Source organism: Meriones unguiculatus, chromosome 8, assembly GCF_030254825.1.
Source record: "Meriones unguiculatus strain TT.TT164.6M chromosome 8, Bangor_MerUng_6.1, whole genome shotgun sequence".
NCBI classification, from domain to species: domain Eukaryota; kingdom Metazoa; phylum Chordata; class Mammalia; order Rodentia; family Muridae; genus Meriones; species Meriones unguiculatus.
This window is the reverse complement of record NC_083356.1, coordinates 57,649,040-57,721,128: the sequence shown is the minus strand read 5'-3', so window position 1 is coordinate 57,721,128 and position 72,089 is coordinate 57,649,040. Positions and strand designations below refer to the sequence as shown.

Below are 72,089 nucleotides of genomic sequence, written 5' to 3'. Positions count from 1 at the left end.
GAACATGCTAAAAGGAAAAATAGAACCCAGGAAAGCTAACTACATTCAGAAAAACACAGGAAATAAATAACCTCATTACAGCAAAACTAAAAGCAGCCAAGCACAAAAACACACTAAAACAACCAACAGAAAAACCAAAGGTCTAAAACCTACTTGTCATTAATCTCCATCAACATCAACGGATTTAACTCTCCAATAAAAACACACAGACTAACAGAATGGATACCTAAACAAGACCCAAAAATCTGTTGCATACAAGAAACAAACCTAAATCACAAGGATAGACATTACCTGAGAGTAGAGGAATTGAAGACCGTTTTCCAAGCAAATGGACCCAAGAAGCAAGCAGGAGTAACCATTCTAATATCTGATAAAATATATTTTCAACCAAAACTAATCAAAACAGATAGAGAAGGTCATTTCATAATCACCAAAGGACAATTCCACCAAAAAATATGACAATTCTGAACATCTATGTCCCAAATACAAGAGCACCCACATTTGTAAAATATATATTAATAAAACTAAAACCACACATAGAACCCCACACACTAATAGTGGGAGACTTCAACACTCTACTCTCAACAAAAGACAGGTCAACAAAACAGAAATTAAAGAAAGAAACAATGACTCTGACAGACGTCATGAATCAAATGGAACTAACAGACAACTACAGGACCTTTCACCCAAACACAAAAGAATTTACCTTCTTTTCAGCACCTCATGAAACCTTCTCTAAAATAGACCATACAGGTTGTCACAAAGCAAGCCTCAACATACACAAGAAGATTGAAATAATCCCTTGTATCCTATCTGACCACCATGGACTAAAGTTGGACCTCAACAAAAGAAATAGCAAAAAGCCTATACACACATGTAAACTGAACAATTCTCTACTCAATGACAGCTGGGTCAAGGAATAAAGAAAGAAATCAAAGACTTTCTAGAATTCAGTGAAAATGAAGGCACAACATACCCAAACTTATGGGACACAATGAAAGCAGTGCTAAAAGGAAAATTCATAGCACTAAGTGCCTTCAAGAAGAAATTTGAAACATCACATACAAGCAACTTAAAGGCTCACCTGAAAGCCCTAGGAAAAAAAAAAAAGCATACATACCCAAGAGGAGTAGATGGCTGGAAATAATCAAACTCGGGGCTGAAATCAATAAATTTGAAACAAAACAATTCAAAGAATCAATGAAACCAAGATCTGGTTCTTTGAGAAAATAAACAAGATAGACAAACCCTTAGTCAAACTAACTAAAAGGCAGAGAGACACCATCCAAATCAGCAAAATCAGAAATGAAAAGGGGAACATAACAAGAGACACTGAGGAAATTCAAACAATTATTAGATCCTACTACAAAAAGCCTATATGCCACAAAATTTGAAAATCTAAATGAAATGGACAATTTTCTTTTTTCTTTTTTTTTCCAATGCCGTTTATTCAGGAACCTTGAACAATCATCTGACCCTGGGGAAAGCTCTCTACAGTTCCCCCTTTAAAAAAAATTTAAGAACCTTAAATGACTTTCAAAAGTGGAAGAAAACATGGAGTTAGACAATTTTCTTAATAGATTCCACTTGCCAAAGCTGAAACAAGAACAGGCAAATCAATTAAATAGTCCTATATCCCCTGAGGAAATATAAGCTGTCATCAAAAATCTCTCATCCAAAAAAAGCCCAGAGCCTGATGGTTTCAGTGCAGAATTCTACCAGAACTTCAAAGAAGAGCTAACACCAATACTCTTCAAACTATTTCACAAAGTAGAAATAGAAGGAACATTAACAAACTGATTCTATGAATCCACAGTCACCTTGATACCTAAACCTCACAAAGACCCAACAAAGAAAAGAGAATTTCAGGCCAATCGCCTTTATGAACATTGATGCAAAAATACTCAACAAAATACTCACAAACGGAATCCAAGAACACATCAAAGATATCATCCAGTATGTCCAAGTAGGCTTCATCCCAAGTATGCAGGGATGGTTCAATATGTGGAAATCCATCAATGTAATCCACCATATAAACAAACTGAAAGAAAAAGACTACATGATAATCTCCTTATATGATGAAAAGGCATTTGATAATATCCCACATTCATTTATGTTTAAAGTCTTGGAGAGATCAGGGATACAAGGCACATCTAAACATAGTAAAGGCAACATACAGCATGCCTATAGCAAACATCACACTAAATTGAGAGAAACTTAAATCAAATCCCACTGAAATCAGGGACAAGGCAAGGCTGCCCACTCTCTCCTTACCTCTTTAACACACTAGTGAAAGTCCTTGCTAGAGCAATAAAACAATTAAACGAGATCAAGGGAATTCAGTTCAGAAAGGAAGAAGTCAAAGTATCATTATTTGCAGATGTATGATGGTATACATTAGTGACCCCAAAATTCTACCAGGGAACTCCTACAGCTGATAAACACCTTCAGCCTAGTGGCTGGATACAAAATCAACTAAAAAAAATAAGTAGCCCTCCTGTATACAAAAGTCAAATAGGTTGAGAAGGAAATTAGCGAAGCAACACCCTTTACAATAGCCACAAAGTACATAAAGTTATACATTTGTTATAATGCTAACCAAGCAAGTCAAAGACTTGTATGAAAAAAAACTTTCAGTCTTGGAAGAAAAAAAATAGAAGAAGATAACAGAAGATAGAAAAATCTCCCATGTTCACGGCTTAGCAGGATTAACATAGTAAAAATGGCCATCTTACCAAAAGCAGTCTACAGATTCAATGCAATTCCCATAAAATTGCCAACAAAATTCTTTACAGACCTGGAAAGAAAAATTCTCAACTTCATATAGAATAACAAGAAACCCAGAATAGCTAAAACAACCCTATACAATAAGAGATCTTCTGGAGGTATCTCCATCCCTGATCTCAAGCTGTACTGTAGAGCAACAGTAATAAAGACTCCATGGTACTGGCATAGAAACAGACAGGTCGATCAATAGAATAAAACAGAAGACCCAGAAATAAACCCATACACCTATGGACACCTAATTTTTGACAAAGATGCCAAAACCATACAATGGAAAAAAAGATAGCATCTTCAACAAATGGTGCTGGTCTAACTGGATGTCTACATGTAGAAAAATGCAAATAGATCCATACTTATCACCCTACACAAAACTAAAATCCAAGTGATTCAAAGACCTCAACATAAAACCAGCCTACTAAATCGGTTAGAAGAAAAAGTGGGGAAGAGCCTAGAACTCATTGGCACAGGAGACAACTTTCTGAACAGAACACCAACAGCACAGGCTCTAAGAGCAACAATCAATAAATGGGACCTCATGAAACTAAAAGCTTCTGTAAAGCAAAGGACACTGACATCAGAATAAAACGACAGCCTACAGATTGGGAAAGGCTCTTCATCAATCATACATCTGACAGAGGGCGATTATCCAGAATATATAAAGAACTTAAGAAGTTAAACAGCAAAACTATCAAGTAATTCGATTAAAAAATTGGGTACAGAGCTAAACAGAGTGTTCTCCGTAAAGGAACATCGAATGGCAGAGACACACTTAAAGAAATGCTCAGCATCCTTAGTCATCAGAGAAATGCAAATCAAAATGACCCTGAAATTTCACCTTACACCCATCAGAATAGCTAAGATGAAAAACTCAAGTGACAACACATGCTGGATAGGATGTAGAGAAAGGGAAACCCTCCTCCATTGCTGGTGGGAATGTAAACTTGTACAAACACTATGGAAGTCAAACTGGTGCTTTCTCAGACAATTAGGAATAGTACTTGGTCAAGACCCAGCTATACCACTCCTAGGCATATATCCAAATGATGCTCAAGTACATAACAAGGACATTTGCTCAGCCATGTTTGTAGCAGCTTTATTCATAATAGCCAGAATCTGGAAACAACCCTGATGTCCCTCAATGGAGGAATGGATACGGAAATTGTAGTACTTTTACAGAAAGGAATACTACTCAGCAATTAAAAACAAGGAAATCATGAATTTTGCAGGCAAATTTTTGGATCTAGAAAAGATCATCCTGAGTGAGGTATCTCAGAAGCAGAAAGACATGCATGGTATATACTCACTTACAAGTGGATATATAATATAGGATATAATAGACATATAATATAGGATATTATATAGACATATAATATATAAACATATAATATAGGATAATCATACTATAATCTGTACACCTAAGGAAGCTAATCAAGAAGGAGGACCCTGGGTAAGATGCTCAATCTTCATTCAGAAAGGCAAATGGGATGGATATCAGAAGAGGGAGAAAACAGGGAACAGGACAGGAGCCTATCACAGAGGGCCTCTGAAAGACTCTACCCTGCAGGGTATCAAAACATATGCTGAGATTCATAGGCAAAGTTTGGCCAGAGTGCAGAGAATCTTATGAAAGAAGGGTGAGATAGAAAGACCTCGAGGGAAGATGCACTCCAAAAAGAGAGCAACAGAACCAAGAAATCTGGCCGTAGAGGTATTTTGTGAGACTGATACTACAAACAAGGACCATGCATGGAGATAACCCTTGAACCCCTGCACAGGACTATCCCATGGTAGCTCAGTGTCCAAGAGGTTCCCAGTATTAAGATCAGCGACTGCCTCTGACATGAATTCATAGGCTAGCTCTTTGATCACCTCCACCTGGGGGAGGATCAACCTTACCTCCCCTATCATTGGAATGGGGAGAGACATAGCAGAAAAAGAGTGTGTGGTGGGGGGAGACAGCTACAACTGGGATAGAAAGTGAATAAAGTATAATTAATCAAAATAAAATAAAATTTTAATAAGAGAAAAAAAAAGATGTTGTTTTAGTCTTCCATAATGTCTGGAGACAGCAAATTGATTGAAAAAAAAAAAAAAAAAACACAAAACAGGTGTGTTTGTAAAACTCTTTGGATCCAGTTTGATAAATAATAAAAAGTTATCGTATTTCAAAGATTATTAGCCCATTCAGGCCTTCATGTCTGATTCATTATCATTGTGACTCATTATCATTCTAATACTTAAAAAATAATCACCTAGACAAAGAACAAAACGAAATATAGCTTTCCCAAAAAGGAATAATGTAGATTGTAATAATTTGTTCTTTTCATTGTGTTGAGATAATCAAGTGTTCTAGTGCCTGACAAATTGTGTGTATAATAATTCAATATTTAGATGTTTAGGTAGTTTATTCATATTCATTGCCATTATGGACCAGTGTATAGTCAAGTAAAGTAAATATTCTTAACATGAATAAAGAAAAACTCATTTTCAAATAATGAGAAATTAGTAGGTAAAACTGAGAATACTCTATATAGATGGAATTATTACAGGTAAGACATGTCTGTTCCTTAATGTTCGTGATTTATCTACAGAATGACAAATTTTTATTTATAGTATAGTTACATTTATAGACTATTATGAAATATAGAATTACTGTTACTGATGTGACAGGTTTTCCCTCCGTGTACCTAATATGGCAAATATTAATAGATATATGAAATGTTACAGACTATAAACAATCACTTTCCTTACAAGGAAAATTGTATCACTCATAATTTGTTATTAGTTATATTGTTATGAATAATAACAGGTTGCATTATATTTTCACCCACACACAAAGCATTATATTTGCTCATATTCACTTCCCAACTACTCTCCCTTGTCTCTCTTACTGTTACCTTTCTAAGCATAAATAGTGTACTTTTCTGTTTTCATGTCACCTCTATTCTAAATATTAGAGAAAACCTGTAATATGTATTTCTACCCATTTTCTTCTACTGTTCCTCCTCTGCCTTCCTCTTTGAACCTTCTTCCCTTGTCATATAGTCTTTCTACTTTCATCTCTCTCTCTCTGAGACACACATGCACAAAGTATAACACAGATATTGCAACTTGTATAAGTAATATAGAAAAGCATCTTTATAACCTTGCTATGAATAATCAAATTTCCCTAATTTCAGTAGTGCAAATTTGGACATATCATTTTATTTTTGGCCTAAATAAAGAAACAGATACAATGTTCATTAGAATACTTTGAAGTATGTACCCTGGAAGTAGCAAACTAAAAAAGTAAGTAAATAGAAGAGAAAAATGTTAAATAGTGATGTGTATGATTATGATAGTCATTAGCTAGAAACCATTTTTCATGGGGTAGGCAAGAAAGTCCTCTCTACAGGTAGATGCACTTCAAAATGAGATCTGAATGACAAAAGATAGAGAAGGACTATTTAAGGAAAAGACTTGAAACCAGCAGTTCCATGGCACATATTTAAGGAATTAGAAGCAGCTAAGAATGGCTGAGATTTAATTAAAAAAGATAAAATAGAAAGAAAGATTCATGCATGTTACATTAAGCAAAATCCCATTACATCCATATAAAACTTTTGAAGTAAAATTTTTAATGCTACAGGAAACTATTTGTTAAGGGCTTCAAATAAAGAACATAGAATATCTGATATACATACCGACATACAAACACACACATGTATATATCATAGATTTTGCACATTCAGAATGAAACAAATTTAGTTACGAGATGTGAGTTACTCAGGTAAGAGACAGTGGTGGCTTAAATTAAGGTAGAACCATTTAAGAAGTCATTTTGGGGAATGTTTGGGATGAGAAATGTAAAATTTGCTGACAGAGTACATACGGAGGAGGTATTAAAGAAGGGAATTAAGCCAACTTCCTCTTACTTTCTTTTAGTTTCTGACAGCAAGTGAGTAGTTAAATCAACTGTGATGAGGAATACTAAGGTAGGTAGGGAAGGTGGCAATAGGAATCTTAAGTTCCTTTTGGGTTATATACTGTGAGTACATATTAGCTAACATTCCAAATGAATACATTAAGTAAGTACAACTAGGATTGGAAGATTTATGAATTTAGGAACATCACATTATAATAGAACTTTTAGAAGTAGCCTTAGCACCGAAAACACGGAATTGTTCTGGAAAGGCACTGGTCTTCAGTCCACATGAAAAGGCCAATGGAACAGAAGATGGCAGCAACACAGAGACAGGACAGAAGCATTCATAAGTAAGAAGTGAAAGTGGACACTTTTTCCCTCTAATGCTTTGTGTCTGTGAGGCTCTGGGAAGGTGTTTCTCACACCAGAGAAGGGTCTTTCTCCCTACGTTAGTCTTCCCATTAACACATTCACATATCTTTCCAAAGCACTGTCTCTTAGATGATTTAGCTGATTGTAGAGCCAAGCAGTGTTACAATCATTAAGCCTAAAAGTGTTTCTTTACCTAAGTTACATATGAGCATCTTTGTTGCTCAAGAGAGATATACATGCTTAAAGTCATCTAGCTTGGAATAAGATCTAAATCTTATTTTAAAAAATGATTTTCTTCTACCTTGAAAATTTTGTACATGTAAACAACAAAATAAAAAAAATAAAGAAGAGACAAAGTTCCCTAGTTAGAACTGGGAGGAATCAGGGGAGAGGTAAATATGTTCAAAACACATTGTACAAACTTCTGAAAGATTAAATATAAAAATACCATCTAGACATCCCCACATCCATCCCATTTCCCCCTTCCAGTACCCTCTTATTCCCTACTATGTACTCATTACTTAATATTTTTTTTCTTGAGTTTTCTTTTTTGGATTTTATTTTTATGTGTATGGGTTTTCTGTATGCATGTATGTCTGTGTACCATGCATGTGTAGTGCCAAAGAGGACACTGGGTCTTCTGGAACTGGAGTTATATGTGATGCCATGTGTCCTGGGAACTGAACCCAGCTACTGTGGACAAATAGTACTCTTGACCCTGAATCATCTCTCCATCCCCTTTCTAAGTGTTCTTGTTTTTCCCATTATAACCTTTTTTAAACTTTATATAATAGCTAGTATTAGTTTGTCACAGACAATGTTTATTATTCAGATATTTTCTCTCTGTCTATGAAGGATTTTCTCATGAGAAAATGATGGGGTCGTGTTAGGGCCATTTCTGAATCAATTGAAATGATCATATGATTTTGATTCTTGAGTCCATTTATATGATAAATTACATTTATTAATTTATGTATGTTGAACCCTCCATGCGTCACTGGAATAAGCTAACTTCATTATCAACTTGCATAATATTTGGATAGGTACTTGGATATGGTTTGCAAGTACATGGTTGAGAAATTTTGTATCAATGTTCACCAGTGAGATTAGTCTATGATTCTATTCTCTTTTGTACCTTTTTCTTGTTTTACTATCAGGATAATAGTGGTTTGATAAAAAGAGTTTGGATGTGTTCCTTCCTTTTCTATTTTATAGAATAATATTAGGAGTGTTACTGTTACTTCTTCATATTGGTTCAATTTTGAAAAGTTATAAAATTCACCATTTGTCTTTCTAAGTGAGGATTGATTATCTTACCCTGGGTCCTCTTTCTTGTTTATCTTCTTTAGGTGTACATATTTTAGTATATTTATCTTATATTATAGGTCTATATAAGTGAGTATAAACCATGTGTGTCCTTCTGCTCCTGGGATACTTCACTCAGGATCTTTTCTAGATCCCACCATTTGCCTGCAAATTTCGTGATTTCCTTGTTTTTAATTGTTGTGTAGTATTCCATTCTGTAAAAATACTACAATTTCTGTATCCATTCCTTCATTGAGGGACATCTGGGTTGTTTCCAGATTCTGGCTATTATGAATAAAGATGCTACAAACATGGTTGAGCAAATGTCCATGTTATGTACTTGAGCATCATTTGGATATATGCCTAGAGTGGTATAGCTGGATCTTGAGGAAGGGCTATTCCTAATTGTTTGAGAAAGCGCCAGATTGATTTCCAAATTGGTTGTACAAGTTTACATTCCCACCAGCAATAAAGGAGGGTTCCCCTTTCTCCACAACCTCTCCAGCATGTGTTGTCACTTGAGTTTTTCATCTTAGACATTCTGATGGGTGTAAGGTGAAATCTCAGGGTCGTTTTGATTTGCATCTCTCTGATAGCTAAGGACATAGAACATGGGAAGTAGAAGAAAACAAAAACAAAAACAAAAAACAAAAACAAAAAAACAAAAACAGACAGGAGCCTACCACGGAGGGCCTCTGAAAAACTCTACCTAGCAGCTTAACAAAGCAGATGCTGAGACTCATAACCAAACCTTCAGTAGAGTGCAGGGAATCATGTGATAAAAAGGGGAGTTAGTATAAAAGGGAGAGGACAGGAGCTCCACAAGGACAAAATATATCAGGGTACCGGGTCCTCTATGAGACTGTTTCTCCAACCAAGGACCATGTATAGATATAACCAAGAACCCCTGCTCGAATGTAGCCAATGGTAGCTCAGAATCCAAGTGGGTACTGTAGTAAGGGGAACAGGAAATATTTCTGACATGAACTCAATGACTAGCTCCTTTACCTCTCCTCCTCCCCGCCCCCAAGGGAAGAACAGCCTTGCTAGGCCATAGAGGAGGTCATCGCAGCCAGTCCTGAAGATACCTGATAAGCTAGGGTCAGATGGAAGGGGAGGAGGACCTCCCCTAGCAGTGGACTTGGAAAGGGGTAGGGAGAAGATAAGGGACGGAGGGTGGGATTTGGAGGGAATGAGGGAGGGGGCTATGGCTGGGATACAAAGTAAATAACCTGTAATTAATATTAAAAAATAAAAATTAAAAACATAAAAATTAATTAAGAAAAGAAATTCTCAAAGAAGTAATTTTTAGAAAGTTCCTAGGACACTCACCTTGGAATACAACTTCATTTCCCTCTGTATCCCTCAGCTGGAAGTGCTTTTAGGAAAAACTAGAATATATAGGAAGGATATGATTAACTATAAGTAAGACCCCATGATGCTATTATAAAATAATAATCTAAGATGGGGTAGTCTTTGGGATAATGCAGCTGTTTGGAGGACACTCACATACCCATGAAAGCCTTTCATCCAGTCCTATAAGTAAGCCGAATAACGTCATTGTTCTGTGAAATCCTTACTTTTGTCTGTCATAAGAGCCATATTTGGGGTGAGTGGACATTTATTCACTTCTTTCCAAGAAAAGTTAATTTAATGATACTGAAAAAAATAAACTATAGCTGAAAAAACAAAAATAAAAATAAAATTCAACCATATTTTTTAGATTTTCCAATTTGGTGAAATATATATATTTTAAAGTATGTCTACAAGAGTCCTGGAATTTTCTCAGTGTCCCAACAACATCTTAGTATTTGTTGAAATTTTTCTTGGTTCTTTTATTTTTTCCTTTTTATCTCTACTTTTATTTGGATCATCTCTTTTTTTGCTTGTATTGGGTAAAGATTTGTGAATCTGATTTATCTTTTCATATAACTAACTGATTCATTGATTTGCTTTATTGCTTTCTTCATTTACATTTCATTAAATTTTGCCTTGATTTTCATTACTTCTTTTCATCTACAAATCTATACTGTTTATTATTGGATTGTTCTTGATTTTCCAATTCTTTAAGGTTTATCATGGTTGTCTGTTTCTACCTTCTCTGATTCTTTTTTCTATAGGTACTTAGAGCTATAAACTTCCCTCTCAGAACATCTTTCATTCTATTCCATAGGCTTACATATGTCTTTCATTTCTATTTAATTCTAGGATATTTAATCCATCATTCAATGCTATGTTATTTAATCTCTATAAGTTTGTTTATTTTCTGAAGTTTTTTCCCACTGTTAATTTCTCATTGTATTCCTCTGTGGTAATATAAAATATTGCATGAGTTTTCCTACACTTTTTGAGACTTGCTTTGTGTCATACAATGTAAGCTATTTTAGAGAAAGTTCTCTGGGATGCTAAAAAGAATTTGCATTCTTTGTGTTTTGAGTGTAATGTTCTGTAAGCATCTATTATGTCCATTTGATGCATGGTGCTATTTAACTACAGTCTTTCTTATTAATTTTTGTTTTTTTAATGTGATAATTTCTTAAGAAAAGAAAAAAAAGCATGATTATCATAGGTGACATTAAAAATATTCCCCATCGTAAAATCACTCAACATATTAGATTAAAAGGTTTCCTCATTATAACAACAGCTAACTCAATCTTACTAAGAGTAAATGCCTAAAGTCTTTCAGAAAGTATTAACTATTTACAGAGAAATACTAAAAACTATCAGAAATGATCCAGGAAGCCTGCTTTTACAAGTTCTATTGGGCATAGTAGCAGAAGTTCCAGATGGATTACTTCGGTGTGGTAAGAAATTAAAGCATCCAAACTGCACAAAGAAGTGAAATTAGCTCAGGCTCACAAAAGACACAATAATATGCCGAGAATACCCTAAGCACCCCTCCTACACATACAACACGCCTCAACAAATTACCTGCTTTGCAAAGCTTCAGGGTAAATATTCAACACATAAAATTTGGTTATATTTTTATGCACCGTGAAATCTGAAATAAAAGTAAGTAAAAAATAATCCTGTCTAGGCATAATGGCGCACACCTTTAATTCTAACACTGAGGAGAAAGAGGCAGGCAGATCTCTGAGTATGAGACCAGATTCATATGCAAAGTAAGTTCTAGTGCAGCTAGAGCTACATAGTGAGACCCTGTGGCAAATACAGAAATAAAGAAAGAGAAAGAGAGAGATAAAGAGAGAAACTGAAAGAAAACAACTGCTACTAAAGTAATATCTGTTAGCATTTATGCAGCTTGCTTCTTGGTTGCCTAGTAATCTATGATGTTATCGTGTGTCACCTGCCTCTTATCTCTCTCTCTCTTGCTCTTGCTCTCTCCCTCTCTCCTACTCTTTCCCCTTTCTCTGTCAGGGTGTCCCCTCTCCTCCCCCGTCATGTCTCTCTCTCCCTCTTTCTTTTTCTCTCCATATCCATTCAATAAACCTCTTTTATATAATATCTGTTGTGCTCATCATCATTTCGATATCTAAAAGAATAGATATATTTTACTGAATAGATATATTTTATTTTAGGATATATTTTACTGAAGAGGCAAAAGAATTGTGCATTCAAAACTACCAATCACTACTGAGAAATACTGAAGATTCCTGTACAATGAAAGAAGTTCTGGAGGTATCTCCATCCATGTTCTCAAATTGTACTACACAACAGTAATAAAAACTGCACAATACTGGCATAGAACCGGTCTGGAGGATCAATGGAGTTGAACTGAAGACCCAGAAATAAAGCCACACACCTACGGACATCTGATTTTTTACAAAAAAAAAAAAAAAAAAAAAAAAAAAAATTACAATGGAAAAAAAAAAACCAGTATCTTCAACAAATGGTGCTGGTCTAACTGGTTGTCCATATGTAGAAAAATGCAAATAGATCCATACTTATCGTCCTGCATGAAATTAAAGTCCAAGACGCTGAAAGACTTCAACATTAAACCAGATGAGAGATGTGCAGGGGCTCAAGAATAGGTGTTGCAAATTCAGATGCAGCTAAGGAAGGGAGGGTATTCTGTTGAGTTCACTGTCTCTGCTGGTTCACTGTTTGTGACCCAGGTAGGCCAGGCATCTGGGGAGCAGAAAGACAGATCTCCAAGCCTAGAGCTGTTCTGGTGCTCCACAAACTTCCTCAATATAGTGGCCCTCCCCTACCTCAGCTTCACTGGGTTCAATGTCTCTTGGTTCACTGTTTGTGACCCAGGTAGGCCAGGCAGCTGGTGAGCAGGTAGAAAGATCTCCAAGCTTTGAGACGTTCTGGTAAAGATGAGATTTGTTCTTTCAAGTTCTGTAAAGAATTGCACTGAATCTGTAGATTGCTTTTGGTAAGATGGCCATTTTTACTATTTAATCCTACCTATCAATGACTGTGGGAGATCTTTCCATCTTCTGATATTTTCTTCAATTTCTTTCTTCAGAGACTTGAAATTTTTTTTATACAAGTCTTTCACTTGTTTGGTTAGAGATACACCGAGGTACTGTATGTTATTGTGGTTATTGTGAAGGGTGTTGTTTCCTTAATTTCTTCTCAGCCTCTTTGTCTTTTGTTTATAGCAGAGCTACTTATTATTATTATTTTTTTAGTTAATTTTGTATCCAGTTACTTAGCTGAAGGTGTTTATCAGGTGTAGGAGTTCTCTGGTAGAATTTTTGGCCAACTTTTGTATACTATCATATCATCTGCAAATAGTGATAATTTGACTTCTTCCTTTCCAATCTGTATCCCTTTGATCTCATATAGTTGTCTTATTGCTCTGGCTAGGACTTTAAGTAGTATGTTGAAGAGATAGGGAAAAAGTGGGCAGCCTTGCCTTGTCCCTGATTTCAGTGGGATTGATTTACGTTTTTCTCCGTTTAGTTTGATGTTGGCTATAGGCATGCTGTATATTGCCTTTACTATGTTTAGGTATATGCCTTGTATCCCTGATTTCTCCAAGACTTTAAACATGAATGGGTATTGGACTTTGTCAAATGATTTTTCGGATCTAAGGAGATGATCATGTGGTTTTTCTCCTTCAGTTTGTTTATATGGTGGATTACATTGATGGATTTCTGTATGTTAAACCACCCTTGCATGCCTGGGATGAACCCTATTTGTTCTTGGTGGATGATATCTTTTATGTGTTCTTAGATTTACTTTGCAAGTAGTTTATTGAGTATTTTTGCATCATTGTTCATAAGAGAGATAGGTCTGGGGAGGAGGGGCAAGATGGCGGCGCCGGGAGGACTCTCATTCTGAGTACCAGCAGCAGGATCAGCACAGCGACCAGTAATCAGAACTCGCGGCCATAAAACACAGTCATTGTGTTTCCCAGGTGAGAGGATACCCCACGGTGGGGGATTCAATCAGCTTTTAACTCACCCAGCTAAACCGCGGAAGAGATCCCGGTTCCGCCAGACGCTTGGCTGCCGGCCGCCAGCCCCAGCCCCAGCCCAGAGCCACAAGCCAGTGTCTCTGGTCATGGTCCCAGACTGAACCGTGCGCACCACACTATCAGAGACTGGAATTTTCAGTCGAGAGATAACCCCAGGGTACAGGAAACCACTGGGACCGGCCTTAGGTCACCCAGACATCCCCTGGAAAAGGCTCAGGGTCCACGGGCACCCCAGGAGCCAGCCCGGAGCCAGAGCCGGGGACCCAGGTTCCAGCACTGAGCCCTGCCTGCCTGCGCGCTTGAATCGCCGCCTGAGATAGAACTGTGGGCACCAGGGCACCAGCGAATAAGTTTCACTGTCCTGTGCAAACACACAGGGAGGGAAACCGCTGGTCTGATCTCAGAGCACTCAGCCGACACCCCCAACCTGAAAAGGTCCCCGGAAAATTACTCAGCTTAGGGAGGCACCCAGGTTCCCAAAGGCCGCAAAGGCAGACACAGGCAGTTTCTGCACACCAGACAGCTGGCAGAGACTGAGCCGCCATCACACAGCTGTGCTCCAGGCACAGGCAGTTTCTGTGGCCAGCCAGCTGGCAGACACTGAGCAGTGTGCACCAGGGCAAAAAAAAGACACTGGGAGTCCGTGTCTCCAGAGAATCCACAGGGAAGGAAGGAAACTGTACTGACCTAAATCACCCAATCCTTCCCTAGAAAAAGTCTAGCAGACTAGTGGGGCCAAGGCGCCAGCACTCAGCTGTGCTCCAGACACAGGCACAAACAGTTGAGGCGCGCCTGATGTCCAACTGGGTCACAGCAGCTGATCATTAAATTTACAACAAGAAATCCAGAACAGGGCAGCTGACCTCAGGACTTCCCTGGGTGAGAGGAGAACCCTCTCGACTATCAAAGACCACAGTTACCACTCAGGTCTATATCCCTGAGGTGAGCAACTCCTGAAAAAACACCAGCCATCCAGGGACTATACCCAAAAAGCTGAGAAGACATCCTTCAGGAAAAACCAACTTTCTGCAAAGTGGATTCTCTCCACCACAGGATCCCCAGGAACCACCAGAAAATAACCCCAAACACCTAAGATAGCACAATGGGTAGAGGCCAGCGTAAAAGCTCAAGCAACAAAAGACAGAGCAATATGGCATCTCCAGAACCCAGTTACCCAGAGGCAAGTAGCCCTGGACACCCCACCATAACTGAAATCCAATAAGATGACCTAACAAGTATGCTCATGAAGATGATAACAGAGGAAACAAATAAGATTCGTAAAGACATAGAGGAAGATAAACTAAAACAGAATATTGCCATCCGTAAAGAAATAGAGGAAGCTACAGCCAAACAGTTTATGGCCTTTAGAAAGGAAATGCTTAAAACAATGAATGAAATGAAAGAAACAGAGTTGAAGGAACTAAAAGAAAAACAGGAAAGTACAATCAGACAGATGAAGGAAGTAAACAAAACAACTCAAGATCTGAAGATAGAATTGGAAAAATTAAAGAAAACACAAATGGAAGAAATAATGGAAAGGAAGAATCTAGGGAAGAAAACAGGAACTACAGAGGTAAGCATAACCAACAGACTACAAGAGGTGGAAGAAAGTATCTCAGGTGTAGAAGATACAATGGAAGAAATCGATGTATCTGTCAAAGAAAATGTTAAATCCAAAAAATTCCTGACACAGACCGTCCAAGAAATGCAAAACAATATGAAAAGACAAAACCTAAGAATAATAGGTATAGAGGAAAAAGAAGACTCCCTTCGCCAAGGCCCAGAAAATATTTTCAACAAAATCATTGAAGAAAATTTCCCCAAGCTAAAGGAGAGACCAATTAGAATACATGAGGCCTACAGAACAACCAACAAATTTGACCAGAAAAGAAAATCCTCCCGCCACATAATAATCAAAACTGTAAGTATACAGAACAAAGAAAAAATACTAAAAGCTGCAAGGGAAAAAGGCCAAGTAACATATAATGGCAAACCCATTAGAATCACACCTGACTTTTCAACAGAGACTATGAAAGCCAGAAGGGCCTGGACGGATATCATGCAGACCCTAAGAGAACACAGATGTCAACCCAGGCTACTATACCCTGCAAAACTCTCAGTCCTCATAGATGGAGAAAACAAGATATTCAATGACAAAAACAAATTTCAACAATACCTACAAACAAATCCAGCATTACAGAAGACACTGGAAGGGAAAATACAACCCAAGAAAGCTAGCTACATTCAAGAAAACACAGGAAATAAATAACCTCACTTCAGTAAAACAAAAAAGCAACCAAGCACACAACCTGATGACCACAGCCAATATCAAAATCAAGAGATCTAACAGCCACTGGTCATTAATCTCTCTCAACATCAATGGACTCAACTCTCCAATAAAAAGACACAGATTAACAGAATGGATACATAAACAAAACCCAGCAATCTGTTGCATACAAGAATCACACCTAAGACACAAAGATAGAGATTACCTGAGGGTAAAGGGTTAGAAGACAACTTTCCAAGCAAACGGACCCAAGAAGCAAGCAGGAGTAGCCATTCTAATATCTGATAAAATAGACTTTCAACCAAAATTAATAAAGAGAGATGGGGAAGGACACTTCATACTCATCAAGGGAAAATTCCAGCAGGAAGACATCACAATCCTGAACATCTATGCCCCAAATACAAGGGCACCCGCATTTGTGAAAGAAACATTGATAAAATTTAAAGCACATAGATCCCGACACATTAATAGTGGGAGACTTCAACACCCCACTCTCAACAAAGGACAGGTCAACAAAACAGAAATTAAACAAAGAAACAATGTCTCTGACAGAGGTTATGAATCAAATGGACCTAACAGACATTTACAGAACTTTACACCCAAACACAAAAGAATTTACCTTCTTCTCAGCACCTCATGGAACCTTCTCCAAAATAGACCATATAGTGGGTCACAAAGCAAGCCTCAACAGATACAAGAAGATTGAAATAATCCCATGTATCTTGTCTGATCACCATGGAATAAAGCTGGACCTCAACAATAACAGAAATAACAAAAAGCCTACACACACATGGAAACTGAACAACTTGTTACTAAATGACAGCTGGGTCATGGAAGAAATAAAGAAAGAAATTAAAGTCTTTCTAGAAATCAATGAAAATGAAGACACAACATACCCAAACCTGTGGGACACAATGAAAGCAGTGCTACGAGGAAAGTTCATAGCACTAAGTGCCTTCAAGAAGAAATTCGAGACAGCTCATTCAAGCACCCTAATGGCTCAGTTAAAAACCCTAGAAAAAGAAGAAGCAGACACACCAAGAAGGAGTAGACGGCTGGAAATAATCAAACTCAGGGCTGAGATCAATCAATTAGAAACAAATAAAACAATTCAAAGAATCAATGAAACCAAGAGCTGGTTCTTTGAGAAAATCAACAAGATCGACAAACCCTTAGCCAGGCTAACTAAAAGGCAGAGAGACACCACCCAAATTAACAAAATCAGAAATGAAAAGGGGGATATAACTACAGACACTGAGGAAATCCAAACAATCATTAGGACTTACTTCAAAAGTCTATATGCCACAAAATTTGAAAATCTAAATGAAATGGACAATTTTCTTGATCGATTTGACTTAGCAAAGCTGAATCAGGACCAGGTAAATCAACTAAATAGTCCTATATCCCCCAAAGAAATAGAAGCGGTCATTAAAAGTCTCCCATCGAAAAAAAGCCCAGGACCAGATGGCTTCAGCGCAGAATTCTACCAGACCTTCAAAGAAGAGCTAACACCAATTCTCTTCAAACTATTCCACAAAATAGAAACAGAAAGAATATTACCAAATTCATTCTATGAAGCCACAGTCACCTTGGTACCTAAACCTCACAAAGACTCAACAAAAAAAGAGAATTTCTGGCCAATCTCCCTTATGAACATTGATGCAAAAATACTTAATAAAATACTTGCAAACTGAATCCAAGAACACATCAAAGATATTATCCACTATGACCAAGTAGGCTTCATCCCAGGTATGCAGGGGTGGTTCAATATATGGAAATCCATCAATGTGATCCACCATATTAAAAAACTGAAAGAAAAAACCACATGATAATCACCCTAGATGCTGAAAAAGCATTTGACAAAATCCAACATCCATTCATGTTCAAAGTATTGGAGAGATCAGGGATACAAGGCACATATCTAAACATAGTAAAGGCGATATACAGCAAGCCTATAGCCAACATCAAACTGAACGGAGAGAAACTTAAAGCAATCCCACTGAAATCAGGGACAAGACAAGGCTGCGCACTCTCTCCATATCTCTTCAACATAGTGCTGGAAGTCCTTGCTAGAGCAATAAGACAGTGGAAGGAGATTAAGGGGATACAAATTGGAAAGGAAGAAGCCAAATTATCACTATTTGCAGATCATATGATAGTATACGTGAGTGACCACAAAAACTCTACCAGGGAACTCCTACAGCTGATAAACACCTTCAGCAAAGTGGCCAGATACAAAATTAACTCAAAAAAATGAGTAGCCCTCCTGTATACAAAAGACAAAAGGGCTGAGAAAGAAATTAGGGAAACAACACCCTTCACAATAGCCACAAATGACATAAGGTACCTCGGAGTAACCCTAACCAAGGAAGTCAAAGACTTGTATGAAAAAAATTTCAAGTCTCTGAAGAAAGAATTAGAAGAAGATATGAGAAGATGGAAAGATCTCCCATGTTCATGGCTTGGCAAGATTAACATAGTAAAAATGGCCATCTTACCAAAAGCAATCTACAGATTCAATGCAATGCCCATCAAATTACCAACACAATTCTTTACAGACCTGGAAAGAAAAATTCTCAACTTCATATGGAATAACAAGAAACCCAGAATTGCTAAAACAATCCTCTACAATAAAAGATCTTCCGGAGGTATCTCCATCCCTGATCTTAAGTTGCACTATAGAGCAACAGTTTTAAAAACTGCATGGTACTGGCATAGAAACAAAATGGTGGATCAATGGAACCGAACAGAGGACCCAGAAATAAACCCACACATCTATGGACACCTGATCTTTGACAAAGATGCCAAAACCATACAATGGGGAAAAGATAGCATCTTCAACAAATGGTGCTGGTCTAACTGGATGTCTACATGTACAAAAATGAAAATAGATCCATACTTGTCACCCTGCACAAAACTGAAGTCCAAGTGGACCAAAGACCTCAACATAAAACCAGACACATTAAATCAGCTTGAAAAAAAAGTGGGAAATGCCCTAGAACTCATTGGTACAGGGGAAAACTTCCTGAACAGAACACCAACAGCACAGGCTCTAAGAGCAACAATCAATAAATGGGACCTCATGAAACTGAAAAGCTTCTGTAAAGCAAAGGACACCCTCATCAAAACAAAGCGACCACCTACAGATTGGGAAAGAATCTTCACCAACCCTTTATCTGACAGAGGACTCATATCCAGTATATATAAAGAACTAAAGAAGCTGAAAAGCAGCAAACCAAGTAACCCACTTAAAAAATGGGGAACAGAGCTAAACAGAGAATTCTCGGTAGAGGAATACTGAATGGCAGATAAGCACTTAAAGAAATGCTCAACCTCACTAGCCATTAGGGAAATGCAAATCAAAACAACCCTGAGATTTCACCTTACACCCATGAGAATGGCCAAGATCAAAAACTCAAGTAACAACACATTCTAGAGAGGTTGTGGAGAAAGGGGAACCTTCCTCCACTGCTGGTGTGAATGTAAACTTGTACAACCACTCTGGAAATCAATCTGGTGCTTTCTCAGACAACTAGGAATAGTGCTTCCTCAAGATCCAGCCATACCACTACTGGGCATATATCCAAAAGAGGCTCAAGTACACAAAAAGGACATTTGCTCAACCATGTTTGTAGCAGCTTTATTCATAATAGCCAGAATCTGGAAACAACCCAGATGCCCCTCAACTGAAGAATGGATGCAGAAATTGTGGTACATCTACACAATGGAATATTACTCAGCAATGAAAAATAAGGAAATCATGAAATTTGCAGGTAAATAGTGGGATCTGGAAAGGATCATCCTGAGTGAGTTGTCCCAGAAGCAAAAAGACACACATGGTATATACTCACTCACATAGACATACAACATAGGACAAACCCACTAAAACCTCTGCATCTAAAGAAACTAAGCAAGAGAGAGGACCCTAACAAAAATGTCCAATCCCCATCCAGAAAGGCAAAGAGGATGGACATCAGAAGAAGAAGATAACAGGAAACAACCTAGGAACCTACCACAGAGGGCCTCTGAAAGCCTCTGCCCTTCAGATTATCAAAGCAGATGCTGAGCCTGATGGGCAACTGTTGGGCAGAGTGAATGGAATTTTAGGTAAGAACTGGGAAATAGTAAGAGCTGGAGAGGACAGGGTCTCTACAAGGAGAGCAACAGAACAAGAAAATTTGAACACAGGGAACTTCCCAGAGACTTATACTCCAACCAAGGACTATTCATGGAGATAACCCAAAACCCCTGCACAGATGTAGCCCAGGGCAGTTCAGAGTCCAATTGGGTTACATAGTAATGTGAAGAGGGACTGCCTCTGACATAATCTGATTGGCCTGCTCTTTGATCACCTCCCCCTGGGGGGGAGCAGCCTTACCAGGCCATAGTAGAAGACAATACAGCCACTTTTGATGTGAACTGATAGACTAAGATCAGAAAGGAGAGGAGAACCTCCCCTATCAGTGGACTTGGGGAGTGGCATGCAAGCAGAGGGAAGAGGGAGGGTGGGATTGGGAGGGGAGGAGGGAGGGGCTTATGGGGAGATGCAGAATGAATAAAGTGTAATTGATGAAAAATTTTTAAAAAAAGGAAAATAAATAATTTAAGAACCTTAAATGACTTTTAAAAGTGGAGGAAAACATGGAGTTAGTCAATTGGCATGGAGCACGTCTCGCCCCTGGGGGCAATGGTCTCCTGAACCTACTCAGACCTCGGACACCACCACTGCTAGTTCTAGAACTGATACAGGATGTTCCAACGAGGGGGTTAAGGCTTCTCATAATATTTCCTATAAGCCCACATCTGTTTGTTTATATCCCCCATTTTTATTCATTATTAGCCAGATAGAGCCAAGTAATTGTGGCAATGATACTTGCTTTTTTGCCCAATGCTGGAATGCTAGTAAATTTAGGTATGCCCTGGTTACTCGCATGCCTCACTGGGTGCCTGTGCCCGTTGATGCCCCTCATGCTATGACTCTCTTCAGACAGAAAAGGGATCTTGGAACCACAGCCACCATTGTTACTGCCATCTCATTGGCGGCTGTTGGAGCTACCACTGGGGCATTAGCCATGAGTCATACTGTGCATACTACTCAGACCCTGAATAATCATTTAGCCAATGTAGCTCATGCCTTAGTTGTACAAAAAGGAATTAATGCTCAACTAAAAGGAAGCTTGATGGTGTTCAATCAGAGGATTGACCTTGTGCAGGAGCAAATTGATATCCTATGGCAAATCGCTCAGCTTGGCTGTCAATGAAAATATGCTGGACTTTGAGTCACTAGCATATAACATGAGATTTTTTTCCTGTGCTGCAAATCTGTCTAAACAATTGTCGAGCTATATTTTAGATAATTGGACTGGAGAATTCGATACTACGATGGAGCAGCTGAGAGTGGCCATTTTCACAGTAAATTCTACCAGAGTGGACGCAGGACTAGCCACAGGATTATCATCATGGATTGCTGCAGCCATGAATCATCTGAAGGAATGGGCGGGCATGGGAGCATTAGCAGGCCTTCTGGTGTTGGTCTCCTTGGTTTGCCTGTGGTATATATGCAAGATTAGAGTCTCACAACAGTGTAATGCAGCCATGACCATTCAGGCCTTTACAGCCATTGAAGCAGGACAGTCTCCCCAAGCATGGTTGGCTACCATAAAAAGCTAAAATGTTATGCTCAGGATGCGAGGCTAAGCACTGCACTCAGGGTTAGCTGCTTTGGACCCAGAGAAGAGCATGTCTGATTGCATGCGGTTGATGCCCCAGGTCCCGCCTCTGAGAAAAAGGTATTAGACGGGTCTGATGCTCTTTGGGTGGATGACACCTAAATGAACATCGGTACAAAGTCCCAATTTATTTCTAATATCAGAGATCAGACCTCTACTCTTGCCTGATGCGTCTAAAACAAAAAGGGGGAACTGTAGAGAGCTGCGGAATGCCGTGCCTTAAAGATGGATCTGGTTTCCGCCTTCCACCTTCCTGATGGTGAGTGCTCTCTGTCACAAACAACTCCACATTTGGCTAAGGCCGAGGATCTGGCTTGCTTCCATGTATGTGGACCTATCTGCATTGCCCACGTGGCACGCTGGGGTTGGCTACCCAGAGGCTATTTAAGCTGTGGGCTGGCTTTCCCCAGGGTCAGATGATTGTTCAAGGTTCCTGAATAAACTGCATTGAAAAAAAAAAAAAAGAGAGATAGGTCTGAAGTTCTATTTTTTGTTGTTGTTGGGTCTTTGTGTAGTTTAGGTATCAAGGTGACTGTGGCCTCATAGAATGAGTTTCGTTATGTGTTTTCTGTTTCTATCTTATGGAATAATTTGAAGAGAACTGAAGTTAGCTCTTCTTTGAAGGTCTGGTAGAATTCTGCACTGAAACTATCTGGCCCTGGGCCTTTTTTTGGAAGGGAGACTTTTGATGACTGCTTCAATTTCCTTGGGGGATATAGGACTATTAAATCTATTTACCTGATATTGATTTAATTTTGGTAACTGGAATCTGTCAAGAAAACTGTCATTTTCATTTAGAGTTTCAAATTTTGCATATAGGGTTTTGAAGTAGAACTTAATGGTTCTTTGGATTTTTCTCTGTGTCTGTTGTTATGTCCTCCTTTTAATTTCTGATTTTAGTTAGTTTGGTTAAGGGTTTGTCTAACTTGTTGATTTTCTCAAAGAACCAGCTCTTGGTTTAGTTGATTCCTTGAATTGTTCTCTTTGTTTCTAATTTATTGATTTCAGCTATGAGTTTGATTATTTCCAGCTATCTACGCCTCTTGGGTGTGGCTGCTTTTATTTTCCCTAGGGCTTTTCAGGTGTGCTGTTATGTTGCTTGTATGAGATGCCTCAAATTTCTTTCTGGACACAGTTAGTGCTTTGAACTTTCTTCTTAGCAGTGCTTTCATTGTGTTCCATACGATTGGATAAGCCTCTTTTTTTTCATTGAATTCTAGGAAGTTTTTTATTTTCTTTATTTATTCCCTGACCAGCTATTGTTGAGTAGAGAGAACTTCAGTTTCCATGCATGTGTATACTTTTTGCTATTTCTGCTATTGTTGATGTCTCACTTTATACCATGTTGGTTTGATATAATACAAGGAATTATTTCAATCTTCTTGTATCTGTCGATGCTTACTTTATGCCCAACCACATGATGAATTTTGGAGAAGGTTCTGTAAGGTGTTGAGAAGAAGGTATACTCTTGTGTTTGGGTGAAAAGTTCTGTAGATATCCATTAAGACCTCTGTAAGTGTCATTATATCTCTGTTTAGCTTGTGTCTATGACTGGCCTTTGGTGAGTGTGGGGAATTGAAGTCTCCCACTATTACAGTGTTGGGATCGATGTGTGATTTCAGATTTAATAATGTTTCTTTTACCTTGTGTTTGGGACACATGTTCAGGATTGTGATGTCCTCCTGGTGGATTTTTTTTTTCTTTGATGAGAATAAAGTGCCCCTTCTCATCTTTTTTGATTAGTTTGGTTGAAAGTCTATTTTATTATATATTAGGATGGCCAATCCAGCATGCTCCTTCTGCTTGGAAAACCTTTTTCTAGCCCTTTACTCTTAGGTAGTATCTTTGTTGCAGAGGTGTGTTTCTTGAATGCAGCAGAATATTGGATCCTGTTTCCTCAACCATTCTGTTATACTGTATATTTTTATTATTTTTATTGCATAGTTGAGCCCACTGATGTGGACAGATATTAATGACCAATTACTGTTAGTTCTTTTTACTGTGGAGTTTGTGGTGATTGTATGTTTGTGTGCCTGTTTTTTTTTTCTGTTTTTTTTTTTTTGTTGTTGTTGTTGTTGTTGTTGTGAAGGTATCTTTACTCTGTATTTTCTTGGTGTAGTTGATCTCATTGGGTTGAAGTTTTCCTTCTAGTATTTTCTGTAGGGCTGGGTTGTTCCATATATACTGTTTAATATTTAGGTATATCATGGAATATTTTGTTTTCTCCATCTATGTTGATTGAACGTTTTGCTGAGTATAACAGTCTGGGTTGACATCTGTAGTCTCTTAGTGTTTACACGGTATCTGCCCAGGCCCTTCTGGCTTTCATAGTCTTATTGAGAAGTCTGGTGTGATTATGATACATCTGCCTTCATATGTTACTTGGCTTTTTTCTTTTGCCACTTTTAATATTTTTCTTTGTTCTGGAGATTTAGTGTTTGATTATTATGTAGCAGGAAGAATTTCTTTTCTGGTCAAGTCTATTTGGTGTTCTGTAAGCTTCTGGTATTTAAGGACATCTCTTTCATAAGACTGGGGAAATTTTCTTCTATGATTTTCTTGAAAATACTTCCGGACCTTTAACCTGTAATCTTCATTTTCATCTATTCCTATTTTTCTTAGCTTTCTTCTTATCATGGTGTTCTTGTTTTCTTGGATATTTTCTGTTAGGAACTTTTCTCTTTTTTATATTTTCTTTGAGAGATATATTGATTTCTGCAATTGTATTTTCAGTGCCCGAGATTCTCTTCTCCATCTCTTGTATTCTGTCGGTGATGCTTACCTTTGTGGTTCTTGATCTCTTCTCTAAGTTCTGCAGTTCCAGGGTTTTCTCTGTTTGTGTTTGCTTTATTGATTTTAATTCCATCTTCATGTCTTGAACAATTTTATTCACTGATTTCACCTGTTTTATTGTAGGTTCTTGTCTGTCAATGATAGCCTCTATATTTTTGCTGATTGCCTTTTTATGTGCCTCTAACAACTGCATAATCAAAGATTTAATATCATTTTCCTGCATTTGAGCTTCATTAGAATATCCATTGATTTGGGGGATTCCAGTGAATTGTTGATTGTACTTTCATGCTAGCCTCTACCTATCTGATTGTTTGTAGCCTTGACTGTTCCTGGAGCCTGTAATGCAGACTGGGTTCACCTATCTCTGGAATTCGTAGTAGTCTGCAGGAAGATGAGAGATGTTCAGGGGCTCAAGAATGGGTGCTGGAGATTCAGATGAAGCTAAGGAAGGGAGGGTGTTCTGCTGAGTTCACTGTCTTTGCTGGTTCACTGTTTGTGATCCAGGTAGGCCAGGCAGCTGAGGAGCAGGAAGACATCTCCAAGCCTAGAGCTGTTCTGGTGCCCCACAAATTTCCTCAATATGGTGGACTTCCCCTAGCTCAGCTTCACTGGGTTCAATGTCTCTGCTGGTTCAATGCTCCTGACCTAGGTAGGCCAGGCAGCTGGAGAGCAAGCAGACAGATCTCTGAGGTTAGAGCTGTTCCATTGCCCCACAGTTCTCCTCAGAAGGCACGACAATGAGGCTTTGGTACCACACCAACTTCACATCTGCGGGATTCACTCCTTTTTGCTGGTTCACTGTTTGTAACACAGGTATGCCAGGCAGCTAAAAGAAAGACCTCCGAACCTAGAGCTGCTCTCCAGTGCCCCACAGGCTTCCTTTAGATGGCAGACAATGGGACATGGATCCAGGGCCTAGCTCAGCTCTGCTGAGTTTACTTTCTCTGCTGAGCTCATTGTTTCTGACCCACGTGGGCTAGGCAGCTTGAAAGCAGGCAGAATGGAGCTATGACACATCCCCCCTCCCACACACACACATACATACAGTACCAAAAGGTATCCCCTCCACAGGATGGTGAGAGTGAGTGCCACTAGCCGCTGCGACCAGAAAGGTGTCCACAGGACAGTGAGAGTAGGCCCTCAGGTTTGAAATCAGGAGCTGTTGGTACCCAGAAGGTGTCCAAAGGATTGTGAGAGTGGGTGCCCAGACTTGGAGCTTCACCCTAAGTACAGGAAAGTATTCACTCCAAGGACTGTGAGAGTGACCACCCAAGGTTGGAGCTGCAAGCCACTGGTTCCAGGAAGGAATCCACAGATGGTGGGCTTGGGCAGGTGGCCTAGGGTTGCATGCAGTGCTGGGTGGGAGCCCTGAAAAATTTCCCAGTATTAGCTGAGCAGCCTGAAGCTGAACCCTGGAGTTTCCCCATAGATTCTCCTCTTACCAGAGAAACATAGACCTCAGGGTTTGGGGGTCTCCAGTATGGCCTGCCAGTCACTCTGCTCTCACAGCTGAGCTGCTGTTCAGACACCCTTGTGTAGTCAGCACCGCCATCTTGGATCTTCCCCTCTTAATCATTTCTTATACTTATCTGTGCAATGGTGAAAGTAGTGAAACCACCCACTATTATTGTGCAATATTAAGTCTGTGATATTAAATTTAATAATATTTTCTTTACAAAATGGAGGTTGACATGTGGGACACTTGGTTAATTGCACACTAAAATGAGGAGGTAAATTGTAAGGTTGGTCTGCCTTTGAGGCTAGGGAGATACCATAGTAACAGGAATGGGTATAAGAAAAGAGAAAGATTTTAGTATGTTTGTCCTATATTATATGGTTAATATCCACTTTTAAGTAACTATATACCAAATGTGTCTTTTTGCTTCTGGATTACCCCACTCAGGATGATTTGCAGACAAATAAATGATTTGCCTGCAAATTTCATGGTTTCTTTGTTTTTAATTGCTGAGTAGTATTCCACTGTGGAAATGAACCAGTTTCTGTATCCATTCCTCCATTGACGGACACCTAGGTCGTTTTCAGATTCTGGCTATTACAAATAAAGCTGCTATGAACATAGTTGAGCAAATGTCCTTACTGAATGGTGGGGTGTCTTTTGGGTATAGGAGTGGTGTAGCTAGATCTTGAGGTAACACTATCCCTAATTTTCTGAGAAAGTGCCAGATTGATTTCCAAAGTGGTTGTATAAGGTTACATTCCCACCAGCAATGGAGGAGGGTTCTCCTTTCTCCACATCCTCTCCAGCATGCACCATACCTTGAGTTTTTGATTTTAGCCATTCTGATGGGTGTGAGGTAAAATCTCAGGGTCATTTTGATTTGCATTTCCTGACTAACTTAGGACGTTGAGTATTTCTTTAAGTGTTTCTCTGCCATTCCATATTCCTCTATTGAGAATTCTCTGTTTAGTTCTGTACTCTATATTTTAATTGGATTTCTTGGTTTGTTGGTGGTTAACTTCTTCAGTTCTTTCTGTAGTCATAAAGAAGCTAAACAAGAAGGACCCTAGGAAAGATGGTTAATCCTCATTCAGAAGGGCAAACAGGATAGACATAGGAAGTATGAGAAGACAAGGAACAGGACGAGAGCCTTCCATAGAGGACCTCTGAAAGACTCTGCCCAGCAGCGTATCGAAGGAGATACTGAAACTCATAGCCAAACTTTGAGTTGAGTGTCGAAATCCTTACAGAAGAAGAGGGAGATAGAAAGACCTGGAGGGAGCAGGAACTCGACAAGGAGAACAACTGAGCCAAAATATCTGGGCCCAGGGTGGTGCTGCAGAGACTGATACTCCAACCAAGGACCATGCATGGAAAGGATCTAGATCCCCTGTTCACAGGAAGCCCATTGGCTGCTCAGTTTCCAAGTGGGTTCCCTAGTAAGGGATACAGGGACTGTCTCTGTCATGAACTCACTTCCCTCTAGGGGGTGCAGTCTTGCCAGGCCACAAAGGAAGATGATGCAGCCAGCCTTGATTAGACCTGATAAGTTAGGGTCAGACAGAAGGAGAGGAGATCCTCCCATATGAGCGAACTAGGGTAAGGGCATAGGGGAAGAAAAGAAAGGGTGGGTGGGTCTGGGAGGAGAGGAGGGAGGGGGCTGAAGTGGGGATACAAAGTGAATACATTGTAATAAATAAATAAATACCAAAAAATTAAAAGACAAGCAAATTAAGCAAAAGCCCATAAAACAAAACAAAACGAAAACAAGGAGAAAGAGAGAAATGGGAAAAGGGAGGGAAGGAGAGAGGTAGGGAAGGAGGGAGAGAGGGAGAGACAGAGTAGGATGGTAGAGGACAATGTTCCACACTACATTGACTTATCAGAGCATGACTATGAATTTGACTGAAACATTTCAATTTTTTGAATGATATTTTTTAAGTCTACTTAGTCTGAGGAGAAACTCATTCAGAATTTAATCCAGGTTTATAAGTTTCCTAGCCTTTTCTGTCCTTTCATGACCCATTGGTAGCAGGTGGCAATGGAAATAAATTGCCACCCCTCAAAAATGTTTGTCAAGGGCTGGTAAGTGAAAGGTGTTGATGAAAGATGTAATTTTTTGTTTATAGGAGGAAAACCTATGGGAATCTAATGAGTAGCATGGAGATTTTAGTCAACAATAGTATCACATCATATATTTAATATTTTTGTAAAAGCTATTAGGTGTTCTCCATTTCCCAACATGCTAACTATTACAGCAGATGGATGAGTTAATTAATTGTGGTAATAATCTCAAATCATTACATACACTGTAGACATATAGTTTTGTCAATGATACTGTAGTAAGGCTGGGAAAAAACAAAGAAACAAAAATCCTTCAAAAGCTGGGCTGTGGGCTACGGCTCTCTAAGTCTCAGTTCTATTGACTAGTCTGCACCAAGTCCCAACTGTGTGTTATTTGCAACATATTTTCTCATTTATCCATCTCACCTTACATATCCCCTTTCTACAATGTAATATCTTCATTACTTGAAATACTAAATACATGGTTGGGGACCCTCACATTTCTTGCTCACAATCCAGCCATTTCACCTTTGCTGAAGCAAGTTTTTGGTGGGAAGTTCTCCCTGAAGGACTGAACCGAAGCAAAGATTAGGCGCCGAACAATCTTCATTCTTATCATTATTCATTCTTTATAAGTACTCAGACATTGGCTGTTCTCATGAAGATTCCAATCTAGGCTGTGCCTGAAGGATAAAGAAAATAAATACAAGATGGGCATTAAGTACGGATGAAGGTCTGCAGCAGGGCCTTCCTGTGAACATAGAATTACTTTGGGGACAGAAGATGCAAATAGAGACTACCACTTGATCCTTCTAAATCATTCATAAAACTTTGCTGTTGTTTTGTTCAGTTGAACATTAACAGCCGATAGAAAGCCAATCCTATTTTGTATAGAAAATAGTTGAGAGTGAGGCAAATATTTGACCAAAATGTTGAGTTTCAGGGACTGGGAATCGTGAGTCAATTAATACATCTTTGTAAAGGAAAGTAAAAAACCGGGAACTTCGAACTTACATTTGTTAAAATCTCAGAAAAGAAAACAAGAAAAAAAAAAAAAAAGGAAAAAAGAAAGTTACCTCAGGCTGTGCCAGTTTTGTCAGCCCGGGAGCAGAGCCTCAGCAGCCCTCACAGCTCCCCGCCGGTCCCTCCCTCCGGCCTCGCCCCGCCGGCCCCGCCCCGCAAGTCTCGCCACACTGGCCCAGATGGCTCCGCCCTTCTCCCCGCCCAGTGTTCTAAAATGCCTATCGGATCCCGCCCACTGCCCTCTATCGACCAATAAAAAACGTCTTCGTCATTTGCCACCGCCAGGTTGCGGGTGACGCGCGGCGTCTCCCCGCCCTCTCTCCCCGGCGCCTCAGGGTTCTAGGAAGATGGCGAAGGTCACAGAGCGTTACGATGTGACTTGGGAAGGTAATTTCGGGCGGGGAGGGTGCAGGACGACCCAAAGCCCTGGGAAATGGTTCAGAAGGACCCAGCGTCCCGGGAGAGATTCGTAGTCCGCTAAGTCCTCCGCCGGGTTGCTCTCCCTGCACGGGCCAAACCGAGCGGAGACTGAGGCCGGTTCCTTCCTGGGCCTAGCCCCGGGGCTGTGGAGTGCCCTGTCGCGTTTCCTTGTCCTTACACAGATCCACCTGCCTCTCTCCGCACTGGTCCTGTCATCTTCTATGCAGGAGGCAGGAGGAACGCGGGGCTGCGACTGTCACACTGCATGTGGTTTCTGGGAGGCGTGGAGGAGGCGGGATCGATGTGTTGAAGCTTCTTTGAAGCCAAGAAATAGGTCCACTGAGGTCTGTGCTAAGTGTTTGGAAGAGTTGGAGTTATAGAAAAGGTGTGTTGGAGATCCATTAACAAATGTGATCCTTCAACATGCACGTTCTGTTTTGTTCTCGTTTCAGAACCAGGTTTTGAATGTCTCCCCTCCTAATTTCACTGTTCAAACCTACTCAAAGCACACACAACCTAGCTTCCTACTTACGTTCTGCCAATTAATTGTTTTCTCTGAACTCTAACTGGTTGATTTGGACGCATGTGTTCACATGTAGTCTTTTCCTTTTGGTTGATCAAAAGTAGAGAATCTTGTAAATAAAACACCCAAATCTTAGATCAGCCATTTGCCTCTCTCAGAAACGTTGGTGGGAGTCATGTGTAAGAAAATAAGTGAGTTTTATTAAAGCTTGGAATTTGTGTTCAAGGGCAGTCCCAGCAGTTAGCACAGGGTCGTGTGCTATAGTTGCTATTTTGGCCATAGAACACTTTCGTGGCCTCTTTAACCCGTAGAGTAAAATTTACATTTATTGTTTGATCGTGAATAATTCTCAAATATAAAAGGGAAAAGTTTATTATATTGAATAAAAATCTTAAGTGCTAGTTCTTCTATATGTCAAGTAACACACTTCAAAGAGCCCCAACCTTCAAAGAATTTAATGGAGCAACAAACCTATCAATTCATTTTGAAAAAGTTTGTATCAACAAGTACCCTTCAGCTGTAAAGTAGGTACGTGAATGGGTATTCTTTTCAGTGCTTCTGAAAATGTTATAAATATTTCATAGTATTTCAAAAGTGAAATTATGAATGTATGTGAAGGATAGCGTTTAAAAGCTGTTAGCCTGTGTACAATCAATGGGCAAGTAGTTATGTCACTGTCAGCAAGCAAAATGATTGTATGTAGCTTGGTACTTTCCTGTAGGCATACTAACGTGTAGTGGTGTACCTAGATTTGGAATAGTTACTTCTGTACAAATTTGTTGAGCAACAAAAGAAGAAATAATTTTAAATTAGTCAGTCAACTCTTAACATGGGAGAAAAGGTTGTGCTATTGGTTGATAGTATTATGTCACTCTGCTGAAAGATCTGGCTCTTGCTGGTGTGTAGCCTGAGCCTCTGCCTGTCCCTAATTTGTGAGGTGGCTCTGCTTGTCTTTCCCAAATTTCGCAATTTGCCATGCTCTTGTCTTAGGGGTAGGTACATGCCATTCCTTCCACATTGAACTTGCTGAGTGACCAGATTGATTGGCCAGTGGGTCTCCAGGATCCACCTGTCTGTTCCCATTATTGAGATTAAGGGAGGGTGTGGCCATGTCCAGCTATTTGCAAGGGTTCTTGGGATTGGAACTAAGGTCTCTATCCTGCTGTAGCAAGCACTTTACCAGCTGAGCCACCTCTCTCCCCAACCTCTTGCTTTTGTTTCTTAACATCCTTGGTTCATTTCACATTCTTCTCACTGTTCTTTTTATGAGTTCTCTGCATCCATTTGCTCCCAAATTCTGGAACACACTAGATTGTTTTCACATCTCAATAGTGCATTGCAGTACATAATTGGAAATGTACTTCTAAAGTTTATATACATTGAAAGAGATTATTTTTCCCTTCAAATTTAGTACCCACCCCATCCCTTAAACCCATGCAATTTTCATTATCTTCTATCTGACTTGATGCAAATTTGTGGGACAGTAAATAATTTTTAAAAGGCAAGCTGCTTTATATAAGTGAATCTCTGATGTAGTATTCCAGAAGTCATATTGGAGTAGAGTAAATACAGGGCTGGAGAAAGGAGTTTGAACAAAAAGAAGCATAGTTGAAAGAGGGCTGTTTCTTCTGTTCCCAAGGTCAACAATGAGACCCAGTCCTTAGGAAAAGATGAACAGGATAGCACCTTTGAAATCTCTCATATTGATATTAACTCCAGTGCAGAGACAATAGTTAAGAGCATGTACAAGAGAGTGGTGAGTAGCTTACATACACAGTGTGTAATAACATGACTTTGGCTTTGAAGAGCATGTCTTCCTGGGGAATAGCCTAAGATGAAAAGTATATTCAAGAGAAGATTTCCCCCAAATTTGATTTCTAGACAGAAGTTGTCTCTTATCTTACTTACAGTTAAAGTAACCAAAATTTTGTAGTATTTTACACTTTCTAGAATATTCTACGTAAATTACTTGGTATAAGGAACCCTAAACTCGGACCACATAAATGGGGGCAATGTATGTGTGAAGTTGGATAAAAGACTGTAATAATGCCTATTAGGAGTTCACAAGTGCATAACCTTTTAATAGAAATCAAAATGAGTTTAGACAAAACACAAAAGCCTAAACCACAGCAGTGTCCAAATGTGTGGGCTGTTGGTTTTGCTGCCTTTCATGAGAGACCTATAACGCTTGTGTTTTTTTTTTTTTTTTTTAACAACCACAGTGGTAGAAATGTTAAATGATAAGTCCCAAATCACTACTTTTAGGTTGATGAGGTAGAGTTGATTTAATACTAGTCCTCTGACGAGATCTTTTGCTCTTTCTGCTTCCTAGTGCTTGCAGCCAGGCATCAGCATACTTTTTCCAATGAAGAACCAGATAGTAAATGTTAGTGGCTTTGTCTATTATTTGGTTTGTATTGGCTCTTCTTGTAACATTGCAGCACAGGGGCGGGGTGGGGAGAAGGAGTAGGTTTTAATAAAATTTTGCTTGCAAAGCAATTGGCTTCAAATTTTGGCCATGCAGTGGTAGTTTCTTGACTCAAGTTAACATCCTCTGATATAAATACAAAATGAAGAGCAAGCCAGAGATGTTGTAATTAGAACAAGATAGTATTTGCAGTTATAATTGAATACAGACTAACCTAGGGAGAAACTTCAAAATCTGCTGGCTCAGGGACCTTAAGAGAATTAGCAGTATGTATAAAATCTGAACAAACTGTTGAAATATTAGCAGTAGCCATTTTTTAGAAGTTCTTACTGTGTCAGGTCCTGTTTTCAACACATACAATTAAGAATGCTCACTACAGTAGCCAAATTATATAAGTATTGTTTTTTTGTTTTAAATTTTATTTTATTTTATTAAATACATTTTATTCACTTTATATCCCCCCATAGGCTCCTCCGTCCTCCCCTCCTGGTCCCACCCTCCCTCCATCTTCTTCACGCATGCCCCTCCCCAAGTTCACGGATAGGGGAGATCCCCCTCTCCTTCCTTCTAATCTTAGTCTATCAGATCACATCAGGAGTGGCTGCATTCTCATCTTCTGTGGCCTGGTAAGGCTGCTCTCCCCTCAGGGTAGGTGATCAAAGAGGCCAATCAGATTATGTCAGAGGCAGTACTTCTTCCCATTACTATGGACTCTAAACTGCCATGGGCTACATCTGTGCAGGGGTTCTAGGTTATCTCCATGCCTGGTACTTGGTTGGAGTATGAGTCTCTTGGAAGACCCCTATGTTCAAATTTTCTGGTTCTGTTGCTCTCCTTGTGAAGTTCCTGTCCTCTCCAGATCTTAACTATTTCCCACTTCTTACATAAGATTCCATGCACTCTGCCCAACAGTTGGCCATAAGTTTCAGCATCTGCTTTGATAGTCTGCAGGGCAGAGCCTTTCAGAGGCCCTCTAGGTTGCTAGGTTGTTTCCTGTTTTCTTCTTCTTCTGATGTCTATCCTCTTTGCCTTTCAGGATGGGGATTGAGCGTTTTAGTTAGACTCCTCTCTCTTGATTAGTTTCTATAGATGTACAGATTTTAGTAGGTTTATCCTATGTTATATGTCTATATGAGTGAGTATATACCTCGTGTCTTTCTGCTTGTGGGACAGCTCACTCAGGATGATCCTTTCCAGGTCCCACCATTTACCTGCAAATTTCATGATTTCCTTATTTTGCATTGGAGAGTAATACTCCTTTGTGTAGATGTACCACAATTTCTGCATCCATTCTTCACTTGAGGGGCTTTTGGGCTATTTCCAGCTTCTGGCTATTACAAATAAAGCTGCTACAAACATGGTTGAGCAAATGTCCTTATTGTGTACTTGAGCCTCTTTTGGATATATGTCTAGGAGTGGTATGGCTGGACCTTGAGGAAGCTCTATTCCTAGTTGTCTGAGAAAGTGCCAGATTGATTTCCAGAGTGGTTGTAGGAGTTTACATTCCCACCAGCAGTGGAGGAGGGTTCCCCTTTCTCCACAGCCTCTCCAGCATGTGTTGTCACTTGAGTTTTTCATTTGGCCATTCTAATGGGTGTAAGGTGAAATCTCAGGGTCGTTTTGATTTGCATTTCCCTAATGGCTAATGAACGTTCAGCAGTTTGTGTATTGCATTTCCACTCTTGACCTTTGTATACAGATAAGAATAAGAAAGCATGTGTGTACTCAGCTGGATTGTTGAACCTAAACTATGTGTCTTAGATCAGGCCAATACAACAGATATACCCCACAGTGAATTTTTCTCTTTTTTAGTATTATCATTTATTACAATTTATTCAATTTGTATCCTAGCTGTGGCCCCTCCCTCATCTCCTCCTAATCCCACCCTCCCTCCATCTTCTCCTCCTATCCATCTCCCTTAGTTCAGTGATAGGAGAGGTCCTCTTCCCCTTCTATCTATTCCTAGCCTATCAGCTCTCATGAGGATTGGTTGCATTGTCTTCCTCTGTAGCTGTACTGCCCTTCCCCCACAGGGAGGTGATCAAAGAGGCTGCCACTGAGTTCATGTCAGAGACAGCCTCTGTTCCCCTTACTAGGAAACCCACTTGAAGATTGAGTCTATGGGCTACATCTAAGCTGGGGTTTTAGGTCCTTTTTTTTTTTTTTTTTTTTTTTGACTCTGTTGGTCTCCTTTTGAAGCTCCTGTCCCCTCCAGATCTTTAGTCATTAGGCAGATGCAAATCAAAATAACACCCATCAGAATGGCTGAGATCAAAATCTCAAGTGACAGCACATGGTTGAGAGGATGTGGAGGAAGGGAAACCCTCCTCCATTGCTGGTGGGAATGCAAATTTGTACAATCACTTTGGAAATCAATCTGGCACTTTTTCAGACAATTAGGAATAGTGCTACCTCAGGATCCAGCTATACCACTCCTAGGCATGTATCTGAAATATGCTCAGCTCTACAACAAGGATATTTGACCATCCATAGGAATCCAGTTTTCTTCTCTAATGTGTACTCAGTGCTATCAGTTAGGGAAAAAAATATTTTTTTTTATTATTTTATTTTTTTAATCTTTTTTTAACTTTTATTAATTACACTTTATTCACTTTGTATCCCCCCTGTAGCTCCCTCCTTCCTGCCCTCCCAATCCAACCTGCCCTCTTCTTCTCCACTCATGCCCTTCCCCAAGTCCACTAATAGGGGAGGTCCCCTCTCCATCCTTCTGATTTTAGTCTCAGATCTCATCAGGAGTGGCTGCATTGTCATTCTCTGTGGCCTGGCAAGGCGCTCCGCCCTCAGGGGGAGGTGATCAAAGAGCAAGCTAATCAGTTCATGTCAGAGGCAGTCATTACTTCCCATTACTATGGAAGCCACAAAATGAATTAAACCCGTGTCTTCCATATACACAGACTTTTGTCCTTCCTCCAAGACTTGAGAGCCAGAATGCCTTTACCAGAACCACTAGGAAAAAAAAAACAAAAACAAACAAACAAAAAAACTGATTATAAAACAAAAACAAAATATTTTAAAAACATATCTCATCTGGTTCCTTTTATGTATTACCTAAAGTGGTGATGGGCCTTTGGGAGATGATCAGTGCCCTCACAAGATATAAGAGGCTCTCTCTTTTTATTGCTTTCTGCCATTAGTTGTCTAATCCTCACTAGACAATGGAACTGCCAGGACCTACCTCCCACTTCCTAATCTCCAGAATAGTATGGAAACAACTTATGGTTTAAAACTTCCACTGTGCTCTAAGTCTCAGCCTCTGCTTCAATATCTCAAACAGGAGAGTCTTTCAGAGGCTATCCTGTCCTGTTCTCCTGCTTCTGATGTCTATTGCATTTGCCCTTCTCAATGAGGATTCAGCATCTTCCCTAGGGTCTTTCTTGTTGTTTAGCTTCTTTAGGCTTATAGATTCTGGTAAGTTTATCCTATATATGTCTAATAATCACTTATTAGTGAGCATATGCTATGTGTCTTTGTGTTTCTGGGTTACTTCACTCAAGATGATCTTTTCAAGTTCCCACCAGATTTACCTAAAACTTAGATGTTGATTTCATTAAATTAGTATTTTGTCATCTAGCATATGTTCATATGTATATATGGTAAAGAGCTTGAATATTACATTTTTTTCAGAAATGCGAGATAAAATGAGAAAATGGAGAGAAGAAAACTCAAGAAATAGTGAACAAATTATGGAAGTTGGAGAAGAATTAATTAATGATTATGCTTCTAAGCTTGGAGATGACAGTAAGTTTTCAGTTATGTGTAGGCTCAGCATGTCTTAAGTAGGAATGTTCATTTTTTAAATGTGTCTTTTGTAGCAATTTACCTTAACCTGTTAGTTACATCACTTCTTTGTTTCAGGAAATGTAATGAATGGTGCTTTAGTTTAAGGAGGATTTATAATTGTTGGTAGTAATATCAGTTACTTTTCTGTTGCAACATGACTGTGACAGCTAATATAAGGAAGAGTCAATTTGCAAGTTTTATTTCAGCTTAACACAGGCTAGCGTCTTTATAGAAAAAGAACCTCAGTTGAGAAAATGCCTCCACCGGTTTGTCCTGTGGGCAGTCCCCTGGTGCATTTTCTTCACTGAGATGTATATGGGAGGGCCCAGTTCACTGTGGGTGGGATCACCTCTGGGCTGGTGGTCATGGGTTATAGAAGGCAGACTGAGGGAGCCAGTACAATAAGCTGCACTCCTCCATCGCCTCTTTATTGTTCCTGCCTCCATGTTTCTATGTTGACTGTCTGCTCTGACTTTTTTGGATAATAAATTTCAAGCTGTGAGAGAAAATAAACCCTTTCTTCCCCAGATCGCTTTTAGTCATGGTACTTTATCACAGCAACAGAACCTCCAGCTAAGACAGTTTATTTGGATTTATGGTTCCAGGAGATAAGAGTCCGTAGTGTTGGTAGAAGCAGGAAGCTGAAGACTCACTTCTTTTTTTTTTTTTTTAATAATTTAATATTATTTATACATTTATTTATTACAATTTGTTCACTTTGTAGCCCCGCTTCAGCCTCCTCCCAGTCCCACCCACCATCCTTCTTTTCCTCCTATGCCCTTTCCCTAGTCTGCTGATAGGGGAGGACCTCCCCTTCTATCTGACCCTAGCCTATCAGGTCTCATCAAGGCTGGCTGCATCACCATCCTCTGTGGCCTGGGGAGGTGATCAAAGAGCCAGCCACTGAGTTCATGTTAGAGTCAGCCCCTGTACCCCTTACTATGGAGCCCACTTAGAAACTGAACAGCCAATGGGCTTCGTTTGAACAGGCAGTCTAGGTCCTCTCCATGCATAGTCCTAAGTTGGAGTATCAGTCTCTGTATGACCCCCTGGGCCCAGGTATTTTTGACTCTGTTGTTCTCCTTGTGGAGTTCTTGCCCCTCCAGGTCTTTATCTCCCTCTTCTTCCATAAGGATTTCAGCACTCTGCCCAAAGTTTGGCTATGAAGACTCACTTCTTGAACCATAGTCATGATTGAGACGATTTGATACCTCACATCCTACCCCCAAAGATATACTTCTCCAGTAAGATCATTTCTCCTAGGTCTCCCCAAACAAATGGTAACTGAGTTATCTAGGGCCAGGGACTGTGGAGGACAGTCTTACTCAAATCCCCACTGTAGTAAGGCCATTCAGCTGGCACTTTTGTTTTAAAGGCTCACAAAACTGGTAAATGTTTGGCCAGTATAGATTTCACAGTGACATTTTCATCTTGTCAAAATGTGTTTCATAGAGATTTTTAAATTTAGTACGTGTTAAATTATCTATTTTTACTTCAGAGGATTTTATCTTGCTGAATTCAAATAAAGATGTATTCTTATTTTATAAATAATATTGCTAATTTTTTAAAAATTTATCTTTTTATTAATTACAGTTTATTCACTTTGTATCCCAGCTATAGCCCACTCACCCCTCCCCTCCCAATTCCACCCTCCCTCCCTCATCTCCTTCCATGCCCCTTCCAGGGGAGGTCCTCCTCCCCTTCCAGCTGACCCTAGCCTATCAGGTCTCATCAGGACCAGCTGCTAATTTTTAGTAATCAATAATGTTCTCTAAAATTTTGAAAGTAGGAGAATTTATTAATTTCTGTTTTGGATATTTCTATATTAAATTCATTTTTTTTTCTCATCTCATATCTAGTTTGGATCATATATGAGCAGGTGATGATTGCAGCCCTAGACTATGGTCGAGATGACTTGGCATTGGTAAGTATTTAAACTAATTATATTTTACCCTATATTTAATTTGTTTTTATGAATTATACATTAGTAAGTAGTTACAGTTTTGAATTCTTTTTTAAATACAAGGCTTGGGTTGTAACTCAGTGGCAGAATGCTTGGCTAGGTTATATAGAAGGTTCTGAGCTCACTTTCTAGCATCATGCACACAAAGAAAAACAATAAAACACCATACTGATGAAACACTAGATGATACTGCATACTTTGAGGCACAGTAGAAACTACTTAGAGCTTTTTTTAAAAAGTAAATCGTTATGAGATGTAATTACAATTGCTCTTTTTGTTTTGTTTAACCCATTATGTTTTCAGTTTTGTCTTCAGGAGTTAAGAAGACAATTCCCTGGTAGTCACAGAGTTAAGCGGTTAACAGGAATGCGATTTGAAGCAATGGAAAGGTAAACATAACTAATGAACAATATAATTTCTCTTAAACATGTCAGACGGATGCTGAAGCTATGTCCACAGTACATCATTGATGCAAAAGGCCTTTGTGCTTCTGAGTGCTGTTTAATATAGTGCTTCTCAATGTAGATCCTATCCGTTCCTCTAGGAGTAGCATTTGGCATGAAGTATAACCCAGTTGCGAACTTGTGGCTAGTGAGATTAGATCATGCTTTACCATAAGAACTGATTTTAGATCCCAGTTCTAACATTGTCTAGTTTTTGACTTGACAAATGAATATTAAAATTTTTCAGCTTTAATCCTATAAAATAAGGGTATTGTCAAGTTCAAATAGGGTTTGAGGGAAACACACACATACATACACTCTCACAGTACATGGAATGCATAATCATCAATTAGATCAAGAGTTTTTAACCTTTTGGAAAAATAACTCCAATTTGAAAAATAAATCTAGCCCTGAAACTGAGAAGAGATGGTTTGTTTCAATTGAACAGGTAGGGACCCATTTAGATCTAGTATCAGAATCATGTTTATGGGGAAGTCCAGGAGAATTAAAGAGTTCGTTGTGGCTAGAGTATAATGTGAGATGGATCTTTTGGCTAGGCTTGAAGCTAGAGATGACAAGCAATTAATGGTTATGTGCCACTAATATGCCCTGGTAATGGCTGTCTATTGAAGATATGTAGAAAACATTTTAGATTATTTAAGGAAAGCAACAACCTTTGGATTTATCTGTAAAAACATTTTATGTAACTTGTATAGTCTAACAAAGAACAGGTTTTTTTTAGCCTCTTGCACTATTGTTGTAAACTGTAAAGTACATAGAGGATGGATAAAAGGAATTAAGAGAGAAAATAGACTATCGCATTTTAGAAGTGAAAGAAAAAAATGACTAGATTTTTTTAAATCTTTTATGCTGAATTGTCTTCAATCTAAGAAAATAAAAGTTAAAATAAGAAATAGTAGGTTTTGGTAGGAATAATTGAGTTTGGTGTATCATCATAGATATCAAACTGAATGAGCAATATGAATATATATTCTTGAGAGAAATATCCATGGGACCAAACTGAAGACAACAATTTCCCTTGGTCAGCTTCTAGCGATAGGACACTGTCATCCATGTAATAGGGAATGAGAGTGTCAACCAGTGCTACGTGTCCCTGTATGGTCAAGAATTTTGAATGTGTTTTTGCTTTTTGACATTTTTGAGTAATCCTATTGTTTTTCTGATCATTAGAAACAGATATGAGTATTGGTCCACATGTTTTGTGTTTTATCCACTTTCCCCATGCACAGTCTGCTAATACCAGTGTGCCTGCTGTACTCACGTCTGCTGCTGTTCTTAAATCCTTTCTCTTTACTTCCAGGATGTAGCTGATGGCTTTAGTTTCTCTTATCCATTGTATTTCTGTGTTCTCTGCTGCAGTTTATGACTTTTAATGCAGTCTCAAAATTCCCCTCCCCCCCAAAAAACCCCGCAAAAGATATTATTTCAGCGTTGTTTTCTAGGTTTTACCTTTGTATGTAGATGAAATTAATGGGTTTTGTGAAAAGTTTTTTTTGTACATACTTTATGTTTATTTTAAATAGACTAAGTATACGTTTACTGATAAATGAAAATGGGAAGATTTGCATAGCAGTTATGAATACGTTAAAGCCCTGTTTAAAATATTCTATAATTATGGCATTTTTTGATATATCTTTCTGTTTAAATAGATATGATGATGCTATACAACTGTACGATCGAATTTTGCAAGAAGATCCAACTAACACTGTAAGTTTATACATTGTCCTGAAGGTGACTTAAAGATTAATGTAAGGTGAAATGAATTGGTTGAGAAAACAACTGAACAGATATTCATGAAACCAGATTGTTTCTTTTTCTTTTATATAGTTTATGCGAGCCAGGATATACGTTAAAGATATTTGATGCTTTTCAGTAAGATTGACTTTTCTCTTATTTAAAAAATAAGTTAGTTAAAACTTGGGGAGGGCAGATTGTGCTTACATGAAAGCCAAGCAAGGCTTGATTTCTATAATGTTAAGAAGCTTATGAAGTACCAGTTCATTTAGTGTGTATGGATTTTTTTAGTTATCTTAACTAAAAATGAAAGAAGTCATCTAAGAGATTGTTATATGGGGTTATTAAACCAATTTCATTTTGTTTTTGCCTTTTTTCCTATTTACTACTTGAATTAAAAATAAATGTAGATGTAAATAATTCTTTATTTTACAAATTTCCATTTGTCGTTCTTACTGTGGTAATGTTTAACCTAATATGCAGACATCATAACTTATCTCAGTCTTTCACTAAATGGAAAGTTACAGGGGAGTTGTAGATAATAGTTATCGTTATGTCTTTATTTCCATGTACAAGTGTGACCGCAAAAAGAAAATATTTTTAGAACTAAAAAGATATTTTAAAAATTGCTTTATTTTTTGGGTGTGGGTGTTTTGCCCACATGTAAATCTGTGCCCAATTTGTGGCCAATGCCTGTGGAGGCTAGAAGAGAATATAACATCCCTTAGGACTGGAGTTACATACAGATGGTTGTAAGTCACCATGTGGTGCTGGGGATTGAACCTGGGTCATATGGTAGAACAATCAGTACTGTTAGTGGCTGAGACATCTCTCCAGTCCCTATTTTCGGGATTTTAAAACAAACATCAGGTTCTCGTTTTATAAAAGGAAAAGTGGGGTACAGAGCTAAACAGAGAATTCTCAATAGAGGAATATCAAATGGCAGAGAAACACTTAAGAAATGTTCAACGTTCTTAGTCATCAGGAAAATGCAAATCAAAATGACCCTGAGATTTCACCTTACATCCATCAGAATGACTAAGATGAAAAACTCAAGTGACAACACATGCTGGAGAGGTTGTGGAGAAAGGGGAACCCTTTCATTGCTGGTGGGAACCCTTCATTGCTGGTGGGAACCCTTCATTGCTGGTGGGGAACCCTTCATTGCTGGTGGGAATGTAAACTTGTACAACCACTTTGGAAATCAATCTGGTGCTTTCTCAGACAATTAGGAATAGTAATTCCTGAAGATCCAGCTATACCACTCCTAGGCATATATCTAAAAGATGCTCAAGTATACAGCAAGGACGTTTGTTCAGCCATGTTCGTAGCAGCTTTATTCGTAATAATTAGAAGCTGGAAACAGCCCAGATGTCCCTCAGTTGAGAAATGGATACAGAAATTGTGGCACATCTACACAATGGAATATTACTCAGCAATAAAAACAGGGAAATCATGAAATTTGCAGATAAATGGTAGGAACTGGAAAAGATCATCCTGAGTGAGGGATCCCAGAAGCAGAAAGACACACAGGGTCTGTACTCACTCATAACTTGATATTAGACATAAAATATAGGATAAACATACTAGAATCTGTACACGTAAGGAAGCTGATCAAGAAGGAGGACTCTGGCTAAGCTGCTCAATACCCATTCAGAAAGGCAAGGTGGATGGACATCGGAAGAGGGAGAAAACGGAACAGGACAGGAGCCTACTGCAGAGGGTCTCTGAACGGCTCTACCCTACAGGGTTATTGAGGTAGATGCTGAGACTCATAGCCAAACTTTGGGCAAAGTATAGGGAATCTTATGAAAGAAGTGGGACATAGTAAGACCTGGAGATCAACAGATTCAAAAAGTCTGGGCACAGGGGTCTTTTCTGAGACTGATACTCCAGCCAAGGACCACTCATGGAAATGGCCTGGAACCCCTGCATAGAGGTAGCCCATGGCGGTTCAGTGTCCAAGTGGGTTCTATAGTAATGGGGACAGGGACTGTCTCTGACAGGAACTGATTGGCCTGCTCTTTGATCACCTCCCCCTGAGGGAGGAGCAGCTTTACCAGGCCACTCCTGATGATACCTGATAGACTAGGATCAGAGGGAAGGGGAGGAGGACCTCCCTTATCAGTAGGGGCACAGATGGGGAAGACGGAGGGAGGGTGGGATTGGGAGGGGAGGAGGGAGGTTTCTACAGGGAGGATACAAAGTGAATAAACTGAAATAAATAATAAATAAATGAAAATGCAAAACAAAAAAAGGAAAAGTGTTACAATGGTTGATATGTATTTTCTTCTCTTAGTGTTATATTAGGGAAATTTCCTATAGAAACTTTCAAAAGGTTTTGCTTTTTGTTTGTTGTTATTGTAGGTATATGAATGAAATTATTTCATTTTTTTTGTGATGGTTTTCAAAATTTGGAAAACTGAGGGAAAAGTTCAGATTATGACAAACCTATCATTAAAAAAAAAACAAAAATAACATTCATTAGTTTGTCTAGATATTGTTAATATACAGAGAAAAAACTATTTTTAAAATAGTTTTCTAAACTTAACATCTTAATAGTTTGCCATCTGCCTTAGAAAAAGTTACTTTAAAAAAGTGCCCATTAGGACTAGACAAAGTCTCCGCAGTTAAGAGCACTGGTTGTTCTTCCAGAGAACGCAGGTTCCATTTCCAGTACCACATAGTGACTCACAACCATCTGTAACTCCAGGCTCAGGGCATCTGATGCCTTCTATTGACTTTGCAAGCTCCAGGTACAAGCACAGTACACAGACATGTGTGGCATGCAGACAAAACACCCATACACATAAAATAAATTATAAAGTACCACTTTTCTATTGCTAAAGTACTTCTATGAGTACTTTAAGAATTTTAAGAATTTACTAGTTTTCTTTGCTTTGTCATATTTTGACAAAATTAAAATCAAGTTTTTGGAGTTTCTCAGTTTCTTATGCTGTTCACACGTAAGTTAAGTTAATATGAGTTACTAATAATTTGTTTTCTTGAAATCAAATATGTTACTTCTGCTTTGGTTTAAGTAGGGGCATTTTTAGTAAATTACTTCCCTTAAAGACAAGAACTGAAGATGTGGCTTAGTGGTAGAGTACTTTTGGGATCCTGGTTTTCATCTCCAAAATGAAAAGAGTTGGTAGTTTATTATTTAATATGACTTTATCTTTGTCCTGCTTTTCATAGTTTATGGATTTTTGTAGTTTTTAAGACTGGCTCAAAGAGAAATCCACCTCTTCTTTCAGAGTAGAAATGAGGTGACATCAAGTAGATCCCATTAATTAGACCGGTTGAACAAGGTGCCTGGATTCAGGTTTTTCAAATATATTATTGCTTATGAAATCTTATCAGATCTTCCCAAGCTCTTCTTTTTTTCCCCAAACATCTCTTGAATATTCCTCAGAAGACAATAAACAGTTTTATGATATAATAATAAAACCCAGCCCTGTTCTTTTACATGTAGGACGCAGTGTACTAGGCATTGAGGGGCCCTAGTACACAAGCCATTGAGGATTTAAAGCTAACACGTCTATTAGAAGACTTCACTTTAGTATTAAACAGTTGGGTTACTGTGTTGAGGTATCCCTGTTTCTTTTTATAAAGCAAATTTGAGGTATAACCGTAAGGATGAAAGTCCCGCACTGTCTAAAAGTGATCAGCTGAACCTTTTTGGTCTTGTGCTTCTGTGTTTAATGAAGAAATGGATCTATACATCCAGTTTTAAAGACTCATTCTCATTCACACACATTCATTATTCCTTCAATGAATAAAAACACTATTTGCACTCGGTGCCAGACAGAAGGGGGCATTACATACAGTGTTGCCTTGTCTTTGTTTTTCAGAGGGTTTCATTATATGACAAATATCTTTTGGACCTTGAAATCAGTTTATTAAACTTTGATTCTTTTGTGACTTTCTATGTGAGTTTTGACCCTCAGAGGCTGTAAAGAGTGAATATGGCTTAAATGAAACAAAGACAGTGAGTTGGAGAAAGACATTAAATCCCAAGTGAATGGTGCAGGGTTTCACATTAAATACAGAGGGAAGGGAAGAATGTGGTGATTAGAATTAACTTTTCAGGCTTTTGATAAGACAATAAATGGGATACTTTCTCCTTATCTAATTTTTAAGATTTGTACAATATATTTTTTAAAAGTTTTGATACTTACATTAAAAACTATAAATAGGAAAACAATACATGGAAAAAAAAATAAGTCATGCCCTTGTGCCCAAGTCCTCGTTGGCTTTCTCTGGTTTGCTTTCTGAGAAGTTTTTTTTAATGCATTGACAAGGTGCATAAGGGTGCATGTCTCTCTCCATGTGTACGTGTATGTGTGTGTGTTGTTGATCAAGTACTTTAAGTTTTATTTTGGATCTAGCTAGAATTGCCTTCGTTTTTTGTGAGGGTACTTTGAGGTCACACTTTCTTTGTGGCAGGAGAACCTGCAACTCCTCTCCTTTGCTAAGCAACTCTTCTTTCCTTTCTGGGTCCTGAAATCTAGAGTTTGGGGAATAATAGATTGTGTTTTATTGGATAATCCTTTAATCCATTTCTAGACGTTATTTCTCAGCAGCCTATTTTTAGAAGATGTATCCTGTATCCTGTCTTCTACAAAACTTGCTACCTAGCCCAATTGTGTATAAAATTTTAGACAACTTGTGACTATTTTGAATGAAGATTTATGAACGATCTTAAAATTTAAAGCTGTATGCATGTGTTTTGTTTGTTTGTTTTAGACAGGGTATCTGGACCTGTCCTAGTTAGAGTTACCATTGCTATGATGAAACACCATGACTGACAGCAGCTTGGGGAAGCTCAAGACTTTATTTGGCTTATATTTCCATGTTACTGTTGATCATTGAAGGGAGTCAGGGTAGGATTCAAATAAAGTGGGAACCTAGAGGCAGGAGCTGATACAGAGCTCATGATGGAGAGCTACTTACTGTCTTGATCTTCATGACTCTTTCAGCCTCCCTTCTTATAGAACCCAGGACCACCGGTAAGCTGGGACCTCCCATCAGTCACTAAGAAACTGCACTTACAGTTCGCCTACAGCGGATCTTTTGGAGGCATTTTCTCAGATGAGGCTCCCTCCTCTCCGATGACTCTTGTTTGTGTCAAGTTGATATAAAACTAGCCAGCACGGTAACATAGGCTGACCTGGAATTCACTTTGTGTTCAAGGGTGGTCTTGGACTTTCATCTTCCTGCATCAGCCTCCAATGCTTGGGGAATATAGACATGTAAAACTGTGTCTAGACATAGCTTCTATATGGTCTGAATTGGAAAATCTTACAGGAACAATTCTGTTCAAATTACGTTCATTTCCAAGTATGGCTTTCCTGTACCCACTTCTCTCTTTACTAGTTCAACAAAAATAAGAATATCCTGTATGCTCTATTGAGGTGCTGAAGGATGTATATTATTTTTGCTAAACAGATTTAACCTAGAAGAGTCAATTCTTTGAAACCAGGTATTGAATATTATTAATTTGGTTTCTTTTGAAGAAAACAGAATCGGATATAGGATATGTTGTTGGCCAGTTTATTCTTTTTTGAGCAGTAAATTGTTTGTGATGTGTTCTGTTTTTCAGTAGAATAGTTTCCATTGTTGCATGTAGTTTCTTCAGAACTATTATTATATTTTATAATGTAGCTAGATTGTTAAATCAGAATATTGATTTAGGTTAAGGGATAAATTATTGGTGTTAGCATAGGCGAAAATTCCAATTTTTTTCAAAGGTTCATTCTTAATTTTTAAGTGTGTGTGTGTGTGTGTGTGTGTGTGTGTGTACTTAAGTTCAGGAGTCTGCAAAGGTCAGAGACAACAGGTCATTGTAGCTGGAGTTGCAAGTGGTTGTGAGCTACCAGATGGGGGTACTGGGAACTGAACTTAAGTCCTCTTGAAAAGCATCAATTACACATAAGAATTGAGCCATCATACAGCCCCTAAAATTCTAATCTTTGTGAGGACAAACTTGAGGTGTTAGACGTGATTGAAAAAAAGAGATTACTTATTTAATCTGTTCTGGTTTTGTTAATCCTGATATTAAGTAAATTATGTATATATAGAAAAATAACTTATGTTATTTTTTTCTACTGTATCGCCAACTTAAAGTCACAACTTTCTGCCAAATAAAGGTATGATAAGTGAAAATAGATGACAGGAGGATAATAGAATTGAAAAGGCCAAGGATGATGAAATATAGTGTTTCTTGAATATTTACTATGGGTCCTCATGGAGCTGAGCACTTACATCACCTCATAATTCTTACTGTAATCCTATAATTATGTCAGACGTTACTATATTAATGAGGGAAGCAAATCATAGAGAAGTTAAAAGACCTAACCAACATCATACAGTTAGTGAGTCACAGACTTTGGAATGGCAGTTCGAGTCTAGAGACAGCACTTGATTATGATCAAATAAGCCTCGACAATGTGTAGAGTTGGGAATCCATTTTGTCCTGCTTATGAAAATTTCATTCTTCAAATATCATTCAACTAGACTGTAATGTTTTTATCCCTTCCTAGTTCCTAAGCATAGTTTCTAATGAGTTTTCTACTAGTGAATAGTGAAATCATGATAGGAAAAATAAATCTCTTTTCTTTACATACATTTTGTTTTTTTACATGCTCTGAGTCACATTCAAAAGCCAAAAGAAACCTTTTTTGAACCTTTTCCTGGTTTCTTGGTAATCATTCAAATCCCACACAGTCTTTGTGGCTCTCTGAAGATATATTGCATTACTCTGAGCTAGAGTTTGTAAATTGTAGTTGGACAACTGAGTGTTTAGTGTCCAGAAAGCAAGAACCTGCAGCAGAGCAGAGTGAGAGTGTACAGGAGCCTTAAGCTTTGCTGTGTAAGCTGAGACTGGCTTTTGTTTATATAAAGTGAAGAGATTTACTTATCACTGCCCATTTTTCAGGTTCTTTCTAGTTGTAAAATATATAAGGCAGCTGCTTTCTGTCTCCCCTGCGTATCTGCATGCTTTCTCAGTGTCTAGCTCTGTTCAGTGTGAATGAGCATGCTGACATGTGTGCTTAGTTTCCCTTTTCACTCTGTGAAGCACTGTTATTACAATTAACTGAATATTTTATGTTTGATACAATGTATATTCTCTATTAAAATTTAAAGCAAATGACAATATTTTAAGATCTGAATAGCTTTCCTATAGCAAAAAAAAAAAGTATGTTTTGAAGTTTTCTCTTTTTTTTCCAGAAATTTTAATATAGATATTAAAATCACTCAGGAGATAGTGAACACATTTTAAGACTTCAATTGACTTTTGCCAATATTTATCCAAATAAAATTTTTAGAAAACCTCAAAATATTTTATATTATTGGATAAAAATGGTACAAGCAAGAAATACAAAAAGATAGTGGATGTTTAGTCTGCTTGAGTACTTATCTTCTGTCTGCCCCAACCCTTCCTTTTGGTTCTCTGGCTGTGGTTCATTGCCTCACTGATGTGCACAAAGCAGTGCAAAACTGGGTGCTTCCCAGAGTACCTGCAGCCACTCATTCCTCTTCTGTGTTTTCCCTTTGCAGTGCTGTGTCTCATGCACTCTATGACATTTGATCTTCCTGGAAACTTAGCCTTTTCCCTTGAACTCAAGCATTCCTTGGTCTTACTCTGGTTTTTCCATCTATACCAGCAGTGTTAAAACTCTCTCAAGAAAGTCAGGACAATAAATGTAACCTTGTTCCTATGCCTCAGGAATCAGGTATTTAATTATGTCCTGTCTTTTAAAAACATTTAGTTGATATAGTTGATCTAGTTCTTTGGCTTTTTTCAGGCAAGAACGTAATTTTGTATCTTGTGCTTCCTTTTTGCCCAGAAATGAAGCATCCTTAACCACAGGATGGTTTGGAGGGAGGAAAAGTGTGTGTGTGTGTGTGTGTGTGTGTGTGTGTGTGTGTGCACGCGCACGCGTGTGTGCGTGTGATGTAACTGTAATACCAACAAGGTAGCAAGATTTGAAGCAGGTAAGAAAGTTGATAAAGGACAGTTTAGAATCAGCTTGTCATTTTAATTTCAGAGTCTAGAATTTTTGCTCTATTATACTGCATATGGAAGAAATAGTGTGAAAAAGTAGGCTAAATTGTATTTCAAACTTAGCTGTATTTCAAATAATGTGGGTATTTTTATTTAAAACTATGCTAGCTCCTTAAAAAAACAAGTACCTTATCTAGGCTTGGTAGTTCTGTCCTATAATGCCAGGGTTTGGGAAACTGAAACAGTGGGATGAATTCAGTGCTCACCTGGACTAGATTTTAAGACTCTTGTCTCAAAAAAGAAAAAAAAAATATTAATAGTGGCATGGTGGGAGTTGTGATGGGGGCAGAGATGAGAGAGAAAGATAAAATGAATTGGGTTCCCCCTGTGTGATATTCTTCTAATGGCCTCAGGGTTTGACTTACTTTCAAAGCTTTAAGTTGTGAATTCTTGAGATTTTATCAGTTTATATTTATTGTGATGCTTTTGTTTTACATAATAAATCAACCCCTCCCCAAGAAAAAGGTAAACAGTTGAATGTACCTACTCTGTGGCTTTGTGTTCTCAGCCTTTACCATGAGCTGAATAATCAAGTTATATTTTCTTACATATGTCATTTCTAAAGTATTATTAGCAGCATTATGGTTTTCTTAGACTTAATAGTGAATCTCTTCTAATTTTTCAGAGCAAAACATGTGAACTCCAATCCCACTATATACAACTCCTTTAGTTTAAAGTTTTGCCTTTCTGCCTACATCTTGTGGAGCATGTATTCTATAAAACAATAAATGATGTTCATAATAAATAAGGTCCATTGGTCCTAGTCATCTTTTGTTTTGTTTATCCTGTATTTGAATTTAACAGAGTTCAAGCCGACCCACATGTAGCCCTTTGTGCTGTGTTGTCTGTTCCTGGCCACTTACTGTGGTCTTAGCTCAGACTTGTATAGTGGTGCTCTTTCTTCTACCTTTGCTTATTCGTTTCTGCAAGGGTGCAGGGTCCCACCGTGGCTCCCTGGCTTGCTCTGTTTTGGCTGCCTACTTTTTCTATTTCGGTATGGCTGTCTCTGTCCAGAATCCTCTTTGCTGCCTTTCCTTTTACTTTCACTGTGCCACAGTTTATTGGGAATCTTCTCACAGGACATCCTAGATATCTCTGTCATTGCTGTCACTACATTAAAATTGTACTAAATGCATATTTCTCATGAGATAGAACCTATGTTATAGATAGATCCCTTTTTATCATTTCATTGTCTGACCCAGTAGCTGACAAACAACAGTTATCTAGTAGTTATTTAAAGAATGCATAAATTATAACATTAATTTTGATTTTTATTATTTTTATTACTTTAAAATAATTTTAGTATAAAGTATTTTTATCAATACCTGTTTTTATTAAAGGTTCATAAGTAATTTTTTTTCTTTTAAAATTGTGAAAAAGTTGTCAGAAGCAAGATTTGTATAATGACATTCAAGTGTCAATTGTGTGGATTTTCTTTTCCCCCTAATCGCCACTGCCTCTTAAGATACCGATCCTATGAATGAGGCAGAGTAAAGAACATTAGGTTGGGTGGAGATTAAGATTCCCTGCTGGCTTGTAATTACAGGACTCTGGATGGTTATTTATTTGGATGAAATGATGCATACATTTTTGCATGCATCAAAAGTAAAGCATGTGTGATTGTTGGAGGAATGTCTGAATTCCCCAGTGGGATGTCATGGGGTATGTTTATAAACTCTCACTAAAGCAGTTCTTCTACAATGGAATTTCATTGGTATTGAGATAATAATTTGCACAGTCAAATTACTTTCTTTACAAAACCCAGGGAATCGTGAGGACCTAATCCTTTATTAATGTCAACCCATAGGCTGCCAGAAAGCGTAAGATTGCCATTCGAAAAGCCCAGGGGAAAAATGTGGAGGCCATTCGAGAGCTGAATGAGTATCTGGAACAGTGAGTGTTTTACAAGAGGATTGTGTTTTGTTATTCTGATAAATCTTTTTTAATTAAAATGGAATTTGCATTTGATTTTCTACCGTGTTCATTTATAGAACATTTACACATACTCTTTTTCCTTTTTCCTCCTATCAGGTTTGTTGGAGATCAAGAAGCTTGGCATGAACTTGCAGAACTTTATATCAATGAACATGAGTAAGTTGTTAAAAACACAGAATTTTAAGAATGAAATTGTAAAGTTCAATAGACTTGTTTCCAGAAGATTGAAAAGGAGTCACTTGTCATTTTAGATGAAGATCTAATTAAATGATGATATAAATAAAAAATAATAAGTAAAAATTGGTAGTTATAATATGTGAATATTTTTAACTGGCTCATTTGGGTTTATTAAATTATTTTTGTTCAGGAAATAAATTTTTCTTTCAAATAGGGATGGGATCCTTTGGAATCTGAAAGGCTCTTGTAAAGCTATTACTTTTGGGGAATCAAAATTGTGAATTTTAAAGTTCAAATTGTTCTCATACACAAAGAGTGTTATGCTCCCTGCTGTTTAAAGATTCAGTCAATTGTATGCATTTATTAGTCTCAGTATGAAGAGAATCAGCTCCTCCAGAGAAGTGTTCTGTTGCCTGGGTTAAAAACCAAGTGTAATCAAGAATGTTGAATGCTGCAGGAACTTGGTTATTGGATATTTCATGTTTTTGTTAGCTTTTTTATTGCTGTAGTAACAAGAGGAAATCCCAGTGTGAAAGGATTAGTGCAGAGTCCTAGTGGAGGTTTGCAGATAGCACAGCATTAGCACCAGCCTCCCTCTAGGATGTGAAGGTTTACTTCTCTTCCCTCTTAAGTCTGAAGTCTGTCAGTCACAGTGTATCTTTCCTTCTTTTTGAAAGGACAGACTTAGATTCCCATGCATATTTTCTTATTTATGTCAAAGTTAACTTTGTTCTCATACCACACACACGATAACAGAAATGAAATAGGATGAAGACATTTGTGTGTGACCTTTGCCCAAGGCTATACATTCACAGTCTATACAAAGGAAATCATGTTCATGATTTTAGTGAAACTGGTATAGCAGTCATATAATGAAGCACATATTGCATCCAAGAGCCATTCTTCCATTCTGTCAGAGTCTGCCATGATCTCTAATCTCTTAGAATGGGATCTATTTACCTAATTATGTTCAAAATCAGTGCATATAGGCTTATATATGGTCAGGATTCTCTCAGACATGTGAGAGTACGTGTAATTGAATAGAAAACTAGATTTTCAGCATGTGTTTTACAAATACATTAGATTTTTTTTTTAATACAAAGGACAATCATTTACAATTTCTTTGTTCTTTCTGGAAATCTCTATGAGGAAAAACATTTTAAAAATTTCAAATTATCAAGGAAAATTTTTTCAAGGGAAAGAAATACCAAATGCAGAAAACTTTGAAACTTCAATAAGACATAAAGCTATGACAAAATATACTTATAATTCTGTCCACCTAACTTCAGTGTTGCATGCCTTACCTTGTTTTATGTTTCGTCAGAACCAGAGTCCAGTAAAACCCATTTAAATCTCATAAGGACATTTCCATCTTAACTTTAATCTGAATTGTTAGTGACATCGTCAATAAAGAGACACTTTTAGATATTGAATGCTTAAGATAAAGACTGCTTTCTCCTTATCTTTTAGATAAACAGATACTAAATGAGTCATTCATGGTTTTGTTTTAGATTTGTATTTGCTCATTTGTTCAGCTACTAATTGAATGGATATGTTTTCAAGAACAAATGCTAAGTTTTAGGTATAAAAGTAAGAAGTGCTGAAAAGCTGCAAATGTTGGGTGGGAATCTGTATGTAACATCCTCCTCCAGAAATCTAAAAAAAAAGAAAAAAAAAGAAAGAAAAAGAAAATTTGGCAATTTCAGGATGAATTTGGTTTCTTTGGTGTCGTTGTATTTGACTGCTGTACCCACTGATAGTCATTACTAAGTCAGAGTAGCTCTTTTGTTGTGTGTGGAGCTATTCACAGGAGAGACAGGTAGTGGTGATACAGTGGCTCTCTGCAGTGGAACAGCCTGGGTTGTTGATGTCTCTGTGCCACTGATGTTGGCTAGGGATTTATAATATTAACTTTCTGCTCTTTAGGGTTTTAGCAAAATAAAATAGGTTGATACACTATAATATTTTGAGTAGTGCAGGATGCATAATGCTTTATAAAATTTACATATTGCTCTGTATGGAGGTGTGATTTTCAACTGTATATATTTCAGAAAAGATACCAAGTGTTAATATTGATAACAAATACTAAAAGTAACCTTACTTAGCCTTGTTCTGTTAAGTAGCCTCACCATCTCACTGAAAATAAATCTTGCAACATCTAAATATTCTTTAGTATTTTCCAATAAATAGTGGGGATGAGTACATAGCTCCACGAATTACTTTGAGATTTAAAAAGATTTGTCTATTCACTTTAATAAAAGTTTTAATGTTACTAATATTTTGAATCAGGAAATGCTTTAAATCTCTTTAAATAGTCTTAGAAATAAAATACCTAATGTCACTAAAGGTTTAAAATTATTTTAAGGTATATTTATGAAAATTTGTGACATAAAATCAGTATAACCTACCAATATTTTGCAGCTATGGTAAAGCAGCCTTTTGCTTAGAGGAGCTAATGATGACAAATCCACATAACCACTTATACTGTCAGCAGTATGCGGAAGTAAGTATTTGCAGGACAACACTGGGCAAGTTGACTTTTGCTGCTTTTGTTATGGTACTAAGTCTGCATTCATCATGTTAGACAAGCCTATTTAATGAGTGATGAGGGAATAGAAGCTAAAAATTTGAATTATTGAATTGAAATACTAATTTTCAATTAAAAGTTGTAGATAAACTGAAATTCTACGTAGATTAGTACAGTATTTATGTTGCTTTCTTTACTAATTATGAATCAGTTACATCACAGTTGTCAATATTTAATTGCTTCTATTGCTTCTGAGACAATTATAAAGATAATGGCATTTAAATATGTATTCTGGATATTCATGAAAGGTAGGAAATACCTGTTTAATCTACACACTTAGGAATTGTATAACTGAATGCTGTGAGGTTACAAATACCTCATTATAAAAGAATCTAAAAGGACTATTGTTTTCATTACTAAAGTGCAGCTGTAAAATGGGAAACTCCATGTTTGGAGTCTGTGTTTATAATTATAAGTAATAGGAAATACAGTGTTGTGTAGCAACAAGGCTTTGGAAACAAAATGTGCTACACCTTTTAGTGTGACGACATTTTGCTTATAACAGCCACTTAGTGATCTTAATGTTCAAAGAAGAGAATAGTTCAGCAAGGGTGAAGGTGTGATTTCCATTTTAGATTAGCTACCTTAAGGTGAATTCTTTCAGCTTGTTGCATTTGTTTAAAGAATATCTCTTCTCATTACATAGTGCTTATGTATGATGGTGCATGCTATATTTCAAAGTAGTAAAATAAACAGGTTTCAGCAATCTGCAATATTTAACAGGTCAAATACACCCAAGGTGGACTTGAAAACCTTGAGCTTTCAAGAAAGTATTTTGCACAGGCACTAAAACTCAACAACAGAAATATGAGAGCTCTGTTTGGACTTTACATGGTGAGTTGATGTGTATGTTCAACGTTACTTTACAGAGTCTACTGTCATTTGAAATGCATTTATCCGTCCTTCCAATCTCTCCCTGCTTACTTTCGTGTTCTACTGATGAGCATAGGTAATTATGTCAAGAAGGTGCAACGTGCTTTGATTGTGATGTTTTAGTACATCCTTGTGCTTTGCCATTTCATTTGAGATATATTCGGCATATTAGAAATGAGCAGTATTAGAGTATTAGTATATCAAGTATGCATATTGTTCATTTGTTTTGATATTCTTAGGTTTGGGCCCTTGTTATTTTACTTCTTTCTTAATTACAGGTACCAAAGATATTTTAAGAATAAAATCTCTTGTATGGCAAATTTTTAACGGTTTTTAAAGGTGTAAAATAGTACTTTGGAAATTATTTGTGGGATTCTATAGTTACCTTTTAGACATGCCCAGAAAGAGCTTAGAAAATCAATTAATAAGAGCTATGGGAAACAGGAAAACTTGCAGAGCTTTAGAATATTTTTAAAATGAGCACCTTAACAGGTCCTTTAGTTCTTTGAAATTGTGATTTACATTTTTTTCTTACTTTTTGAAACTATCATTTGAGAATTTCAAGCATGAATACAGTGTTTTAGTAAAAATTTACCTTATACATTCTCCCAATTCATTCGATATCCTCCCCATTACCTTGCCCTCTCAGATTCATATACTCTTAAAAAAATCTATGGAATCCAACTACTGTTGTCAATATTTTCGTTTTTTTTTAATGTGTTTGTGGACTCTTTGATGAAAATCTTCTTATTAAAGCTAGTGAAAGAGAATTGATTAAAAATACAGGGATAAGAAGAAACAAACAAATAAAAATGGAAGTAACAAATGAAAGAATATTTTAAGAAAGAAAGTATGCCTCAGAAGAATGTGTAGAAAATTATCTTTGAATCTACCAGAAACAATAGCAGTGGCTTGGTGATGCACCATTGTTAACAGTATCTAATAAAAAAGCCACCTTTTTTAAAGCTCCATGGCAGTTACTAACAGTTGCTTGCTTATACACAACACCATGTATATTGAACATTACTCTGAGCTCTACTTTCCATTTTAAATCAGTAGGTTTCACATCAACCAAGTAGTCTCTTCAGTTGCTACCTGAAATTCACAAGTGGTGCAACTGTGACACAAACATAGTTTCCTCAAAACTGATTATAAAGCTCCTATGTTTAGCTGGATTCCAGTCCTAGATCTAATGATTCAGTCTGTCAGCCACTGCACTTGCTGGAATTCATACCCAAAATGTGATAATAATTCATAGAGGTATAAAATTTGCTACAAGAATACAGATGACACACTGTTTGAAGAAGAAAGAGCAAAGACTCTGAAGGAGACCAGGTGTAAAGAAATCTTTAGCCTTTCCTAAGTCTTATGGGCAGATCCTTATAAGGACCAGGTATATTTAGGAATAAGACCAAAGTTCAACCTCCCTCTTCCCAGAAATATAAACATATTTTTTACAATCGGCCTATTATTTTTGAGGTTTATAGGTTGTTTTAAAGATATTGGATTAAGGATCTCATTAAACTACATTGTTTTTAAATGTAGATTAAATTGTAGTAGCGACTCAGTTTTATAGAATATAATTTGAAAGCTCTTGGTATAGTGTGAAAACAATTTGACCACTTTTATTCAGAGACTTTCATTAACTTGTTTTGTTCAAGTTTGATGATCTCTATTGTCCTGAATATTTTTCACCTGTTAATACAAGAAGTTGTGCTCAATTGTTTTTGATATCTCTCTGTTAATGTTTCATAATTCTGACACTGGAGATTATTTTATATTCTTTAGTAGCAAGAAATAACAATAACCTAAGTAAAATGCTTGTGTTTTATAAAGTACATTTCCATACTGATAGAGATTTTAACTTTAAGAGCTGATGCACATACATAAATTAATTTTAAATATACTTTAAAATGTTTGTTGTTTTGTTATTTTGGATGAGGCCACATTTTAAATTATATTTTAAGTTTTGAGCATTGCTTTTATTCAACACTTTTTTTTTAATTGTTTCATCTCAATATTTTAAAACTCATTATCAACTCCCTTACAGCTATGACTTTTCCATGTTTTTATTATCTTAATTAGAAAAGAGTTTTGTTTTTGATTTTTGTTTTGTTTTGTTTTGTTTTTAGTCTGCAAGTCATATTGCTTCTAATCCAAAAGCAAGTGCAAAAATGAAAAAAGACAACATCAAATATGCTAGCTGGGCTGCTAATCAAATAAACAGGGCTTATCAGGTTAGTATTGACAATTTTGTTATGTAAATTGCTTGATGTATTTCTTTGTCATGTTGGTCTCTGTAAACTACAAAGCCAAATATTTATTATTGGAAGTTTTTTTCCTAGTGCATTTCTTTGTCATGTTGGTCTCTGTAAACTATAAAGCCAAATATTTATTATTGGAAGTTTTTTTTCCGAATGCCTTGGTCCTTTAACAGATGTTTCCATTATGACCTTTCCCCTACAAAGTATTCTGTTAATTTTATGACATAATTAACTTTTAATTTATAAATCTCATCTGTTAAATATGAAGAAATTAAAAAACCTAGAAGTTAAACTAGAGAATGCAGCTTAGAAGCATATTGGACGTGAGAATGAATTTTGATTGAAGATGTCTCAGGAAATAAAAAGAGGCAAAGGAGAGTCCTAATGGCAAACTAAGCAGAGCTCATATAAAACCTTGCACTCTCTATGTATAAATCCAAGCTTATGTCAGACTTCTCAGGATAATTTTTTGGAGCTTCTTTCTAGGGGATATTTTTTTTTTCAGGGAACTTTTTTCATGAGGAAAATACCTGCTTGTATATTTTTGACAGCATTTATATTTACAAGACCTAGGTATTATAACCATATCTTCCCCAGTGGCTTTTGGGTAGAATGTCCAGAAACCCAGTGCCATCTGACTGTGATAAGTGATTTAGACTTCTGCTTGGTTGTACAAAGGAAGTTTTTCTTTATCTTTAAATTCAACAGTATGTGGCATATTTTGTTTGGTTTTCGATCAAGTGCACAGTTGTTTATAGGATTCAGTTCTGTTATATTAGAAAAGATGCTCTTAGAATTACTATTTCTTTCCTCTTTCAAGACTGCAATTATAACTACATTGCTTTTTTTTTCCTGCCTCATACTAGTTTTCTTTTTCCTTTCTCTGTCAGTTTGTAGTTTTTAACATAATAATGTGCCATGGAGTTTGGCTACATTCTTTTCCTTGTTTTCTACAATGGAATGAGGTCCTGGGCTGTTTGGAAGTGTGTGTGGGATGGGCATTGAAGACGCGATAGGGCAGTTTTCCTGTATTTACTCTGGCTTCCTCTCTTTGTTGCCAAGTACTTCTTTATAACCACTCTGCATATCTGGTCTTTGTCCCAGTTACCTTGGCTTGGATTTTCTGGCTGCAGTCTTCTGTTACACTCCACAGAGTTCTGTTGGCCTGGAATTCTCAGGTGGAGCTCTGAGCCTGACATGTTCTATGGTGACCACCTCTGCTTTTTCTCTACAGTTAGTCCCTCTTTAGTCTCCTTGTACCATTTCTTTCTCTTGTCTGTGTTTCTCTCCTATTCAGTTTGGATTTTAGTATTTTTGTTCATGCTTTGAAGCATTTATGCTTCAGAAAAAGGTGTTGGCTGCATGTGTGAAGTCTTACATAGTTTAATTTGTTTAATCACATTTACATACAGCTTTCAGATGTGCCTGTTTGGAAGTAAAATTTAGGCTGTGTGTTGATTCTTCAACCCAGGTCTAACTCCATGGGGTATTAATGTTTGTTCAAAAAAAATTTTTTTTTAAATAATACTTTTTTTAATTAATTACACTTTATTCATTTTATATCCCCTCCCGATCCTACCCTCCCTCCCCTTTCTGCATGCATGCCCCTCTCCAAGTCCACTGATAGGGGAGGTCCTCCTCTCCTTTCTGATCTTAGTCTATCAGTTCTAATCAAAAGTGGCTGCATTGTCCTCTTCTGTGGCCTGGTAAGGCTGCTCACCCCTCAGGGGGAGGTGATCAAATTTGTTTTTGATTTAATATAAGGAGTTCAAGTATTCTCTTCTCTTCCTCTTGCTCCAAGCTAGAGCTGGTTCTGTGTTGCAGTCCTGCTGCCATTGACCACATGATCACATTGGAATGTTTAGAAAATTGTTTATGATCGAGTTTTTTGAAATACGTCATTTGAGAGCTCGTTTTCTCTTATGTTCATTTGGTTTTCATGTTGTTTTAGCATTCCTTGGTTGGAGAAGATTAGGGCCATTAAAATAATTCTGTGCCCCCTAATTATATCACTGAAAATAACCTTTATTTATGTATATTATATATTATAGGAAATCTTAGTTCTGTTAGCATATTAAGACTCAAAATGCTCATAAATAGCTAGTCTGTATTTCTTCAAATGCAGTTAGCTTAGCCCAAATCTGTGTGCGTGTGTGTGTGTGTGTGTGTGTGTGTGTGTGTGTGTTTTAAAAATAGGACCAATATAACAACACAAACTAATAGTATGTCTAATTCTGTTTAGGTTTTTATTAGAAACAACAAACTACTGAGAAATTGATCTTTTGACATAGCATGAATATATTTTTTATTAATTTATTTTTTATTAATTACAGTTGTACACCTGTATCCCCCCTGTACCTCCCTGAATATATTTTTTAAATCAGCTAAGCTATTATTAAGTTATTTCATATATGGAAATAAGAACCCAAGTTATAGATAGGCATTTCAGTAAATAATACAGAATATGTATATTAGGCTAGTAAGTCTAAACATTATGTCTTGGTAGGTCTTCTCAACTTTCATTCCTTCTGTCCTTTTCAGGAGTACTGCTTATTCCCTCCTAGGTTATGGATTCATACTGTATTTGTTTTGCCTTTTTTATTTTACTCACTGCTAGGTTTGAGGTTACCCTTACATATGTTTGTGGTCTATTCATTTTGTTGTGCTAGACTCTTTCTCTTACTTACATATTTGTTAAGAATAAGTCTACATTTAATTTCCTGTCACATTTTTTTGGTCTGTGTATACATGCGCATTTGCTAACACTGATTTAGAATACATGTATATTTATTAGAGAAGACAATTTTCTAAATGATATACTCCCCTCCATACTTTTAGAGAAGTATGTCATCTTACTAACAGGTCTTCTTGTGTGTGCCTAGTACTAGTTCATTTTTTTATATTACATTGCCCTAATGTGCAGTCAAGTTGAACATTTTTATACATGTCTTATCTACTTAGATATCTTCTTTCATAAAGTCTGTCTTTTTATCTGTTAATATGACTTAATTTTTGATGTCCACCTTTTGGATTATGTATGGCAAATATTTGTAACTGCTTATTTTCTCTTTCAAATGACTTTGACAAATAGAATTCTGAAATTCAATGTGTTCAAATTCATTAATCATTTATTTTTATTCATAAATTTATTTATTTATTTATTGTGCTGTGTATTTTGTATAAGAACTCTGTGGATACTACAAGGTCAAGAGTGATACTCTTATAACTTCCATTTCCCATTTAAATCTTCTATTCACTAGGAAATTTTTATTTATACTATGAAGGAGGATCAAATTTTACCCATGTTGATGTCTAGGGTTTTTTTGTTTATGTCTGTATTATATGTCATGAGTCTTGTTTCTTGAAAATTAGTTTACAGTAATAAAGAGAAAAATCATAAATGGTAGGTCCATATTTTCGAGGTTCAAAATTTGACTCTGACATATACTGCGTACACAGAATTGATAAATTACATACCACTGAGCTGTATCCCCAGCTCTCCTGTTTTACAAACAAGGAAATGAAAGTACAGAAAGATTAATCTTCTTAGGTAGCATACTGGTTAAATGGCATGTCTTGTCAACCTGGGAATTCTGATACCTTCAAGGTTGCTATTCTAAAAGCAAAATATGAACCTCTAACAAAGATCGATGCTGTTATAGTTTCAACACTGTTTTCAATTATAATTTCATGTAAGCCATTGATATCATATCTGTCTCTACTTGGTTCTTTACTTTAGATTTAAAATACTCTATACCAGTTAAAGAATCTGATTTCTTTGGGCTCCGCTGTCTCATCATGTCAGTGAGAGAAAGCCCCCTAAATTTCTAAGAAAATGTTTTCCCTGCTTTGTGAGAAACACTTTACTAATTGACATCATTTTGGTGTTTGAAGCCAGTTTTTATAAACCTAAACCATGTTCTTGGAAACATTTGCCCTTTCTTCAGTATTCATTTTCTCCCTTCTGCCTCCGTCCTCTTTCCTCCTGTCTCTTTTTAGCTCCATATCTCCTTCCCTCATTTATTTTGTTATTAGATCCATTTTATTTTTATAAAGTTTTATAAATTTTCACTGATCTATAGAAAGAACTGTGGGAGAATTGCTTATATTTTTTTTTTACTTTACATTATTTTTAAAATTTATTTTTAATTAAAATTTTATTTTTTATATTAATTACAGTTTATTTACTTTGTATCCCAGCTGCAGTCCCCTCTCTTTTCCCCCTCCCAATCCTACCCTCCCTCCTTCATCTTCTCTTATGCCTCTCTCCAAGACCACTGATAGGGTAGGTCCTCCTCCCCTTCCATCTGACCCTAGCTTATGGGGTCTCATCAGAACTGGCTGCATTGTCTTCCTCTGTGGCCTGGCAAGGCTACTCCCCCATCCAGGGAAGGCGGTCAGAGAGCTAGCCACTGAGTTCATGTCAGAGACTGTTCGTGTTTCCCTTAATAGGGAAACCACTGTGATATGGAGCTGCCATGGGCTCCATCTGAGCAGGGGTTCTAGGTCATATCCATGAATGGTCCTTGGTTGGAGTATCAGTCTCAGAAAAGACCCCTGTGCCCTGATATTTTGGTTTTGTTGCTATCATTGTGGAGCTCCTGTCCTCTCCAAGTCTTACTATCTCCCCCTTCTTTCCTAAGATTCCCTGCACTCTGCCCAAAGTTTGTTTATGAGTCTCAGTATCTGCTTTGATACAATGCTAGTCAGAGTCTTTCCAAGGCCCACCATGGTGGGTTCCTGTCCTGTTTCCTATTTTCTCCTTCTTCCAATGCCCTTCCCGTTTGCGTTTCTGAGTGAGGATTGATCATCTTGCCCAGGGTCCTCCTTCTATCTCACCTTTTGGTGTACAGATTTTTGTAGGTTTATTTTATATGCTTATGTTCTTGGGACTGTAAATTCCATAGTAACCAAGATGGGTTTTGTTGTTGTTTTGCTTTTGTTTTTGTAGAAGTCGTGATTTGGGATTTTCATTTGTAGCTCTGACTGGCTTGTGAAGGCCATGCTGTGGCCTTGCCTGTGTGACAGTCCTCCTGACTTAGCCTCCAAAGTGCTGGGTTACTAGTTAAACCTCTATTTCTGGCTCAGTTCTCTCTCTCTCTCTCTCTCTCTCTCTCTCTCTCTCTCTCTCTCTATTTTTTATTTTTATTTTTATTAATTACATTTATTCACTTTGTATCCCCCCTGTAGCAACCTCCCTCCTCCCCTCCCGATTCCACCCTTCCTTCCTCTTCTCCACCCATGCCCCTCCCCAGTCCACTGATAGGAGAGGTCTTCCTCTCCTTCCTTCTGATCCTAGTCTATCAGGGCTCATCAGGAGTGACTGCATTGTCTTCCTCTGTGGCCTGGTAAGGCTGTTCCCCACTCAGGGGGAGGTGATCAAAGAGCAGGCCAATCAGTTCCTGTCAGAGACAGTCCTTGTTCCCATTACTAAGGAACCCACTTAGATACTGAACTGCCATGGACTATATCTGTGCAGAGGTTCTAGGTTATCTCCATGAATGGTATTTGGTTGGAGTATCAGTCTCAGAAAAGACCACTGTGCCCAGAATTTTTGTTCTGTTGCTCTCCTTGTAGAGTTCTTGTCCTCTCCAGGTCTTACTATTTCCCCCTTCTTTGATAAGATTCCCTGCACTCTGCCCAAAGTTTGGCTATGAGTCTCAGCATCTGCTTTGATACCCTGCAGGGTAGAGTCTTTCAGAGGACCTCTGTGGTAGGCTCCTATCCTGTTCCCTGTTTTCTCCCTTTTCTGATGTCCATCCCCTTTGCCTTTCTGGATGGGGATTGAGCATTTTAGCCAGAGTCCTCCTTCTTGATTAGTTTCTTTAGGTGTACAAATTTTAGTATGTTTATCACTTCACACTCTTACTGAGTAACACACCAGTACATTTGAGAATGAAGTTTTTTATTGTTGATTGTTTTTCTGTTGTTTTTTTTTTTTTTTTTTTTCCTGGTAAGTAATTGTTTGAAGATCCACAGGACAGGCATGAATAGTTTGCTCAAGCAAGTATGACTAGGATAAATATATATTTGTGAATGATATCAGAAATACAGCTTCCGGACTCACATTTTGAAACTTGGTAAATCTTTAAGATCTATTTGAAAATAGGAGCTCCACAAGGACCAAATATATCTGGGCACAGGGGTCTTTTCTGAGACTGACACTCTACCAAGGACCATGTATGTATATAACCTAGAACCTCTGCTCAGATGAAGCCCGTGGTACCTCAGTAACCAATTGGTTTCCCATAGTAAGGGGAACAGGGACTATTTCTGACAGGAACTCAATGGCAGGCTCTTTGACCTCCCCACCGTCCAAGGGAGGAGCAGTCCTGCTAGACCACAGAGGAGGACTTTGCAGCCAGTCCTGAAAATACCTGATAAAACAGGGTCAGATGAAAGGGGAGGAGGTCCTCCCCAATCCGTGGACTTGGAAAGGGGCAGGGAGGAGATGAGGGAAGGAGGGAGAGTTTGGGAGGGAATGAGGGAGCGGGATACAATTGGGATACAGTTAATAAAATGTAACTAATAATAAATAAATAAATAAATAAATAAGCTAAAAAAAGAAAAGAAAATTTAGGAACTTGTATCTAGGCTTATAAATGATTGTAAGGCATAAAATAAATCATCTTTACTGCGGTGTTTTTTAAAATATTTGTAAATTTTACAAAATAAGGTTTTATCATCAAATTTTCTTTGCTTCCACTTAATGAAACAAAATGTGGCCACTGCCTGCTCTTTAATTAGGTAATGGGTCTATCATGTTGAGTAGAACAGTCAGTGATTTGGTACTCAGGAAAAGTTTATTGTAAACTTACTGATGTTTTTCCAGATCAACACTTATTTTTTACACTGTTACATTTGCCTGTCAGCCTTTCATATGTTATCATGACTGGAGAAGTGAGTCTGTAACTGTCTTTTGGAAAATGGAAACCTAAATCTTCATTTGGGGGGAAAAAATGAGATCCTGGCCTAATCAGTTCAATTGCCATATAATTCTGAAATAGACAGAAATAATTGCATGTCAGGCAGAATTTGAAATGATAGATTTATATTTGCAGCTTTTTAAGTTTGGTCTGACATGAATAAACTGGCTTGGTTTATACCAAATTGTAGTGGTTATCAGTAGTGGTGACAGTATCCAGTATGTGTATTTTCATTAGTTAATGTTGAAAATCGTAGTTTTACTTCTAAAGGTATATTTACATATACATTTTTAAAATCCTATACTTAAAAATAGATTTTAAGGCTTCACAAAATTTTTATTTTTACTTTACACTTGTTTTATTCCTTTGTCCCCAACCCATCAAAGCTTTTCCTCAAAATTATTCCATAAATTATTTGACTAGAGTCATTGCTCTTACACTGAGTAGGCAGTGATGAAAGGAAAGCCCTTCTGTCCTTGGTAAACACCATGAAGCTAAGTTTATGAGCTGGATGACAGAGTGAGAACATGCCTTTCCTGTAATCTTTACTTGCCAAGAAAATCATTTTCAGAAAGGTATAAATATGGTGTTTTCATTATTTGTAAACATATCCACTATTTTTAACATTTCTGTCTCAGTCAGTGATGCCTTATGAAAGGCAAGGTGCCTTGTGCCTCCACACTGTCTCCAAGATGATCTCGTATTGTCTCCTGTGAAATGGTCACTGAGCTGCAGCTAGTGTTGTAGGAATTAGTGTGTTGAGCGCAGTCAGGTTAGAGGAGGGAGGTCCCCAGTCATGAAGCCTGTGTTCCTGTTACCTGAGCTCTTATTCTGTCTTCTGAACAGGTCATGAGTACGTCAGTTAATTACAAAAGAAAAGAAAAACATAGTAAATCAGGTATTTCAGGTATTTCTCAGTCAGATCACTTAAGTACTTATTGCCATAAGACAGTTGCTGAAAAATATGCTAACTAGAAATACTAGGTGTTGCTAATACCATATTTTAATAAATACTTAGGCCATGGGAAAATAAGTACTACAGATAGAACAGACTTTGCCTCACAGGGAACACTCACTTATCGGTTAAATCTGTTGTGTTAAATCAGCCCTGCTGCAAATGATGGAGATTGTCAGCATAGTTAGAACTCATTTTGAAACCAGTGTGGGGGTATTCTACAGTGATTCCCAAGTGATTAAGTGTGTGAGTTTTAAATTTAATAGTTTTGAATTTGCTTTTGTATACATAAACCCAGGATTTGATATATTATTTTTGGTTTTCCATTATAAAATTTAATCCCAAATAGTTGTATAAATTGAATTAGAACTTAATAAACAAGTAGTGTGTCATCCACCTAACAAATCTGAAATCTTAAATATGTGACCTATTATAAATAATGTCAAAGTATGTACATTTTGTACTCTAATTTTTATTGCACCTTGCTTGAAGTTCCAAGTATCCATTTACAGGGTAAACATATAGATATTAATTCTATTCCTCTATATGCATATGCTTAAACTTTATCTAAGTTATCCAGTCCTTCATAAATGTTTTGGACTCTGAATCTAGGGTAGTTTTAAAATCCAATCTAACCTTTGTAGGTTAACATACTAATTAAAATCAGGTTAAAGTTCCCAAAGAAACTTCAACCGAAATGAAACCCTAATACAAATGTCCATAAAACTCCGAGTTTGCTCATGTTGAAAAGCATGTGTGATTTCACACAAATGATAAAATAATATTTTGTTAGCAATGTGAAGGTGAGGTATGATGTTTAAACTTCCCAATCAAATTGATCCTAATTGACTGTCTTTTCTTTTTAATTAGTTTGCAGGCCGAAGTAAGAAGGAGACCAAATACTCTCTTAAGGCAGTTGAAGACATGTTGGAAACGTTGCAGATCACTCAGTCTTAAGGTCTCGGAAACTCTTTGGCATTAGACTTCAAACTATATAGTTGAACTTGGCCTGTGATATTTTTACTACATGTCAGTGCTATTTGTATTCTCATTTTTTTGAAGGGGTCAGTTATAAAGAATGTGTTAAAATAAACCTCAACTTGCCTTGTATGCTGATAATCAGGAAGATGGAGATAGTCTGTGGAAGAGAGATTGAAGACCTATTGATTGTACATCAGTCCTCATATTACCCCTGCACCTTATTAAATAAACCATGATTTAGTAAACCCATGCATGAAAATTCCAGTTTCTTTTGTCATATTGTAACTAGTATGTTGTTTTAGAGCTCATTTATCACCTAAAAAATCTCCCTTTGGTGAGTGGAAATATACAAAATATATAGCTTGCAGAAACAAATTATTTTGAGTGTTTTATAGTTGTCAGGCTAGATTTTGTTCTACATTTCAGTAGACTGTTTGGATTTTTATTCTTTCAAGTTGTTCTAATAATGTCTTGCTTAAATTATGTCATTCTTTAAAATTGGTGATACCTCTGAAATTTTTGTTTGATGTAGACATTTTTATCCATAAAATACTTTAAAGGTAATATGGACAGAACATTTAGCATTAACTTTTTACATGTTATATATAATTACATAAAATATATTTAGGATCATAGAAATATCAATGAAAGACATCACTCAGATCTCCTTAGGTTTAGGGAGAAAGAAACAATCTAAACTATCTTTAGAAATAAAATGATTATAGTTCTCATATACAGCCACCTCCTTACTACAGCTTCTTGTCTTTTTCTTTGTGAGTACACTGCCACCACTCTGCCTTCAATAGTAGTTTGCATGTCTCAACAGGTTAGAAAAGACTGAACACTTAAGCACGAGGCACCTGTCTACTCAGGGCTGATCATTCTCCGACTATGAGCAGAGATTATGGGAAAAAATTGACACCTGCTTTCACTATTAGCCACTTTTAACCATTTAAGTAATTCTTTGTACCAATAAATTGTCTTTGATGTTTAATCTTTCATGTTACAGATATTTTCATTTTCTTAGCTTATGGATCACAAACAGAAGTTTGCTGTCTTGTTTGCTAACTCTGCCCATGTGAAGATCATTTTCCACCACCAAACCGTTAGCTCAAAGACATACTTTTTGTGTACACAAAACTACTAACTGCATTTTTAGCATTTTGAAACATTTATGTTTGTCATAAAGAACCTAGTGCCTGCACATTGTCCCACTACCTTTTCTCCCTCTAACTTCCTCTTCACCAGTCACGAGATAAGAATTTACTTCTGAAGTTGTGTTTGTATAGTAAGTAATTTAGTTCTTCCTGTAGCTGCTAACCCTGGTTTCCTTTTAATTTTTTAAGGGAATTTTTAGTAGTAATTTATATATTTTAGCTTCAGTACACTGATGATTTTTATTTCTTCTTTATTGACAGTGAGCTGGTTTGTTGAGACAGTGACTGAATTTCCTTTCCTAAGATTAGAACATAATCCAGGGGATGCCTAGTAATTGATAAGAAACAGGAATGGTTCATTCCTTATGGTCAGCAGTCAGTTAAAGTCAGCTTTTGCTGTCTAGTATGGCACAATTAGACATGCACTTACTGAATGCTGGAAATGATCCTGGACTCCTAATGCAACTAAGAAATTTGAATTTTAATGCTTTTAACATTGATGTAGGCTCAGATGATGTGTGGTAACATTCAAAGGTGTGAGATGTTGATGAGTTTAGGCCAGTGCAATAAAGAAGCTTACTGAGAAACCCCTTATTTCAGATGGAAAAGTTGAAGCTTTGTGACATGAAGATTTTGACCCTTTTTCCTGATCATGAATGTCAGAAAAATGCCTTGAGTTTTACCTGTTTTGAAATGGTAAATATGAAAATGATGGTTCCAAGTAAGAGGGAGCACAATGGCTAGAAAGATGACCTTAGGTGGTACTGCCACTCCTGACCAGAACCAACAGCTGCAACTACTGTTCTTACTATTGCACAAGAACAGGACACTTGTTTCTCTAAGACTCTGATCATTGGAGTTCCTGTCTGACATGCCCACTGCTCATGGAAACTTGTGTTTGACAAAGAAGAAATGCTGCTTCACAGTACAGTGTCTTAAAAGAAAATGGTTGCACATAACCAAAGAATATCTCATTGCTGGTCAGCACTTAGCATTCTAATCCAGCAGGTAGGGTTATTTTTAAGGGCATATCCCTTGAACTTTAATCATAAGAACACCAACTCTCTCCTACTCCCAATCTTTACTAGGGAATCCACTTGGATACTGACCTGTCATGGGCTACATCTGAGCAGGGATTCTAGGTTATATCCATGAATGGTCCTTGCTTGGAGAATCAGTCCCAGAAAAGACCACTGTGCCCAGATACTTTGGTTTTATTGCTCTCCTTGTGGAGCTCCTGTCCTCTCCAGGTCTCACTATCTCCCCCTTTCATACGATTCCCTGCACTCTGCCCAAAGTTTGGTTATGAATCTCAGCATCTGCTTTGATACATTACTGGGTAGAGACTTTCAGAGGCCCTCTGTGGTAGGTCCTGTCCTGTTTCCTGTTTTCTCCTTCCAATGTCCATCCCGTTCTGAATGAGGAATGATCATCTTACCCAGGGTCCTCCTTGCTTAGCTTCTTTAGGTGTACAGATTTTAGTATGTTTATCCTATATTATATGTCTAATATCCACCTACAAATGAGTTTATACCATGTGTGTCTTTCTGACTCTGGGATATTTCACCCAGGATAATCTTTTCTAGATGCCATCATTTGCCTGCAAATTTCATCATTTCTTTGTTTTTAATTGCTGAGTAGTATGCCATTGTGTAAGTCAATGGCTGGCTCTATGATCACCTCCCCCTGAGAGGGGAGCAGCCTTACCAGGCCACAGAGGAGGAAAATGCAGCCAGTCCTGATGAGACCTGATAGGCGAGGGTCAGAAGGAAGTGGAGGAGGACCTCCCCTATCAGTGGACTTAGAGAAGGACATGGGAGGAGATGAGGGAGGTACTCCCCCAGAACTGGCCAACATAAACCTTCCCTGGAAGAGGGGAAGGGCAGAGAGGCAGCCTGTGGATTCCATCACAGACCACAGGGCCTGGGACCCTGGTCTTGGGATCTGGGAGAGAGGAGATTCAGTCCCCACTCCTCCCACCTCCCCCCACCTCAGCACTTCCCTGGGTCTAGCCACCAAAATCATTCCCTGGTGGAAGTGAAGGATACAGAAGCAGCCTGCAGAGTCCACCACAGACCACACTGCTTGGGCCCCAGCTTGGGCTGTGCCCAGCACAACACAGTGTAGGTGGACACCAAGACCTGCTGGTACAGCGCCACTGAACTGACTGTTAGCCTGCACCTGCATTTGCCCCAGCAGGATCAAATCGGAGAGTACAGAGCAAGGGGAACACCTGTGCATTTCAACTGGTCCTGCAAGGGAGTGAGTGGGCCTTCTAGGGAGTGTTTGCCCCAGATCCAGGGCCCCTCTAAGCAAGCCACCAGACAACAGATCCCTACCACCCACACCCCTAGTGTGGGCGTCATATGGATTCTTAGGACAGTGATCCCAACACTGAAGCCTCTGCTCTGCGGGGCTACCAGTGAATTCCAGGCAAACACTTCCTGGATCCCAGACAGAACCGCATGCCAGTGGCCTGCAGGCCACTGCCATATTCAGGGGATCCTCGCATGCACACTGCGCCAGCTCCTGCAAATAGTGCCAGCATCACATTCCTCACTTAGGTAAAGCTGAAACCACAACCCACACTCCCAAACCAGTGAACATCTCTCATCTTCCTGAAAAACAGTCGAGAACACAGAAAGAGACATCCCTAGCCTGAACTACAGACTCCAGGAACAGTGAGGGTTACAGATAAGCAGATGGCCAGAGGCCAACATAAGAACACACCCAATAAAAATCAGGACGTCATGGCTTCAACAGCAACCCCCCAAATATATGGACACTTCAATTCACTAGATACACAAGAAAACGACTTTAAAACTGTTTTTCCAACTATGAGAGGCTCATAATGAGGAAATGAACAAAGATCTTAGAGAAATTGCTACACCAATTGAGGCAAACAAAGAGGAAATGAACAAAGTTCTCAAAGAAATACAGGCAAATACAGCCAAACAAGTAGAGGCATGATTAGGGATACATAGAGAGGAGACAGACAAAAAATTGAAGCCATCATTGAAAATCAGGACTCCACATTCGATCAGATGAAGGAAATGGTGCAAGATATGAAAACAGAATTAGATCAATAAAGAAAACACAAACAGAGAAAAACCAGGAGCTGGAGAACATAGAGAAAAGATCAGGAACTATGAATGTAAGCATCACCAACAGAATAGAAGAGATGGAAGAGAGAATCTCAGGTGCCAAAGATACACTTGCAGAAATTGATACGTCTCTCAAATTAAAAATAAAATCAGAAAAGTTCCAAACAAAAAAACATCCAAGAAATCTCAAGGACACCATGAAAAGACAAAATCCTATTATTAATAGGAGCAGATAAAAAAGACATCAGGGTCCAAGGTCCGGGAAAATTTTTTCAAGAAAATCATAGAAGAAAATATTCCCAATTTAAAAGAAAGAGATGCCTAAAACATACAAGAGGCCTACAAAGCACCAAATAGACTAGACCAGAAAAGAAATTCTTCATGTCACATCATAGTCAAAACAATGAACGTTCATAACAAAAAATTTTAAAAGCAGAAAGGGAAAAAGGCTAAGTAACATATGAAGGTAGGACCTGTGTGGTAACTGTCGTGCTCACGAAGGCTCTCCTCTTCATATGGAACAAGAAACCCAGAATTGCTAAAACAATTCTCTACAGTAAAAGGTCTTCAGGAGGTATCTCCATCCCTGATCTCAAGCTGTACTATAGAGCAACAATACTAAAAACTGCATGGTACTGGCATAGAAACAGACTGGTGGATAAACGGAATCAAATAGAAGACCCTGACATAAAACCACACACTTGTGGACACCTGATTTTTGACAAAGATGCCAAAACCATTCAATAGACAAAAGACAGCATCTTCAACAAATGGTGCTGGTCTAACTGGATATCTACATGTAGAAAAATGCAAATAGATCCATACTTATCACCTTGCACAAAACTAGAGTCCAAGTGGATCAAAGACCTCAATATAAAACCAGACACACTAAACTGCTTAGAAGAAAATGTGGGGAAGAGTCTTGAACTTACTGGCATAGGAGAGAACTTCCTGAACAGAACACCAACAGCACAGGCTCTAAGATCAACAATCAGTAAATGGAACCTCATGAAACTGAAAAGCTTCTGTGAAGCAAAGGCACTGTCGTCAGAACAAAACAACTGCCTACAGATTGGGAAAGGATCTCACCAACCCTATATCTGACAGAGGACTAATATCCAGTATATATATATATATATATATATATATATATATATATATATAACTCAAGAAATTAAAAAGCAACAAATCCAGTAATCCAATTAAAAAATGGGCTACAGAGCCAAACAAAGAATTCTCAATAGAGGAATATCAAATGGCAGAGAAACACTTAAAGAAATGTTTAATGTCCTTAGTCATAAGGGAGATGCAAATCAAAATGACCCTAAGATTTTACCTTACACCATCAGAATGGCTAAGATCAAAAACTCAAGAGACAACACATGCTGGAGAGGTTGTGGAGAGAGGAGTACCCTCTTCCACTGCTGGTGGGAATATAAGCTTAAACAACCACTCTGGAAATCAATCTGGCACCTCCTCGGACAACTAGGAATAGAGCTTCCTCAAGATCCAGCTATACCACTCCTAGGCATATATCCAAAAGATGTTCAAGTACACAATAAGGACATTTGCTCAACCATGTTTGTAGCAGCTTTATTTGTAATAGCCAGAACCTGGAAACAACCCAGATGTCCCACAACGAAGGAATGGATACAGAAATTGTGGTACATCTACACAATGGTATATTATTCAGCAATAAAAAACAAGAAAATCATGAAATCTGCAGGTAAATGGTGGGAACTGGAAAAGATTATCCTGAGTGAGTTGTCCCAGAAGCAGAAAGACACACACTATATACTCACTCATATAGATATATAATACAGGATAAACCTACTAAAATCTGTACACCTAAAGAAACTAATCAAGAAGGAGGACTCTTGATAAAATGCTCAATCCCTATTCAGAAAAGCAAAGAGGATGGACATCAGAAGAAAGAGAAAAGGGGGAACAAGTCAGGAGCCTGACACTGAGGACCTCTGAAAGGCTCTTTCATGCAGAATATCAAAGCAGATGCTGAGACTTATGGCCAACTGTTGGGCAGAGTGTAGGGAATCTTATGAAATAAGTGGGAAACAGTAAGATCTAGGGAGGTCAGGAGCTCCTCAAGGAGAGCAACAGAACTGAAAAATCTGAGCACAGGTCTCTTTCCTGAGACTGATACTCCAATCACAGACCATGCATGGAGATAACCTAAGACCCCTGCACAGATGTAGCCCATGGCAGTTCAGTATCCAAGTGGGTTCCATTGTGATAGGAACAGGGACTGTCTCTGACATGAACTGATTGGCCTGCTCTTTGATCACCTTCCCCTGAGTGGGGAGCAGCCTTACCAGGCCACAGAAGAAGACAATGCAGCCACTCCTGATGAGACCTAATTGACTAGGATCAGAAGAAAAGAAAAGAAGACCTCTCCTATCAGTGGATTTGGGGAGGGGCATGCATGCAGAGGGTAGAGGAAGGGAGGTATTGAGACGGGAGGAGCGAGGGAACCATAGGGGGAATACAAAGTGAATAAAGTGTATTTAATACAGAATTAAAAGAAAAACATATGAAGGTAGAGCTATCAGAATGACACCAGATTTCTCGACAGAAACTATAAAAGCAGAAAGGCCTG

The 72,089-nt window shown here is 37.9% G+C and overlaps 1 protein-coding gene across 1 annotated transcript; it reads left to right on the top strand.

Moving 5' to 3' along the window:
- The first annotated feature begins 29,400 nt into the window (after positions 1-29,400).
- Emc2 (ER membrane protein complex subunit 2) lies at positions 29,401-65,463 on the top strand. Its single transcript, XM_021626652.2, has 11 exons — positions 29,401-29,499; positions 36,129-36,242; positions 38,144-38,208; positions 38,551-38,636; positions 40,361-40,418; positions 50,324-50,409; positions 50,548-50,607; positions 53,050-53,131; positions 53,939-54,049; positions 56,221-56,325; positions 65,104-65,463. The coding sequence occupies exons 1-11, from the start codon at positions 29,460-29,462 to the stop codon at positions 65,188-65,190; spliced, it is 894 nt and encodes a 297-aa protein (XP_021482327.1). The 5' UTR covers positions 29,401-29,459; the 3' UTR covers positions 65,191-65,463.
- The last annotated feature ends 6,626 nt before the right edge of the window (positions 65,464-72,089 follow it).

What these genes read in the sequence shown, in the direction of transcription:
- Emc2 (XM_021626652.2), top strand. Translation starts at nt 29,460, where the DNA reads ATGGCGAAGGTCACAGAGCGTTACGATGTGACTTGGGAAG. An exon ending in TTCTAAGCTTGGAGATGACA is followed by an intron (nt 36,243 to 38,143) that starts GTAAGTTTTCAG and finishes TCTCATATCTAG; the next exon opens with TTTGGATCATATATGAGCAG. An exon ending in CTCTGTTTGGACTTTACATG is followed by an intron (nt 54,050 to 56,220) that starts GTGAGTTGATGT and finishes TTTTGTTTTTAG; the next exon opens with TCTGCAAGTCATATTGCTTC.